The sequence below is a fragment of the Rhipicephalus sanguineus genome, chromosome 8 (assembly GCF_013339695.2).
Source record: "Rhipicephalus sanguineus isolate Rsan-2018 chromosome 8, BIME_Rsan_1.4, whole genome shotgun sequence".
Classification (NCBI taxonomy): Eukaryota; Metazoa; Arthropoda; class Arachnida; order Ixodida; family Ixodidae; genus Rhipicephalus; species Rhipicephalus sanguineus.
This window is the reverse complement of record NC_051183.1, coordinates 109,536,054-109,608,142: the sequence shown is the minus strand read 5'-3', so window position 1 is coordinate 109,608,142 and position 72,089 is coordinate 109,536,054. Positions and strand designations below refer to the sequence as shown.

The window sequence follows — 72,089 nt, the reverse complement described above, 5'->3', positions numbered from 1 at the left end:
ACCCTAAACAATGTTCAAATCAGGCAATAGCCGTGGACATTGGGTTTATAACGCGGTCATTTGTGTTTATGGCATCATTTCTCGAGAGAAGAGCGAGTGCTTTATAGCTGACGGTGACAATTCATTGCAAATTCCAGGCGGCGTGGTGCGCTGTAGTGGTTCGCTCACATGCTCCCAGGAGCCTCGGCTACCGATCAGCAGCGTTTTCTGGCAGTGCTCAAAAAGTGTTGCAGGGCCCCTTTAAGTTAAATATTGCGATTACTTCTTGGTTATTTCTGCTAAATGTATTATTGTGGGTCTTTGTTTAATTTATTTCGGTTTTGAGCATAACTAGCCTTGTTTTAGGTCTGTATGGACCACTTGATTTTGATTGTTATCCCGCCACGCGAGCTGTACGAATGGACGACAAGCCGGGCCCCTTAAAGTACTACGCACTTAAAATCGACCAAGGTGTACTATCGGCATCAAATGAAACCTGAACAGCGGCAGGCATTCGTAATGCTACAGTGCACGTCGTCCAGTCACCACGTGCAGGGCCGCATATGTGCAGTGCTACGAAATCCGATGAGCGCGTCTGCCAATGACTGGAGGGCGCGCACTATACCATTGCGAATGCTTGCCGATATTAGGGTTTCACTTGACGCAGATAGTACATCTTCCTTGCAGTAGGCAGGATGAATACAGCAAACGATTCCTGTCGCTCTTAGAGCAACTCCCTCTTCGTAAATTCTTGGCACCTCGCAAATATTTTTCCGTAGCGACCGCTGTGACAGTGCAAGAGAGCTCGTCGGAACAAATCAGTCTTACTCACAACTATGCTCATGTCATGTACAGCTGGTACGGAATCAATAGCAGCGTGTAAAGTTATTTCTTTTTTTAACAGTGTTTCCTTTTTTGACAGTACTTGACGCAGTAACATACCACCTTTGAAGGGACAGTCTACACTCTAAGCCGCAAAGGTGCGAAATGGGAGTAAGTGCTGCACTTCGTCCCCGCAACAGGTAGTTAGTCCCCGGAGGGAATAACTGCAAGACGAGGGTGCCGTGTGCAAAGTGAGGGAGGAACTGTTAGACCACAGGGAGCAACGTTTACTCCCATGGAACTTTCCGTCGCAGTGGCGGCCTCGAACGAATGGTCAGCGTGCGCGTATTCAAAGAGTCCGCTAAAGAAATGAACTGTTGATAGTTTATTTAAGTGTGAACGGTCTTGTCAACTACGGCAACTGCGGCGGAAGTAAAGTAATATTGTTCATATGGCATAATAATAAACAAATTAGAAAAAGCTCCCACACACAAAAAAAAATGTGCTCGCGCCCAAGCTGTATCAATGCGCGGCGTGGTGTTCTCGTCGTATGCACAGCAAGCTAGGATTCGGCGGTTTTGCGGTGTGTTGTGGATGTGTTCTCGTTTCGTGGTTGCGATTGCTGTCACTTGTGGTGCACTGAATCATGTTCGCGCTGTGGTAAACGTGGTCTACTACTGGAATGAAGTGCTACGCTATCGAAATGCTTCGCGCCGACTTGGACATCGCCTGGGAGGTGAGTGCAAACAAGGCTGCCATCACTCCGCGTGATTTTACCTGTGTGCAGTTGATATGTAACGATCACCGCTTTCATAACATTCACGTTCTGCGCGAACAAAACACGCATGATTGATAAGCTCGCGCGATACAGCGTCGCGAGTGCTGCCCCGCCTGCTATAAAATTACAAGCATGATGGTTGGGCCATCAAAACATGGTAACATCGGTGAAGGCTCAACCTTATCTGTAGCAAGTACAGCTGTTCAAAAATAGTTTTGTTTTCAGTGCTGCCCAAATAAGCTTGTTTATCAGAAATACTCGCGACTTTAAAAAAAAAATTCACGTAAAGTCTGCAAAATATCTTCTATTGCAAGGTAAACAAGTCATTGGGGAAGATTGGCTATTATAGTATGTCTAGCTAAAGGCTTAGCACCGCTAACACGGGCAGTCGGCGACGGCATCGGCGATTTCGCTCGTTTGTAGCGATGCTAGGAATCATTTAATTTTCCTATCTCTCAAATGAAGAGCAAGCTTTATTGATAAATAAGTGGGTCCACTAGCCTGTCGCTGTGAAAGCGTGAAACGTTAAACTCGAGGACGGGTTTTTCGAACTTCATAACACATTCTGAACTCTTCCATTGCACTATATGACAGGTTCTGTGAAAGAGCAGTTTTCGTCTAATTTTTACGCATGCAGCATTTCTAACAGACGCCTTGTGACGTAACTGCAAGTGCACGAACAGTTCTGCCGGAAATATTATTGCTTCTGCAATTTCTTTTTCAGAAAATCGATGAATGAGAGCGTTGCGCCTCCTGAGAAACGTTTTCAACATCTTGCGGCTATGAACACTCTCTCAGCAGCTGTCGATGATGCTGTTGCACTTCCTGACGTCGGCTGGACATCATCCATTCGGATAAAACATTGCACTTTTCATTGCCTCTCTGTAATGCAGGGAAGCCATCCTCTCTTCTGTATTCAACAAAGTTGTTCAATTTATGTGTGCGCACGATGCTGCAGCATTGACACGAGTCGTTGAATAAACTTGGTTGTTTCTTTAGACGTTTTCGTTTTGTTGTCGTTAAACAGACATTTTCGGTGAACGATATAACCAAGCGTGTTCTGTACAGTGAGAAGCGAGCAAGCTTCGCACGTCGACGGGAGCATATATGAGAACGTTTATATATACATACATTCATCAAGCGCCCACATTCGCTCGAAACACGCGCGCAGAAAAACCAATCCAACGCATTTTACATTTTCATGAACGTGATCAGCGAATGGTTGCTTGCGAAACACTGCAGGCTGAAGTCTAATATAAGGAATCTTGCTACTTTGACTAACATGGCATAACGCGCAGCTTCCAGACGGTGCCTGTACATATATAGCCCCGGTAATATTCACTCTGCTACGCACTGGCGTGTGGTATAGTGGTTAGCGTACGCGACTGCTGATTCAGTGGTCATGAGTTCGAATCCTGTGTGTTTGTTGTGAATTTTCTGTAGTTTACTTCTGAATTTATTTCTGTGTAATAATTGTAGATGTTGTCAAATGCGTGTATCAACATCCGAATTCTCGGTAATTCAACCAGACACTGTAATAAATTGATTTTTTTATCGAGAAGGAGCAACTGTTAGTCCCATTAGGGGTAACAGTTCGTCCCTACGCAGCTGCCATGCAAAAAGAGGAATAAATCAGTTACTCCCTAAAAGGGGTAACTTTTACACCCCGACATTTCATCCCTCAAAACAACTGAGGACTAACAGTTCGTCCCCCGACAGTTACTCCCTAAAGGACGAATCGTTCATCCTTTAGGGAGTAATGGTTGTGGCAGTGCAGTTACCCCCGAAAAGGACGAACCACAGACCTCTTTTCGTCCTTTGCGGCTTAGAGTGTACTGCTCGGAAAAATTCTTCTGATTGTGGTGAAAATGAGAAGATCGTTCGTCACATCGGAGACAGCGAGCATGCTTTTGCCCCAGCAGAAAAGGAATTATATCTTTATTTTAATGTTTAAAATCGTCAGAGAATGACCGCTAGCGTCACCCAACAGCGATGTGGTCAATCTACTGGTAGGCCAAGAAATCCTCGTAGGTAGCCTCATTTTGCTTAAACACGAACATGTATAACTTGAAATTGTATTTTACGCACTAGAGGCAGCTTTCGGTTGCGTCAGAAAGTAATTTCTTTGCTTTTTTTTTCCTCACGCATCCAAAAAGACGCCCGGTGGCGCTCCTTGCGGCGCAGTCTTCGATTCCGTCTGATGGAACTCATGCCCTATGCCATGCGGCCCACCGGCTGGTTGTACTGTGCCGCTGTATTGTTGTTAGGATGTCTCACATGCGCTGCGCTGTGAAGGCGTGCATTTATCATCTCTTTTTGATGAATCAACTTGACTTGGATTGCCGCAGCAGTGCTAAAATAAACATAAACTGAGATTACAGCAAAATAAGTGTTCTGTAATCGTATAGTCAGGCTTCATTCAACCGCTAGCACGCTGAGAACGACTGTTACATTATTTACATTAGTGTTAAGCGAAAAGAAAATAATCCTACAGAAATCACATGTGCTTTCGGTTTTAATTTTTGCCGACACTACAATCGTCATCGCGTCCACCAACCAGTGTTGCGGGCATATTTCATGCCAATGGAAGAAGAACCAACGCAGATCAAAAACTTCTCTTTTAAAAATTCCTACTCACTTTCCAGAGAAACCGGCGCAAGTTTGGACACTTCAGACGGTGCGTTTTCTATTGCGGTATAAAACAGAAAAGTCGTGAAGGACAGTAGACAGTCCCTTTAAATCAAAAATGGGAAACATGTATTTTTTGTTGCACTGCTTCTGAGCAAATGTATGGGTGGAGGGACCCTAGTCAGGCAGAGGTAATCTGCCTTTAGTCCCTTCAACCCAGGCAAACTTTCATTTTGTCTAAATAAACTGCATGAATGAATGAATGAATGAATGAATGAATGAATGAATGAATGAATGAATGAATGAATGAAATGTTCAAATGTGGCACTACCTATTTTAAAAGCAACAAGAAAACAAAAAAACGGCAGTATCAACTTATATATTGGTTATTAGGCAAAAACTTCGTCGACAGGGGTTTTGTGCGTAGTATGCATACTTGTCGATTTCTTTGCAGTCAGACAATAGGAGCGAGTCAAACAGATGCCGTTGTCACGGACTTCAAACATTAGGCTCCCTTACGAAGTCAGAGGACCTTTAAGCACAACGTCGAGTTAGATAGCGTGACATAGAGCTACTGGAGATCACTGTAGAGGTGTTCGCACTTCAGGGCACCTAAATATAGGCTGCTGCTGTTATGTCCATCATGATGACAGTGTCAGCAAAACTACGTTATTTTGACTGGCGCCACATCACAAGAATGGGTTCGTTGTCAGATAGACATTGCCTCTTTTGAAGGACACCTCTATGTTATCAGCTCTCCCTTGCCTCGCGTCGTCGTTGTTACCATCGGCAGCAGCCGCTGATACAGTATTGATAACGTCCATGCGTCTGTCGCCGTAAACAGGGCTCAATTGAGGGTGCACATATAGGTTTTCTCTATCCTACATCTCTATTGGTCATGCGTACGAAAATCTCAGACCGTTGTAACACATGGCAGATTCCTTTTCTCTTCAACAAAATGTTATTCCGTCGGAAACGAATTGAGGCTGCCCTTGTTTCACGGTTAGGGCAGCCACGATTTATTGCAACATATGAGACAATCACCTCTTTAGACCCAAGATACACATCCTCCTGACAAATATTGGCGTGAATAATACCGCTGCATCATCTCCGTCTGACCCAAATCCTCCGTTGATGCTTCCTACGAACAAGAATCTCATTTGATGTGCATGTGGACTGTATTTCTTTGACGGCACTAGTCGATACTGGAGCTCACGTGTCCATAATCAGTGCTCGTTTTTGTCGCCGACAGAAAAAAGTACTCACGCCTGCTAGTACATAAGCTGTACGCGCCGCCGATGGCGATACTGTTCCTGTCACTGGAATGTGTACAGCTCGCATACGCATCGCCGACCGCTACGTTCCTGCCCTGTTCACGGTTCTCCCTAATTGTCCTCATGACCTCATCTTAGGGATGGACTTCCTATCGACCCATTCTGCCCCGATAGACTGTTCCGCTGGTGTTCTTTGCTTGGACCTTCCTCTTCAGCCGGATATTCATCCCGAACTTCCACACAGTCTCTGTACCACGGACGTCATCCGCCTACCGCCTAAAGCCCTCACATTCGCCGCATTCGCAGCGAATTCATCCGTGTTGAATGCGGACTACGTCGTCACACCGATTCCTGATGTCCTTCTGGCGCGACATCGCTGTGCCTCACTACGTCATAACTATAGCCGCTAACCGGATACATATGCTCGTTATAACTTTCGGCTTCACGAAGCAAGTCCTCCCTAAATGCATCTTAATCGCCACGTTGCGGTCCTTAGCCGATGACCACGTCACGACTTTTGCAGCAGACGTACACTCCAATCTTCCTTGTCGCCCACCCGATGCCACATGCCTCGATATGGCATTACGCCACATGACCGCCCCAGACCTCCCCCAGCGCAATCAGCCATCCTAATACGCCTTTTGGCTTCCTACCGCGACATCTTCGACCTTCACAATCGACCACTCGGCCAAACTTCTCTTGTGCAGCACCGTATCAACACAGATCCCTTTCACTGTCGACCGTATCGGGTGTCCGTATCGGAGCGCAAGATATTTCAAGACGAAGTGAACAAGATGTTAGCTTAAGGCATTATTGAGCCCTCATCATGCCCTTGGGTGTCGCTCGTCGTCCTGGTAAAAAAGAAAGACAACTCGTGGCGTTTCTGCATCCATTACCGGCATCTAAATCGAATTACGAAAAAGGACGTGTTTTCTTTGCCCCGCATTGACGACGCACTCGATTGTCTCCATGGCGCACGCTACTTTTCATCCATAGACGTTCGCTCCGGTTATTGGCAGATTGCGGTGTACGAGATAGGCCAAGAAAGGAATGCCTTCGTCACTCCCGATGGCCTGTACCAATTCAATGTTATGCCCTTCGGTCTATGCAACGCCCCAGCCACTTTCGAGCGTATGATGGACTCTCCGCTACAAGGGTTCAAATGGTCAACATGCCTTTGTTGCCTAGATGACGTCCTCGTATTTTCACCTACACTTGAGACCCACCTTGAGCGCATGTCGGCTATTCTCGACGCCTTCCGCAATGCTTGCCTCCAGTTGAACTCGTCGAAGTTTAACTTCGGCCGCCGACAGGTTACAGTGTTGGGCCACCTCGTTGACACTTCTGGTGTGCGGCCGGACCCTGAGAAAATTCGAGCCGTCACCAGTTTCCCAGTACCCCAATCCGCCAAAGATGTCCGGAGTTTTGTGGGACTCTGTTCCTACTTTAGGCAGTTCGTGAAAGACTGCAACAATCGCTCGACCACTTACTGATCTTCTAAAGAAAGACGTCCCACTTTCGTGGCGGTCCAGTCAAGCTGCTGCCTTCTCTCACCTCATCACAATTTTGACGACACCACCTATATTGGCCCACTTTGACCCATACGCTCCCACTGAGGTCCGAACTGATGCCAGTAGTCACGGGGTTCGAGCCGTCCTTACCCAACGCCAACAGGGACACGACAGCGTTATCGCCTACACTAGCCGCCTTCTTCAACCTGCAGAGCGCAACTATTCAATCACAAAGCGAGAATGCCTTGCTCTTGTCTGGGCGGTCTTTAAGTTCCGTCCATATTTATATGGCACTCACTTCTCCGCAGTCACTGACCACCACGCGCTCTGCTGTCTTTCATCATTAAGGGATCCTACAGGTCGACTTGGTCACTGGGCTCTGCGACTGTAAGAGTACACTTTTGCAGTGACGTACAAGTTTGGACGCCTGCATCAGGACGCCGACTGCCTATCTCGCTATCTGGTTGGGGAGTCGCGTACCGTCGCTGACACCGACGCGTGCGGGTGCTCCGTTTCCCAACTGACCCACATAGCTGACGAGCAACGTCGTGATGCATCCTTACGGGCTATCGTCGAGCGCCTCGAATCCTCACCTTCGGGCCGATCTCATCGCTCGTTCGTACCACAGAATGGTACACTATACCACCACAATTTTCATTCAGACGGCTCATCCCTGCTGCTTGTGATACCAATACACCTCTGCTCGGCTGTACTCCACGAACTTCACGACGTTCCAACTGCTGGTCACCTTGGTGTGTCCCGCACATACGACCGGATCCGTCGTCGCTTCTATTCGCGAGGTCTCGCTCGCTGCGTCAGAAGATACGTCGCAGCGTGTGAGAAATGTCAGCGCCGCAAAACACCGTCGACGCTTCCGGCTGAGTGCCTTCAACCACTCGACATTTCGTCCGAACCCTTCTTTCGCGTCGGCTTGGACCTACTCGGCCCTGTTCCCCTGTCGTCTGCTGGCAACAGGTGGATAGCTGTGGCCACAGACTACGCCACACGCTACGCCATCACACGAGCTCTTCCCACAAGCTGCGCCACAGATGTCGCCGATTTCCTTCTCCGCGATGTGATCTTGCAACATGGTGCTCCACGCCAGCTGCTCACGGACCGTGGCCGCACATTTCTATCCAGAGTCATAGCGGACATCCTGCGTTCATGTGAAACGCGGCACAAGCTCACTACGTCGTACCATTCGCAAACAAATGGGCTCACGGAGCGTCTGAACCGCACCCTAACCGACATGCTTTCAAAGTATGTTTCCTCAGACCACTCCGACTGGGACCTCGCTATACCGTACGTGACATTTGCCTACAATTCTTCGCGCCATGACACGGCTGGTTACTCCCCATTTTTCCTGTTGTTCGGCCGCAAACCCACATTGCCCCTCGATACAGTCTTTCCGTTACCAGCAGCTCCGCCCACAGAATATGCCCTGGACGTCATCAGCCTGGCCGCCCATGCACGCGAAGCCGCTCGTACTCGCCTTCTGACCTCCCAAGAGAACCAACGCCGTCGGTATGATCAACGACAACCGCGACGTGCACTTTTCGCCCGGTTCTTCGGTTCTCCGGTGATCGCCGACCCGGCATTGGCCTATCCGACAAACTGCTATCTCGGTACACAGGGCCATACCGAGTGCTTCGTGCGGTGACTCCCGTCACTTATGAACTCGCTCCTGCTGCCTCGTCGTCTTCATCCACCCCGCAGGTCAGTGACATCGTACACGTCGCACGCCTGAAGCAGTACCACTCCCCCACTGACGTTGACGTCTAGATGCGCCGAGACGGCGCCTTTGCCTCCGGGGGTTATGCTACATGTAGGCTGCAGGAATGCATATTGTCGACGCGCGTGTGCACCCGACGAAGAGGACGAAGGTCGCTCGCTGCTCGAGCTCGGAGCCGGACTGGTCGGCGCTGCAACCGCTCTTGCAAATATGTGTCGTGAATAGCCTACAGTGCAAGCGACTCGTTACTCACGTAACATATTATTAGAGCAGTAGAATGGCGTCGCCATCTTTTGCGAAAATGATGCCGCGAAGCAATAAGGGATTGAGGAGAGGCGTAGTGTTAGAGTGACAACACTTGGAAAAGCGGACAAATAAAGAAAAAAACGTGAGCAGCTAGCACTAGCAGTGCAAGCCTAACAGCGGAGCTTGTGGCCAGCGTAGATTCTACAGCCATGATGTATACCTCTACCCCTGAACGGTTTGCTCACCGTGGGCAAAAAATAAAACGCCAAGCTCCTAAGCCACCAACAGACACTCGCGCGCTCCTTGCGTTTTCCCCTCCGATGCTGAGAAAAGCCATTCGGAGAGGTGGACAGAAAGCCGATGAACGCGTTCGCTGTACAATCGTGCACAACTCAACGCCACACTTACATTTCGACTCTTGGGTGCTTTATGGGTCTCTTAACAATTGAAGGCAAACGGCATATCTTTCTTTGCAATCAGGCATGGAGCATAGAGCTCAGTATTTGTTTTAATACAGAAAAACCACAAAAAAAGCACCAAGACCACTTGCTGAATGATCACGTGCATGTGAACATTGGAAACACAATCGCACGCGCTCACGGTAAAGATTAGGTTGCAACTGCATTTGCACTTCACACGAGGGCGTCGAATGACGTGATACGGTCCTTCCTTCTCCTCGCGTGTGTTTCCCGATTTTATACATAAAAGGGAGACCTGTCTAGCAATTCATTCAATTTATTATAAGGCTGCATGCCATGGGTTGACCAGGGAAATTAAAGACTCCAAAAGAACAGCGTGAATACAATGCTGACAAAAGGAACAAATTGGTCTTGCTGAAAGTGGTCGCGGAAGCAATCGCGGTCTACCACAGCGACCACAAAGCGATTATTGTTAGTACCAATACTATAAAGTAATAATAAAACATCACCCTCCCCATCAGCATGCGTATTGTTTAATTCAGCTTCGCTGAACACTCGCTTTCGCACGACGGTATGGCAGCAAATTCTTTACAATCGTCCTAAATGTCATGCATTTTCATTACTACGGTCATAATCAAGATGGCGCTACTTCGCCAGGTATCAGTAGCATTACTTTAACTATCGCGGTCAGTATTAGCATGAACTTAGTTAGCATGGTCTTATTTCACCCGGACCTCTCTCTCCGTGTTCTCTTCCATTTATGCGTTCTGCGCTTCTCTTTTGTTTCTTGCACATTGCGCACTATTCGTGCCAACCTGCATAGGTGCCTTATTATCCGCCAAATGACTAGGCGATACGAAAAAATTTACGGTAGCTTTCCTCATTTCTCGATTGTACTTTGCCACGAGCAAACTGTGTTTCCATATAGTCAATCCATAGATGAAGAAGAGTTCGAAGACATCGCGCGTTGACCGAGTTACTGCGTTGCACGCGCTAGGAGCAGCTCAGTTTTCTAGTCACGCGAAACGGCGGAATGAAAATTTTGCATTTTTTCTGTTTAAAACCTCGCAGCGTCCTTTATGCCTTCGACAAGTATACGACTCGAAGCGGAAAGCCATATTCTCTCTTTTACAGCGAAAGCTGTTATGAGATCGTTTCACCGGCCGTTTTTGGCGCCGTAGTTGTCCGCCGCCGCCGCCAGTGTCCGTAACCATTATCGCTCGAAATAAGAAAAAAATAAGAAAAAAATTCCAGGATGGAACGAGGTTCGAACCTGGGCCCACTGCGTGGGAGCCCAGTATTCAACCTCTGAGCCATGCCGGTGCTTGAAACTGCTTTGCAAAAAGGTCCTATACAGGCTTCATGTCGGGAAGGAACCACATATGCATATGCAATATAGCGTGGTAGAAGAGTTGAATAAGCAACAAGCGTCGCACAACGCGAATTCTGTAACCAGGCGTCACACAATGCGAATTGCGCAATGGGTTGGTTGTTGAATGCTTCCAACCCATTACAAAGGACTCTGCCATAATTCTTTATCGTCATCAGCCACAGCATCAACAAAGTGCGCATAATGCCTTACATGCGTTTAGCAGGTACCAACGCTCTCCCTAGAATGACAAAAAATGGCACAGTGCCTGCTGCCCTACTTCTAAAAAATTACAATGATTTATAGCGTAGTGGGTTCCTCGCAAGTGCACTTGTATTGGTTGCCAAGGAAGCCCATAAGCGCATGATCCATTTCCTCGGGGTCTCAGTAAAGTTCTTCGCCCCCCCCCCGTCTCTCTCCCGCGTCAACGTATGTTATACAGCATGACGGGAGAGGGAAATAGCGACCGGGAGTCACCCAATGCAAATTACATAACTGGTGGGTTGTTTAAAGATACCAACCCATTACAAAGGGCTGAGCCATAATTCTTCATCGTCATCAGTCGTCGCGTCAACAAAGTGCACATAATGCCTTACAGACGTGTAGTTGGTGCCTCGCTTATCGGCAGAATGACGAATAATGGCTTAGTAGGTGCTTCCCAACTTCACAAAAATTGTGATTTATGGCGTAGTGGGTATCTTTCTAGTGTACTTGTATTGTAGCCCCAAGAGAGCTTAACGGGCTCTAGAAACGCCGCTCTTCCAGCTTTCGCTGTGACTGTGCTGCGGTTTCAGCGCAGGCCTGGCGTTTTTTTTACAGCGAAAGCTGTTATGAGATCATTTCAACGGCCGTTTATGGCGCCGTAGTTGTCGGCCGCCGTCGCCGGTGTCCGTAACCACTATCGCACGAAATAAGAAAGAAAAAAAATAAGAAAAAATTTCCAGGATATAACGAGGTTCGAACCTGGGCCCTCTGCGGGGGAGCCCAGTGTTCTACCTCAGGGCCATGCCGGTGCTTGAGACTGCGTTGCAAATAGACCCTATACAGGCTTCTTGTCGGGAAGGAACCACATTAACATATGTAATGTAGTGTGGTAGAAGAGTAATATAACAACCAGGCGTCACACGAACGCGAAATCTGTAACCGGGTGTCACACAATGCAAATTGCTCAACGAGTGGGTTGTTGAGGTCTTCGAACCCATTACAAAGGCCTCTGCGATAATTCTTCATCGTCATCAGCCACACCATCAACAAAGTGCACATAATGCCTTACAGGTGTTTAGCGAGTACCACAGTTCTCCGCAGAATGACGAAAAATTCCATAGTGGCTGCTTTTCTACTTCACAAAAATTATGATGATTTGGAGCGTAGTGGGTGCCCGGCAAGTGCACTTCTATTGGTTGCCAACGAAGCCCATAAGGCTCCCATGATCCATTTCCTCAGGCTCTCAATAAAGTTAATTCCTTCTCTCTCTCGCTCTCCGTTTCTGCGGTTAACGTATGTTATAAAGCGTGGTGGGACAGTTAAATACCGACCGGGCGTCACACAATATGAATTACGTAACTAGTAGGTCGTTTAAAGCTTCCAACCCATTACAAAGGACTCAGCCACAATTCTTCATCGTCACCAACTACCACAAAACAAAGTGCACATAATGCCTCAAAGATGGTACCTGGCTTCTCCGCAGAATAACGAATAATGTCGTGGTGGGTGCTTCCCAACTTTCCAAAAATGATGATTTGTGGCGTAGTGGGCACGTTGCTAATGTACTTGTATTAGTAGCCACAAGAGAGTTTATAACGGGCTCTAGAAATGCCGCTCTTCCAGCTTTCGCTGTGACTGTGCTGCGCTTTCCGCGCAGACCTGGCGTTTTTTTCTTCTTCTTACTCGTTGCATTGACCCTCCCCGTCCAAAGCTTTCTGGATATCACTCGATCTTGTACCACCTGCGGTATCGTCCCTCCTTGCAATGATTTCGTGTGGTGGCATCATCTTATGTGTCGTCAACGTGAGGCCACAGATATCCGCGATTTGTGCCCTCATGATGACGCTATGAGGCCAAATATGTGATCACGTGACTTCATACGGGCTTCTTTTGACGCCGCCAACGTCAACGGTCACTTTTCTCGTTTTAAAATACATCGAATGCTTTCGCATTAAAATATAACGCTTAACTTGAACTAGAACCGTCACTTTCTTACCATTTTGCAAAACCGTATTTGACAGACCACGCAGAAAGGAGGGCGTGCTTGAGTTTTTCTCCGTCAGGTGCCACAGCGATCTCAGCTTCTCAATATCTTTCAATGAAATCAATCTATTATTTTTAATTATTCTTCCTTACAGTCCGTTGGTCAGTACCTTAAGTAAAGCTGTGCCGCGATATCATATGTATCTAATATAAGTAATAACTTATACCAAATCCTAGATTTCTATTTTTACGAAGACTTTTTCGGAATATTCTTAAAACCAGAAGTAAGTGCTCGACCGGAAGTGATTGGAAGAGAAGCGAGAGTGTCACACAGTGCTCGTGCCATTAAAAGTCAGTTAGTATGCTTTATTATTTTATCCTATAGGCCGAATGTTTTATGGAATTGGGACGATGTCGAAATATGTCAGCGGTGTACTTCCCCCAGGTTATGTTTAGCTCAGTGTTGTATGCGTGTGTGTGTGTGTTTCGGCATCAACATGAGACATTAGTATGCCTTTTAATGTGATCAGGGGTGACCCACAAAACAACTGTTGCCAGCGCTCGGCGCAGGCCACGCCGCAATGCTTCGGAAACTGCTCGATTGTATTAGACCCTTCTCATGAGATTCCGCGCATTCCGCAGGTACTCGAGTTCATTCCAGAGCTAAGGCGAGCGCCAGCGATAACGCCGTAATGTGTCGCCCCTCATATACAAACGATGACGCGCTCTGTCAATTATCAGATTCTCAACAACCGGCGTCCGCGCTCGATGCTATCAAATTCTTGCGATTATTACTCGAATGTTCTGTGAGTGCCACTCTATTTCCTCGACACAATTTCGTAAAAAAAAGAGGCTCATGTTTAACACACTAAAACTGCCTGATTCTAGAAAGCAACATGAGCGAGAACTGGCGATCACGTGACAAGTAGCCTTCCTCGCAATATAGGGATGTTCGCGGAGGCCGCCAATTGCCCCCATTTATTTGTAGGTTCAATACCCTGCCCACTTGGAAGGTTTGGGGTCTGTTCCAGACTGTTAATGCACAGGAAGCAGATAAGCTGATACCCTACATGCTTGGAAGGTCGAACGTTCGAATTTCTACAAACTTGGTAAGTCGTGGATTTGAGTCGTTCTTATTCGCTGTATACACTACCGCGTGACTGCTACGTTGCTATCGACACGCCACGATCTATTTCTGATCACCGATTTTCACCAGCCTACCGGTGTTTACAAGTTACTCTCGTGCCACTAAAAGCTTACCAGTGTTTGTCTGGAATATATGCACTAAATAACACGCGTCAGTCGAAACCAATCCCAGCTTGTTTTGCGGAGTATATTAACAACTCAATTTCGTGGTTAGGCAGCCGGTTTTGCCGCCTATGTTTTCGAGGCGTTTTCGTACATAAGCTTATTATTTCAATAAGTTCCTCTTCCACAACCACTGAGATGTTGCTAGTTGATACTAATACTTATATATGTAGGGGTTTAACGTCCTAAAATCTTGACGTGATTATCAGGGACGCCGTAGTGGAGGGCTCCGAAAATATCGACAATATCGGGGTTTTTAGGTCCGGAGCACTTTAAGGGCCCGGCTTGTCGTCGATCCAGTCCATGCATCTCATGAGGCGTGATCAAGCTCACAGTAAAACGCTGAATACAGGCCATAAGAAGGCTAGCAATGCTCAAAAACGAGTTAAAATCAACGAATAAGGTATAAAATATATAATTAACACAAAAAACCAAGAACTAATTACAATAAATAACCTAAAATCGCTAACAATGCTTCGGAGCCCTTACCTTGACTCCCGTGCTGCGCAATAGATGGCGCCACCGCCTCGCCCAAGCACGATAGCTCCTCACACGTGCACTTCGCCGGCGCTTGACTTCAGCATCTTAAAGCAGAAACAATGTGACGGAAGTCGCTGCAGACGACACGTATCTCAACTGCCGTAACACGCAGGAAGTCGATAAAGCGCATCAAAAAACAGTGCGCATGTTGCACGCCGAGTTTTCGAATCTCCCTAACAAGATTCTACTCGTGCCGGGGAAACCCTACATGCTTACCTTGAACATTCACGTCATCGTCGGTGTGGTAAACGGAGCAGTGGAACTCTAGGAACGGGAATCGCTGGGTGCACGTGCGATGTACTATCTCGAGTTTCACAGTAGGGGGGCTGCATTTGTTTTTTTTAGAGTAAGCTGTGTTGGGCTAGTTGTTGCGTAGCTACATGACAGACCTGGCAAACGTTAGAAACGAGAGGAAAGAAGGGACAGAAAGAGCGACAGCTCACAATTAATTTTATTTTTCGGATGTACACAGAATATAAAGACATTTAAAATATGCGCGCCTACCTAGATACTAACCGCACCTGGAACGAAAACAAAATAAGGCATGAAACGCAGATCACAACCAGGGTACCTAGAGCGCAGCTAAACAAAACTATTGATTTCCTAATATAACAGCAGTGAAAAGATGCTAAGGGGACACTTTTTATCAATTAAGAATGTACTGAATACATGTTTAGGAAGCACTTTTTATCAATTAAGAACGGGACATGCGTAATGTTCTACAAGCGACGCACTGCCGTTCCCGACAAAAAGGCGTGCCGCCACTCCAGGACTCGCAACCACCGGCTTCCGGTCACTCAACCGCGCGGCCACAGCGAAAAGGGTATTGGGTTGCTCTTTCCCCTTCAAGGACGCAGCGCTCGCGAACCATACCTTCGCGAACTGGTGCCCGTTTGCAAAAATAAAGCAGTTCGTACCTAGAAGCCGAGCGGTGTGGTTCTTCCCGCGCAACCCGCGGAACGGCTCACAAACTCCGCAACGTAACAAATATGGTCGCACTTGCCATAATACTGTGCCTCGTGCGGCCACGTACCGCAGTTTGATAACACGTACCTACATGAAAGGAGCCGGGATGCCCTGGCTCGAAGAACTGCTCGAAGCCTTTCACACACACACACACACACACACACACACACACACACACACACACACATATATATATATATATATATATATATATATATATATATATATATATATACATTCTTGTGTCGGCGTGCCGTGCGTATTGCTTCACAATAAGGAATTTGAACTGCTAGATTTAGAAGGCCCTTAGATGGCGTCGTTGTCATCTGCATCTTAATTTGTTTCTGTGTACGCATGCATCTGCTTTATGTTCCGAGCTCTGCCCACGTTTTCATTGATGTTATATAAGGAAATCAATAGCTTTGTTTAGCGGCGCTCTAGATACCCTGGTTGCGATCTGCGCTTCTTGCTTCATCTTGTTTTTCTCCCACGTGCGGTTAGTATCGATGTCTGCGCATATGTTAAATACCTTTATATTCTGTGTACTTCCAAAAAAAAAATTAGTTGTGAGCTGCCGCTCTTTTTGTCCGTTCTTTCTTCTCCTTCGTAACGTCGCACCACTGGTTTCAAGGGGTGCACGTTACGAACACACTCGAAATGCATGTAAGGTGTTTATCATTACCGTTAAGGCGAGAGAAAATAACATGATGGTTTTCCAGAAGCGTGAAAGCATGTTCAGCATTAAAGGGGTCTGAACATTACTTTCTTGGTAATGCTTCATATCACGAAACAGCGCTGACACACGGGGCAAGAAAGACACACAGAACTTGGCGTAATCCAGCACAGTGCGCGTAACTTAGGGCATGAACCTGTTCTCCGTTTCATACATCAGGTACAATGCTTTGGAAGTACGGAAGAAGTTCGGTGTCATCAAAATGTATAGGTCCACGCGGCTCGCCCTGGGATTTCGTGGTTGTAATCGTGGCCTCCGCGAATGACTCCGGCTACGCGCTACTGGAACTAATCGCAGAGGCCACGCTACGAAAATAAAGAGACGCTAAGAGGCCCAGAAAAGCCCATTGACACAAGCATCAATAACGAGGCTTGTGTATTACTAAGGCACACATAATGATCATTTATTACTCAGTCTAAAAACGAAAAACAAAATCATATTACGGGTGATAATGTAATTGAACTATTTCTTGGTGCGAACGCATCTACTGCAAAAAGTCTCGCTAACTTCCATATCGTTACACCTGATGTATGAAACGGAGTGCGCCTCCCAAAAACGGCATTCTTTGAGTGCGCGGAGCTCTCGTGACCAATTCTATGCGATTCCGCAGAACATCACTCTTGGTCGTCCTACAGCAGGAATGAAAAAAAAGAAGCTTGAAACAGCGAAACTGGACGATTCGTAAGACTAATCTTGTTGTTTCTTGGTTGCTTCTAGGCCGTTGCTAGGCTTTAGCTAGGTGATGCTAGGTTGTTTCTACGTTGATTCTCAGCGCAAAGAGATTCGTGTTAAACCACATACAATCACGGACACGACGCGGATGTCCAAACTCGAGAGACAAAAACTCGCGCTCAAACCAAGCTTTAGCACCTCTCATAGATCAACAGGCACGTCGTCGTTGGCGTAGGCCTTCCATGGGTTCGTGTCTAATGGCACCCGCAGGTGCCTTTCCGGCTACCTAGCATTCTCTCCGTTGTACGTACTAGGGGTCTTCGGCTCACCGCCGTTGCTTCGGAGCCATTTGTTGTTGGGCTAACTGTTGCCTTTATTTCTAGTGGACCAGTGGTGAGTACTGGGATTTACCCAATTTCTTTGGCACATACCATTTTTATGATGATGATAGTATTGTGGTTCGTCTGAGAAGGAACGATTTGATAAACAGCTTCACCGTTAAAATATCTGAGGACACCTAAGCTCTTCTTATGAATTCCAAATGAGCAAGCAAAATTGTCAAATTTAATATTCGAGCAAGGAAGCAGAAGCAGCTGTCACGCGTTGCCAACGCCGCATGCCACCGTCGAGCTGCGCGACGAGTGACCGAGGAAGCAGCAGCCGTAGAAGAAGGCCATCTTCATACGCGTAGCCCTTTCATTACACACACGCCGCGGCCTCTGGGTTAATTTTGCACGACGCGCTCCCGTTTCGCCATCACATGACTATGTGAGCCGTGACGACGAAAGGCCGATGTCTTATTCTTCGCCTCATGAGTCATATAAGGCTTTCGCTGCAACAGAAAAAAGCCGCAGCAGCCAAACATTATGGTAAGGTTTCTTCAGACGCCTGTGTTTACACGCGCTCAAAACAGCGACGAAGTGCTACATATTTACGTTCACACTACCTGTATGCACCTAGGGTGCTTTTAAGCGATATGTTCGAGAGAAGGGAGGAAAAAAACGAGGAGGGAGGGTCACGCGACAATTTTGAAGCCCAGGCATCAAAATGAAACAGGATCATGCTGGGAAGTGTGACCAGCGCTAGTAGCGCGAGGGGGGAGCGGCGTCGAGGCGGTTGCCTTGTGGACGCTAGGCACGCGTACTCGTCAGTTTTTATTAGGGGCGAAGCTCCTTATAGCATCACCTGGTCGGTCGTCGCTCCATCCGGTGTGCCCCCGCTGTCGCGTCTCCCGTATCATTCAATAGATGGCGCTGTCCCACAGAGATGCATGCAAACCGCAGTTGGCTGACGATATACTAGATGGCGCTGTCCCATAGAGATGTGTGCAATATGTGTGCAAAAAAAAGAAATAAAAGCAGCTGCACCCTGCACGCTAGATTGCGTGCAGTAATCAAAGCGACGTATCGCTTTATTTACTGCTGGGCGAAACCACTGAACATTTGACGGTGTAACCATGATTGCTTCAGGAGCTTCGCCCAAGCTCTTCATCATTCACTCGTAGATATGCTGTAATTTTTTTCTACGACCCCAGCAAGAAAGACATGATGGCGATTCTGACATCAAGACGGGGAGGTAGCGGCTTCAGAGGCTTCTGGACGCTAGGCGCGTTCCCTCCTATGTTTTCCCCCGGTGCTTCAAGCTGGTAGGTCACGGGAAAGATGCAACCCAATCCCCACAGCAGCTGCGCGTGAAAAATGAACGTCAAACATATTTTTTGATCGCCCGTGACTCTGCTGTAATATTCTAAAATTGCCGAATCCTAGCAGTGTCGTAACTCTCAAAGTTATGTTAACGCATTTCTCTAGCATGGGCCAGCAATTACCGCTTTTTTTTTTCGAAACCATCATATTCCCAAAAACATTTTCTTTGGGGCAAAATATTTATGCAGTTTTAATGTCAGCTGTGTTTTACCAACCTGTAATTCTTGGCAAGAAACTGAACTTTATTGTACTTGCCGTACGCTACTTAGTAATGAGTACGTTACTAAGTTACCGAAAAATGTAAGGCGTTACCGGTAACACCATTACGTTTAACGCGTTACCGCCAACACTGCATACAACCAAAGGAAAGCACAGCACCCTCACTACAAAAGAGCCCCGCCACGGTGGTCTAATGGTTATGGCGCTCGACTGCTGACCCGCAGGTCGCGGAATCCAAACCCGGCCGCGGCGGCCGCATTTTCGATGGAGGCGAAAATGCTCGAGGCCCCCCCTGTGTTTAGATTTAGGTGCATGTTAGAGAACCTCGCGTGGTCGAAATTTCCGGAGTCCTCCACTACACCGTCTCTCATAATCATGTCGTGGTTCTGGGACGTTAAACCCCGACAATTATTAAGTTTTTGTTTTATTGCGTACCGCCCGCATTGTTTTACATCCTGTTTTGTTGCACCAATGCCAGCAATATTTCTGCACAGTGCGGTATAGTCGCAGCTAAATCTCTTTTCTTAATATTGCATTCAGAGATTCACGTTATCTCCCAAAGCTTAAACACAACATCACTAATAGTTAAATAATCTATTTATTAGGCGGTCGACACAGATCAATATAACCAAATCCGACACCGGAAAACTTATAAGCGCATCGCTATGGCTACAGGAGTAACGGAGTGATTTCAGCGAAATACCATCGCGGAAGATAAAAAACCGTGCTAAATATTAAGGCATACAAGTATACGTTACTATTTCATTCGAAGTTCACAACGTCGTAAACGACAGCAGTTTTAAGAGCAACATAATAATTGTCGTTTTAGTCCCAAAACCAAAATATGATTATGACGGATGACCTAGTGGAGGCCTCCGGAAATTTTTATCATCTGGTGTTCTAAAACGTGCGCCTAAATTTGAGCACACGGACTTCTAGCATTTTGCCTCTAACGAAGCGCGGCCACCGGGGCCGCCATTCGATCCCGCTACCTTCCGGTCGGCAGTAAGCCACAATAGATCATTTGTAATTGTTAACAGGAAACTCGTAGAGCTCAATATTTATTGCATTTGGTGCCAGTTTATGTTTAGTTGCTTGCCGCCAGCATTGTTTGACATCGTTGTTTCGTGCACTAATGCCTGCAATATTTCTCAGCAGCGCTCTATTCCCAGCTAAATCTCTTGAAAAAATACTAATTTCAGGTTAGCTTCCAATTCATTAATGTCAGAGCACTTCAATCATTCAATCGCCCCTGGAATTGGGCTCACACCTTCTGCGTTGCACAGTCCTTCAAGGTCTCGACGGAACGCAGTCGACACAGAGTTTAACTGGCACCGGAAAACATAATCGCACCACAAGGGCCGAAAGACCACCGAGTTGCTTACAGTGCAATACTGACGCGGCGCATAAGCAGGTTTAATTAATTTAAAATCAGCCTAAATAATTCAGGGCCCAATAATATGTGACTGTTTTATTCCTAGTTATAAGCGTCTTTACAAAAGGGGTTTCAAAAGTGACATAGCGAGATTAAGAGGCTGTGTTTTGCATAAAGAAAGCGGTCGTATAGATGCGTATGTGTGTATACAGTACAATGCACACATTCCAGTCGGAAGGGTGTTATACATGTTTATTACGAATATTTAATTATATATATATTTTTCCGCGGCTCATTTTTCGGAAACAACCTCGAACACTACATGAAGCTTGTCGTCCGCGATATATACTTCACTTTCTAGATCGTCCAACAGAAAGGAAGCGTCAGGAATCCTTGTTGCCATATTTATTTTAAAAGGCATTTTAAAACACGCAGGAATGCCCGAAGGGTACTCCCTCCTTTCTGCACTCTTTGTTATGAAATGGGTGTTTAATGATCAGCCGAATCTTTTCTTTGAACGGCCATTGAAGAACGTCGTCGATCACTCCTTTGTGCAGCTGAATGAGAGGGTACAGGTAAACACGCTCTCCGTCTTTCGTAAAACGTACGCCTGTCGACAGGTGATGGCCAGAGATGTACTTTTTTTCCGTCCAATAAGAAGCAGATCCACATGAGCAAACGCTCTTTTTCATGGCTCTGAATCCCTCTACAACGAATTCGTGTCGCTTGACATTCATTCTGCTTAGAGCTACTGTTCTTTCAGAATTTATTTCACTTGGACTGGTTTGCTTCTCGCAGTCCTTTACTTCAACAATCCTGGCGACAGTTTGTGCGCAGTCTTGGCGGATAGTTTTCGCGGCAACCTCCAACTCTTTTCGAATGGTTACCGTCAGTGCACCACCCTCACCACTACAAAATTGTCTTAAGTCAGCTTTGAAACAGTTTGCTGTGTCTTCTTTGAGGCGTTCCAAACTTCGCTCCATGCCTTCCTTAAGTGCTTCGTGTGAATTGCTTATTGTTCCTGCAAGCTGCTCCAACTTTTCACCGTGATCATTTAGAGTTTCATGAATTGCTTCTGAGAAGGACGCAACGCTGCCTAGTGCGCTAGTTCTGTTTGATATCCCAAGCAGCGTTTCTCTCATTGCGTTCATGCTATGTGAAATCTCATTAAGGCGGTTACTTTGGACGTTGTTTTCATTTGTAAGGTGGTCTAGTCTCTCTTTCATTTCACCTACTCGTGTCTCTATATTTGCATTCAAAGCCATCATCAATGCGTTTTCGCCAGAGATGTTACTTGGCGGACTTCCGGACACCACAGACATCACGTGATCCCTGCACTCGCTCTGCAAGTGCGTGCACACATAATTACACCGTACAACCATCGAACATCTCGGACAGCAAGTGGAGTGGTGGTCACAGTCTTTGCAAAAGTGCCTGTTGAGTTCCGATGCAGGCAAAACAATGTCGCAGCCTCGGTCTTCGTTCCAGCACTTAACCTGATGGAGAAAGAAAATAAGCAACTTTTCAGTCATTTGTACATTTAGATAAACGTTTATAATTTCTATCACCTCAATGTCAATGATGTATAAAGCCGGTTTTCGCAAACAGCTTCCGAGATTCAAAGCACTGTGTACATTGAGAAGATAAAAAAGGAGCCAGTGACGATGTCGCATGACATACAGCAGATAGGTGTTTATAATTGGAAGCAGAAAGCTGAATTGCGCAAGCTTGTATAACTGTAGCAAGTCGGTCTCCAACATATCATCGCAAGATGCTAAAAAATTAAAGCCACAATCCCTATTATAAAATATTCCGAGATATCCCACGGATTGTGGGTATCGATTTCATGCGAAGCAGCATGGCGAGTGCTATGCCGGAAGCAGCAGGCCAAATCCTATGCCGGATTTTTCACATTTGGCGGAGCGTTAAATGGAGTATTCATGCCTTTGTGTATATTTAGTAGTTGTGCGCAAATGGTACGTTTGCCAGCCATGTCGACTTCATTTGGGTGTAAAGAGTAGTAATAGTTCAACGTGACGTCAGCACTCACGTTTAAGGTTTGTTAGTTTTATCGCAACAAAGTGTGTGCTACGGTGCGGTGGTTGACATATCATAAATAGCCGTCGTCGTCGAGCTACGCAGATTGCGGAGACAATGTTTATTAGATTGGTATAAAAGCGGAAAGCGAACACTGCAACCACAACTGACCTGATGCGCAGGTATAACGCTTGTACGCGCTCTTATTCAAAAGGTGTTTGAAGCTTTGGCGTGGCTCTGCGGTAGAATACTTTACTAACGTGCAGAATGCCTGGGTTATATTCCGGCTTGAGCCATGATTTTTTTGTTTCATCAGGATATTTCACCCATCTAGAACGCCGCCAACGCCAGTACTGCATTTTCCGCAACTCGGAATCTTTAACGCTGCCGCGTTAAAATGCCTGAACTCACGATTAATATAGACAGTGATCACCTGTGGCGCATGCCCGCATACCACGGGCCGTGTTGTGCGGGTACGTGCAACATGTGACTGCTGGAAAGGTTTTCAGGAGATACGCTCGGAGCAAGTCACGTTATTCGTGGGCTGTGAATTCTGTTGGTCATACACTTATGTCCTATGCGCATTCTCCTTAATACCAGGCAAAAGAGACCAATACGAGAGCGCCCAGACGTAGGTGGCAAGATAGATAGACAGAGAGGTAGAAACGCTCAGAGGACATGTGGTTCGCCAAGAAATGATTTGCATTAAAAAAAAAAATTAGCAGATCCCACTCATTCCGGGAGTCGGTGTCATGCGAAGCCGTAGGCGCTAAGTGACCTACACCGAATTTTCTTTATTGCTTTCAGCCAAGCGTTTCGAGTTGGACCAACATCTTCGTACATTTTGAGTAGTTATGGTTGGTGCATTCCGGGCAGACCCGTAACGAGGAATTTTTTTCCGGGAAGGGTGGGGATGAGGAGGGAGCGCTTGCTGAAGGCCCTGACTATTTGAGGAAAGTACGTATTTGAGGAAGCTACAGTTCCGGGGGAGGGGCGCTTCTAGGACCATACCCCCCCCCCCCCTTAGCATGGTTTTAGGCAAGTCATCGGAGTTAATATGTGATGATTGTTACAGTATTACATTGTTAAAAACGCCGATATTGAACACTGCAATCAAAGTAGACGTTGCCGCGATATGACACCGTTATAGGGTCTTTTTCGTAAAAAGTTTCAAGCACTGAATTAGCTCTGTGTATGAATACTTAACTCCTACGCGATTGCCTCGGTTTGATTGCGGCTCTAACCGCAACTTTTGAATCTTCTGATCCCTTTGATTTTTCCCTCACCGACAATGCTGCCGACGCCTGGCCCGCATTGTCTGCGAGACAAGCTCCATAACGCGATCGCGTAAAGATTTTTAAAAGTCTGTTATCGCCGTTTTCTGGTTGATACGAACTGTGAATCCCCTGTGGCTCATACCCGCATTCCGTGGGCAGTGGTGTATGGGTACTGATGTACATCCATGCAAAATTTGGTATGTGTCAAGTTAAAGAGACGACCACGAGAGCGCCCAGAGGTATGCTGCTACATTAGATAGATAGATAGATAGATAGATAGATAGATAGATAGATAGATAGATAGATAGATAGATAGATAGATAGATAGATAGATAGATAGATAGATAGATAGATAGATAGATAGATAGATAGATAGATAGACACGATCAAAGTGCGTTTGGTTTGCTGAAAAATGCTCCAGAAGCGGGGAAGTATGTTAGTGAAATAGGTTTGGTTAAGTAGTGCTAAAGCTACTAATGCTAGGCTGTGCCAGCCAGAAAAAATAGTAGGGAAGAAAAGGCAGGGAGGTTAACCAGTTGAGGACAACTGGTCTAGATATGGGAACAGGATGGGGTAGATTTAAAGATGGAGAGGAAAGAGTGAAAAATAAACCACATAACATAGCACACACACAGTCAGTCACAGTCCGCCACTCTTGCGTGGTACGCGACGTCAATGCAACAGCCTCACGTCCAAGTCTGTTCCTTTTTAATATCCTCAACAGCTCCTTCGTCGCTCTCAGCGGCGATGTCGCCTGTCGACATGTAAGAATGGCCTCAACAGACATTGATCTATTGACAAGGTGCGCCAGAGCGGACGCCAGACATCCAGTAAAGCTGCTATGCGGGCTATATGGTATAACTTCATCACTGTTCACGCTGCCAGGATCTGACCAACGGCAATTGAAGAAAAGACACACACAGGGGGATGCACGTACTAAGAACTGATTTATTAAGGCGAAACCCTTGAATGCATGATCAAACGCGAAAATTGACCGCCGGCGGCGTCGGCGTCCCGCGTCACAGACGTCAACGCGAGTGACGAAAAAAAATCGTCACGTGATTATGTCATCGGGACGTCGCGATTCGCCAAAATTTGTGACGTCATCGCATGACATCGTAAAAGGTGTGCCGATCATGGAAGCAGCGCGAAAACAGGTGAGCTGCAGAAAGCTTGCAATGCCTCCGATCATGGTGGTAGTGGACAACCAGGTTAGGTGCAGGAGGCTTTCAGAAGGGGGCGGGGGAGAATTAGTACATCGACTGAGAAGAAAAAGAAGAAAAACATGGCTTTCGCTTTGGAGTCACCTTAGGCGATTCCATAAGGAACCCTGCGAGCTTTTTGCGTGGCAGACACTTCCTTATGTGCGACACAGAAAGAAGAGAGAAAGAAAGGAAGAACTAAAAGAACAGGAAAAACCAAAAGCACATGTTGCACATCACTGAAACACGTGACCGTCTACAATAAACACGTGCAAAGTATATATGTCTAAGGGATCGTGGCAGCTGTGATATAATGGCTGCCTTTTAAAATGCACGAAGAGACCACTTTCCCCCGGCTGGGACCGAACCTGCAACTTTCGGATAACGCGCCCTATGCTCTAGCAAATTTTCTAAGTGGCGGTCGCCCTCCCGTCCCTTTATCAGGTGTCTCTGTGCATCCAAACTTGGGAGTGTTAGTCAGCTCGACTTGCAGCTATGACAGCGAGTGTGGAACACTCTTTTTGGCCAGCTGGCGTCACGCAACACGTGGCGCCAGCAAACATGCGCACAAGACAGAAGTCAACAAAACAAACGATGTTATCTGTGCTTTTAATTAAGGCTGCACTTTCTACTAGGATCACACGACTATTATTGTACAGATGCACCCCTGCGTAAGTAACTAAGTATGCAGCCGTGATAACGGCGAGAGGTACAGGGCTCGCGAAAAGATCCCAGGCCGCTCAGCCCGGCCGAGGAGCGACAGCTGGGCGCTCTCCTGGCGCTGGCATCGCATTCACGCCTTGGCGCACGCTGGTGTTGAGGGCGTTCGTGGAGAAAGGTGTGCATCCCTCTGGCTTTCTCTCTCTCCTTGGTAAGAAATGGTGGCCCCGCTGCGGTGTTCTAGTGGTTATGGCGCTCGACTGCTAACCCGAAGGTCGCGGGATCGAATCCCGACCGCGGCGGCTGCATCCTCGATGGAGAGCGAAAATGTCTGAGGCCCATGTACTTAGGTTAAGGTGCACATTAAAGAACCCCAGGTGGTCTAAATTTCCGGAGCCCTCGACTACGGCGTCTCTCATAATCATATCGTGGTTTCGGCACGTTAAATTCCAGATATCATCATCATTGGTAAGAAATTGTATGTCATATTCCCCCACTGTTCGCGCTTCCGATTTTACTATTGTGCAGCGCTACTTAGTCCACTAAGATGTTCCAAGTAGCCAACACAAGCTCTTTTGAATACATTTAGGGCTCCGACCATGTTCGTATGCAGCGGATTGGCCTGCGCAGAGGGCTGAAAGAGCCGCCGCAGTTCCAATGGAAAGTTAAACGCACGATATTGTTCTCCAAGCCGAAAAGTACGGTAATGTACACGGCGTCTCGCTAAATGTGGCCGCAAGCATGATGCGTCAGTTTCCGGAACACTGGCGCCTAGCTACTCGCTGCACTGTAGTAAAATTCGAAGAGCGAACAGTGAGGGAACAAGACGCACCATGTTTATACCTCGCTTTCTAATCAAGCAGAGCAAGAAAGGAAGAGGGAGGCACCCCCGCCCCTCCCCTCGTCCACGGACACGCTCGACGCCAGCGTACGCCAAGGCGTGATTGCGACGGCAGCGCCCCGATAGCAGCGAGCTGCTGCTCCTCGGCCAGGCGTTGCGGCCTGGGAACTTCTGACCACCCCTGTAGTACATCCGTCAAGGCTATGACGCTCGTACTACTTCAATATTTCCGATAGTTGCGATGCATGCAGCCTCGACGATGAAATAGAAGAGGACCAGTAAATGTTACCGACACCACCTTTGTTCTACAAAATCACGGAATCCTTGTTCTTCATATTACCAGTGAGCAACACCACTGAAGAGCGCCCATCCGCGACAAAAACCGAGCCAAAAAACAAAAACAAAAACGCATGTGTGGTCTTATCTCACTAGGATATGCTTAGGGGTCCTGTGCAACTATATTTATCTTTTCTTGTACTCCGCTACGTCCGCAACGTGCCCACCTTTACCGACCTCGTTTCCCGCACTTGAGCCTCGTAATCACCGTCAAAGAGCAGGAAATTATTTTTTAGTCCAAGGTGCATTACCTTAACTGTAAGCTTTAGTGAGAACATCAATAAAGCATTAAAAGCATACGAGATGTACTGGCATCTTACAGTTAAAACTATTCGGATTTCCACTGTTTAGCTCTGTTCTAATATTTAGCAGGAGCGAAAAAATTCGAGCTTTCAATGACAGAAGCGGACGGTAAAAAAATTCGGCAGATCCCACGTACCGTGGGAGTCGATATTATGCGAATCATGCGGGGGGTAGGTGACTGTGGCGTAAGTTTTTTACATAGCGACACGTTACAAAATGACGCTAAAGAAATGTATAAATTTTATACGCATATATATATATATATATATATATATATGTTGCAGAGCCGCACATGTGTTATATAACCAATTGTTTACGGTTGGGTAACGCTACCAAAGGCAACGTGGGTATTACCAACACTAGAATCGATAAGCTGATATGTAGTGCTTCTACGTGTCCCGAGAACGCACGCACGTTTCACAAACCCATGTGCATGTGTTCAAGAAGTTCTTGAGAGTTCTTGAACAAGGGCATCATCACCGTGATCAGTGAGCACCAGCAGCTGGTCATGACTTGTTATAGGATCCGGTCGTGATCGTGGTGACGAGGGTCCATATGTAGTGAAGTATGTGATATAGTAGAGCTGTTGGAATTCGTGGATGCCTCGGTCATTGTGTCGACAAATTGTCTGTCGATAGAGCCGGCGACATGTCGGAACCTGAACTCGCCATTCTCGTTGGTGAGGTATCGGCCGTCGAGGCTGGTAGGCCTGGATAGTACTACGTAGACAAACATCAGTGGATGGTGTTTGTCGTATTCGTAGACTACCTGGCCGTATGTGGGCTACGTAGCGTAGTCTACAAAACAGCTGTCAATCAATCTGGCGGCATCCTCGGTCAGCATGAGGCCATCGCCCAGCGTCGTAAGACATGAAGAGGACACTGCGGCGTTCTGGTGGACGAAATGGACCTTACGGGGCGGTGATGTGGATATCATATGTAACTTTCGGTAATGTATTCCTCCGGGGTCGAACAATGCATCAGTATAGCTTGCTGAGTAATAGAAATACAAACATAATGTTTATTAGACTGCTATAAAAGCGGAGCCAGCACTGGAACTACACACGTTAATCTGATATGACGCCTGTATCGTAGGAGTACAAATCGTAGGAGTATCATGTAGTATTTATTGCTTCCTTGTAAAATTAGATAGCCAGCGCCACAACCAAAATTCCCGTTGCACCGATATTACGCCTGCGTAGGCTGTTTTTCCAAACCACTTTATAGACCTGGCGTGGCTCAGTGGTTAAATACCTGATTGCCACGTAAAATGCTTGGGTTCGATTCCTGATGGGATCCTAATTTTCATTCTTTCCATTCATTGAGTCAACACTGCCGATGTTGGTTTTCCTTAACGCTCTAGCATTTAAGTTACCAATGTCTGTTCTCGCCGTTCCTGGGTAGATATAAACTGTCAATCACCTGTGGCGCATACCCGTACACCGCGGCCCTTGGTTAACGGGTATGTGCCACACGTGTCTAGTGGAAAGGGTTTGACGACGTACGCGAGAGGATTTTAACGTTATTCATGTCATGACCCGGCAATCATCTTTGTCAAATCGTCTTACCCTCCCATGCAAATTTTGGTCTACACCAAGTTAAGGAGACGATCATGAGAGCACCCCGACGTAGGCGGCTAGATAGATAGATAGATAGATACGTAGATAGAAACGCTCAAAGTGCCAGAGGTTCGCTAAGAAATGCTTCGCATTTAATAATGTGGCTAAATGTCGGGCACAAACACCACATAGCCCTGATCAACGAAATGCAAATTTTTGTGCTTATCTCTGGGCTCCTGCATGCCAGAATAACAGTGTTATGCTTTCATATATTAGCAAAAATCGTTTCGCGTCATATCTGGTATATTACCTTCCGTTTGAGCAGGTTGTGCACAGGACAGTCCACCCATTCGATGTCATCAGCCGCGACCAGATGACCATCGAGAGGACAGCAATGCCCGTCATTACTCAGGCGCTGTTCGTAGCACTTCTTGCAGAAAACGTGTCGGCAAGGCAGGAGTGCGGTCACTCTGGTTACCAGTCCACATGCTTGGCAAACATTGCTCCATGGAATCGGTTCCACGAAGTTCAACTCTCTCCAGTCCAACTCGTCAGAAAAACCGACCAAGGTGTACCGATGCCTTTGAGTAGGCATGATGAATGTCGCACCCACCCGCTATCACTGCCGAGGCGACTCCCACCACTCGACACTCAGAACGCCGTCAATATGCCTCCCTGGAAATCGTTTCCATGATTACTATCGCACTGATAGCGCCTCCGCGTGGCTTTCCGCCACCACGACACAGCGCACGCTTCTCTCGCCAAACGGAAATGTACGCATGTAGATAGTCGACTTCGCTTGGGTACGATAGGAGAGGTGGCCAAATGAGCGCAGCAAACGCGTCGCAGAGGCTATCATGTTTTCTCGCAGCAATGAAAAATTGTACTTTTCACATGGCTCGCAAGACGCGGTGCGTCGGACGACTCATCAAACGTATAAGTACATTTAGCAAAGCGATCATATGGAACTGTACACTGCAAAATGAAGTACAATGAAGACAAATTTATAATGCAGAGGGTTAAACTCACCCAAAGCTCAACATATCTAGCTCTTTCTTAGCCCCTAGTTGATACAAATAGCAAAATGAAGTGGTGTACACAACTGTGTACATAACGTGTCATAGGGTAAAGACACTTGGATACTTCCGGAAATTTCTGATCATAGACCTATAAACGTAGGAGCAAACGCCGTCAATGCCAAAACTGTTGGCTTGAAAATTTCTTAACTACAAGTAACCTTGTTTCCCTTGAATAGAAGATCAGTTAGTGTCTCGAAAGTTTTGTATTTCTTGCTCAAGGTACATTACGTTAATTTTGAAACAGCTTATTGGAGTTGTTTTAGCTGCTTAGAAGGACAGCTCTGTTACCTTGCGCTGTTGACGGTTTTAGCATGTCGCTTTTTTTGTTTGCTGGTACACGCTGCTTTGCTTATCTACCAGCTAGTGGGTTGCCATTTATATGAACATTATTATTGAGCCTGCGCACGCCAGCGCAAATACAGCTGTGCAGTTATACCTCGTCCATATACATATTACCGTTCACGCAATAATAGACCACCGGAAAGCTGCCCAGTAACATCAGTAGCGAAAGTCTGTAGCACCAGTAGCGAAAGCCATATTTAAATACGTCAGCACTAACGGTGTTTCATGCTTGCTGCACGTAAGAGAAAAAAAGAAATTCAGGCAGGTTTGCAATAGAGGTGCGAAGCCTGAGGGAAGTGAGGAGCTGGGTAGCCTGCCATGTTCCTCTTGATTTTTCTCTTTCTCTCTGTTGTTTTTGTCTTTTTTGTCTCCATTAATTTGCATTTCTGTCTCTCTATCTGCTTCTTCCTCTTTCTCGCTCTGTCAATCTTTCTTTCTCTTTCTTCTCTTCTCTCCATTTATCGCTTTCTTTTTTTTCAATCTCATTTTTGTTTCTGTTTCCTTCTATGCATCATTCTCTCTCTATGGATATTTTTACTGTCTTTCTTCACTTTCCTTCTCTCTAATTATCTCTCTCCTTTTTTCTATGTCTTCCTCTTTTCATACTCGTTCTCTCAGCATCTGCGTTACTGCATCCCAGGCCGGACAAATCGGCGAACGTGTTTTGGGAGCAAAGCATAAAATAAAGAAAGGGACGAAGAGGAAGAAGAGGGCGAAGAGAGCGCATGCCAGTTCACGATAATGATAGGTTTCTGTTCGCGCTGCCTGGACTAACAGTCGGCTCAAACAGCTCCACTGCTGAAAACGGACGTTGTTTTACATCTACTGGCACAAAATACGTGTTGTTCAATGGCTGCAGGTAAGCAAGAGACATTTTTTTTCGCCAGTTTTAATAATATTTATTATTTTCTCCCTCGCTAAATGCAGTTCACACAGCACTTTTTTTTATTGAAGTAGAAAATAAATGAAAGAGTTGTTGTCACCATTGCTTGGTGACGGCTACCCCTTTCCACATATGTTTGGATAAAAAATAAGAAACGAAAATAATATATATATATATATATATATATATATATATATATATATATATAGAGAGAGAGAGAGGAGAGAGAGAGAGAGAGAGAGAGCTTTCGAAAGCCTTCGACCACGCCGTACACATACATAGACCTGTTAGGCTTAGCTCGAGTGCGGCCACCTGCACACCAGCTCACCGACGGAGTGACCGCCCGGCCACCCGCCGCTGCCTTGTCGCCCATCTCCTTGCTGTCCACCGCTCTGGAGTACCCTGTCGAAGGACAGGAAGTGTCCCCGGAGGAACTCTCGAGCGAATCCTGGCAGTCACCAGGCCTCCGCGCCCAAGAGAAACGCCGAGCAGCCTTGCGCCTTGCCGCCGCCTCTGCCACAGCTAAGCCCACCGCTACGCCGACTTCCCAGCCGTCATGATCGCCGCCATCGAATCGGGCAAGGGCCTCGCTTCCACATCCCCACCGCCGGGCTCCACTTCCTCGTCTCCCAGGCGACATGATTGACGTCGTCGGCCGCCCTCAAAGCCCCGTAGAACTTACAAAGATACAGCCTTGGCACTTGTACACCGCCTTGCTGCAAGCAGCGTGCCTGCAAGACCTCCTGCCCGCATCTCGCGACATGGTGCGGATTCACCCTACCAACACCACCTTTACTCTAAGCGTCGCGGACTCGACTCGCGCCCAAGCCTACCTGCGCATCACCTCCCTCATGGTCTCCGGCAACACCTTCACCGTCCACCTCTACGCCCCACGCCCAGACGATGCCCTAAGGGGCACACTCTACCACGCCTTCGACGACTTCACAGACCAAGCGATCCTTGACGACCTCCAGGCAAGCAATCCTACCCTCACTGTTGCGGGTGGTCGCAGCATGGCAAGTCCCCTCACATACTGGTCACGCTCATGGACTAAGCTACCGCGGTGGATCTTCTACCACGGCGTCCAGCTCCGTCTCCTTCCGTTCTGCAACAAGGTGGAAGACTGCTTTAATTCCCGCTCGACCGGCCACCTGACCGACGTGTGCTACAAGCCGCGGCAGGAGTGGTGCTACCGCTGCGGCGCCGCTCACCCCCCATCGCCCGAAGGATCGCCACTCACTTGCACTCCCAGCTGCATCGTCTGCAACGGGCATCACTCTACGTGCATCACTCCAAAAGCCCTAGTACCTGGCCCTCGCCCCTCGACACCTGGTACGCCCCCGGCAGCCGCGCGCTCTCCCCATCAAGCTACATGCGATCCCTCACCGCCCCCACCCCCCAAGTCGGTAACCGCGTTTCCGCCCCTCGTACCACCTCGTACCAGCAGTGCCTAAACCCGCCTCTCACCCCACGCATATCGACACAGCCCCGCGGCACATCCGGCTTGGCCTCGGAGCCGCAAGTCGTTGCACTGCAGCAAGAAAACGCCTCCCTCCGACAGCAGCTAACTGCCCAAAGCGCTCAAATTGTGGCTCAGAAGACCAAGATTGGTACCCTCCAAGCGCAACTGCAAGCTCTCGAAGAAAAGCTGGAAACAGCTGTCACCCAGCCATCCTCTCTGCCTTCGCACATCGAATCCTTCTCAGAGCATTCAGACCCCCGAAGGATGCACCAGCAAGCACCGCAGACCCAACACCCCCCTTCAATCCCTTGATCTTTCTGAAGAGGTACAGGTAGCAATCAAGACGGCCCTGGTGGATCTGAAAAACGGTTGGATAGCCGCTTCAATTCCTTCCACCAGCTTATCACTGCACAACACGAAGCTCTACACTCCCAGCGCACAGACTTCGGCGCCTACCCTCCCGCCTCGTCCTTACAATGTCTCCAATCAAAAGTCGATACCCTGCAAACTGCCATGCTTGAAAGCGTCCGAGCCAAGCCACACCTCCATGCCCACATGACCTCCTCCTCCGTCGCCCGACATTCGAAAACACCGGCCGAGGCGTCACCTTCCGCTGTTATTAATGGCTGACCGATCCGTCGTCACCATTTGGCAGTGGAACTGCCGTGGTTTTCGTCCAAAGCGTAACCACCTCATTCTCCACCTTCAACAACTAGACCCCTCGACCGCCCCTGATATAATCGTACTACATGAACGTCACGCCGACGTTTCCCTCTCGGGTTTCGTCGCCTACAACCAAGCAGCTCACCATGCTCTGCCCCATCCCGTCACGGCCGTCCTCACCCGGCGGACGCTCGTCGTCAATCGAGCTGATCTACCCTACCCTCAAGTCCACCACGTCTTTCTCGAGATGCTACCTCAACGCCGTGAACACTCTTTCTTCTCAACGTCTACAACCCCCCACGCGCCACCAAAAATGCGTCGCTCTAGGCCCTCCTCCGTGCCGCTGCAGCGAAAGCAACAAAATCGCCCCTTCTCATTCTCGGCGACTTCAACGTCAAACATCCTGAATGGCGTTACCCCAAGGCCGATGGGCCCGGAAGGACGCTGTGGGAGCTCGCTCAAGACCTCAACCTTTCCCTGCCCACCGACCTCAGGCAACCATCGCGCATCGGCAAAAGTGTGTGCCGCGACACCACCCCGGACCTCAGCTTCTGCCGCGGCGTGCGCGACGCGCGCTCGTCCAACACACCTCAGTCCCTCGGCAGTGACCACTATGTTCTCGCCATTCAAGTCCGCACCTCCCCGTGCAAGCCTAGTCCACACCCGACCCGCCATACAGATTGGGACGCGTTCCAAGAAAGGCGACTCCACTCTGCCGCCTCCAACATCGATGACCTCTCGACGTGGACCGACCAGCTGCTAGCAGACCTCGAAGCGGTAACTGCATCGATTCGCACCACGGAGGACCATCCAGCAATCGACTCTCGTCTTGCGCACCTGTGGGCCGCACGCACGGGCCTAACCAACCGCTGGCGTAAGCAACGCCATAACCGTCGCTTACGCCACCGCGTCGCACATCTTGATTGTACGATCGAGCAACACACCACAGCGCTCGCCCGCCAACAGTGAGAACAGCTTTGATCGGCGCTCTCCGGTCAGTTGGGCTGCAAGCATACCTGGCATCTCTTCCGTCACCTCCTCGACCCTGCGTCTGCCAAGTCAGTCGCTCGGCAACAATTAGAACGAGTGATCCGGGCCTACCCCGGCGACACTACGTCGCTGATGGCAGACCTTGCCGCCAAATACTTCCAACTTCTACCTCCTGGCACACCTTCTCACCCTCTCGCGTCCTACACTGGCGCCCCCAACCCAGAACTGGACGCCGATATCACAGAAGCGGAGGGCTATGCGGCATTACTTAAGCTCCACACCACTTCCGCCTCCGGTCCAGATCGCATCCGAAACGTCGACGCTCCTTCGGTCTCTACCCTCAATTCCTTCCTGAACGAGTGCTGGCGCTCCGGCAACCTCCCTCAGTCATGGAAACACGCTCGCGTGGCTTTCATTCCTAAGCCGGGCAAGAAACCCACAATCGAGAATCTTAGGCCCATCTCACTGACTTCGTGCGTCGGCAAGCTTCTAGAACATGTCGTTCTCGCTCGCTTTCAAACGTACAAAGACGCTAACGATCTCTTTCTCCACACCATGCTTCGTTTCCGCCCCCATCTTTCCACGCAGGATGCCCTCTTGCAACTCCACCATGACCTCATCGAGCCACTCTCATTCTCAGGCACTAAGGCTCTCTTAGCCTCGACCTTCACAAGGCGTTTGACCATGTCTCCCATTTGGCTATCCTTGATGAACTTGATGCCCTCAACCCTGGCACTCGCACCCACAACTACATTCGCGCGTTCCTCACCGCCCGCACGGCTGAAATCATCATCGGAGACCTCCAGTCTCCCACGTACGAGCTTGACCCTCGTGACACCCCTCAGGGTGCCGCATTGTCGCCTTTTCTGTTCAACCTTGTCCTCCGCTCGCTACCTGGCAAGCTAGATCTTATCCCCGGTGTCAAACACACCCTGTACGCGGACGACGTCGCTCTCTGGGTCACGTCGGGCTCTGACGGCCACATCGAGCAGACGCTGCAACGCGCAACCAACGTCGTCACGTCCCACGTGTACGCGGCCGGTCTCACTTGCTCGGCGGCCAGATCGGCCCTGTTTCTCGTGTGACCTCCCGACCGGCGTCGCTATAAATATCCTCAACCCACCATCACGCTTCACGCCAACTCCACTCACGTCCCAGTCGTTTCCCATCTCCGCGTGCTCGGGCTGATACTACAGTCCCACCGTCAAACACACACACCATCGACAAACTCTTGCTCTCAGTGCAGCAGACTGCGCGTATGCTCGCCCGCGTCCGTGCGCGGCGTGCGGACATGCGAGAACACGATCTGCTCCGCCTTGTAAACGCTTTCGCTGTTTCCCGCCTCACGTACGGCCTTACTTATACTCGTCTCCTCAAATCGGAACGTGACAAAATTGACGTTCTCATCCGCCGGGCATACAAGACTACCCTCGGCCTTCCCTCCAACAGGTCCACAGATCGTCTTCTCCGCCTGGGTGTACACAATACCGTCGACGAGTTGATTGAAGCTCACCGCTCCGCTCAGGTGCAACGTCTTTACCGTTCACCGACCGGTCGCCACATCCTTTCCTCCATATGCCACGACACCTCCTCCCACCCACCGGATCTGGTCTCACTACCTCATGCTGTTCGAGGGGCCTTCACCATCAAGCCGCTACCCAAGAATATGCTCGAAGGTGACCACGACGCTCGCCGCCAAGCCCATGCGGCTATGCTTCACGCCAAGTACGCCGACCACCCGGCAGTCCTCTACGTGGATGCAGCCCAATACGACTCACCCAGCGACGCCTTCGTAGTCGTTTCCGTGTCAGCTCTCCGTGACAGCTCTCCAACACGCTCGAGGATTCGTCAACCGAGCGGTGGGCCCCTCAGAGTCGGGCACTCCGACGCCGGACCCCTTGGTCACCTACCACGACACCACCCAGCACTATCGCTTCGAGCGATACGCCTATCTACCCCTCACTGCAGTCTTCCCAAGCGGTCCTAGATTGCCTGGTGACGCCTACATAGCCGCACTTTTCTGTGCCCCCTAGTGCTTTCGTACATCCACCCAGGTGTCATCAGTCCGCGCTGCTGCTTCTGCGGCGGCGTTGCCTCGCTGAACCACATCCTCTGGGGCTGCCCGGATGATCCTCCTCCCGCCGACCTCATTCGTTCACCCCCGACCAAGGAACAATGGGAGGCCCTTCTCTCCAGTAACGACCATGACATCCAGACACGAGTCCTGGGACGAGCTGAAGACGTCATCGAAAAACAGTCTAGCAGCCTACGTGGCTTAGGCGCCCTTGCCCTCACCCCTTCGACTAATAAAGTAGTTAATCACTCACTATCGGCGCGTGCCGGCCGCGGCAACAGGATCACCGTCGACGAAGATAAGGAATACGAGATTGTGCTGCCTACTTTGCCTACCAGTCGCGTTGTTCACAACACGTTGTTCTTGCACGGAGACGTGCGTGAGAGGCCTTAGCGGGTCGAAGATTTCCGAGGCGCCCTTGCGACTTCTGGTGTTCTACCCGACGTGCTGGCGGTGGGGGCTTACTAGATTAACCATGTCTGGGCGGTCACCCTGAACACCGGAGAAGCCACAAAGAAACTCGCCGCCTTGAAGGAGCTGAAGGTGAAAGGGCCTCGGTGTGTCATTTTCGACCCTGAAGACCAGGAGGTCAAACTTCACCTGCATTGGCTGCTCTATGGCGTGCGGGACGAATATATACGGACCGCGTTCGAAGTGTTCGGGAATTTCAGCGAAGTGACGCGAGAGCGTTGGCGCGTCCAAGGCATGCGAGAGAAGGGCTCAACCACGAGGAGCGTGCTTCTCAAGTTGAAGCCTGAAACTAAGGTGGGCGACCTGCCCCACCAGGTTAGAGTCGCCGGCGAATTGGCCCTCCTGGTGGTTCCCGGGCGAACAATGCAGTGCCTGCGCTGCCACGGCACGGGACATGTTCGCCGGGACTGCAGGGTGTCCCGGTGTTTGAAGTGCCGGCGTTACGGACACGCGGACTCGGACTGCGTCGGTACCTACGCGTCGGCGACCGGGCGGCCAAAGGTCGACGACAACGACGAGCTCATGGATGTCGCCGAGGCGGAGGAGGCAGCGAGGGGGACCGAGGAGGCAGCAAAGCGGGCGTGGTCACAGGAAACGATGTCGTCTTCCGGGAGTGACGCCCCGAAGGCGGATTGTCCTGGGGTCCAGCAAAGTGCAGGGACGCGTCTGGGTCAACGGGCAACGAGCCGTCATCACAGGTCCTGCATGCAGCGTCGTCAGGAGGCGACACTGGCAAAGGTGTCGTTCCAGCACAGTAAAGGGCGGCGGTAGACTCGGCTGCGTCAATCGAGACGGTTGGGAAAGCGACGGAGAGTCAACCAGCTGCCAAGGTCGGCAACATTAAGGCCTCGATAGAGACACAGCCGGAAAATAGTGGCGTCCACACGCCCACCAGTGCCGCCGCCGTGTCGAAGCGTCCCCACCCCGAGACCACCAACCACGGCACCCAAGCGACAGCGCCTGACGACGAGGAACCCCCGGCAAAGACAGCCCAAGTACGGCGGTCGTCTCTGCGACCGCCCCGAACGTGTCTTCCGACAAGCGCGGCGGCAACGCGGAGCCCGTAGGGCAAGTTCAAATACCGGCGCCGGATGGCACGCCGGCGATGGTATCGTCTAGCCACGTGCTAGACGCGAGAGGTAGGCACCATGCTGTTGGTCCCTTTTCTTTTCGTTGAAATGGCGCCTGTCTGCCGGTTAAAAGTCGCGACGATAAACGTTAGAGGACTGGCAGGCAAAAGAAAACAAAGCCAGCTTTAGCGACTTGTAACGGAACGAGACATAGACGTGCTGGCAGTGTAGGAAACGAAAGTCTGCGGCAAAACTGCGACTTTTTAAAAAAAATGAAATAAAAAACAGCACATTGTAGTCTAGTCAGCAATATGCGTGAGAACACCTGATCTTGTAGCCTCCAAGAAGATTTGGAGTTTTTCACGGAGCCAGCCAATTATGGCCATCGGGTCAAGGTTCAGTACCCTGCACACTCAGAAGGTCAGGTGGTCTAGACGCTACGTGCTTCGCACGTGAAGGACTCGATACCCTACATACTAGTGTAGTGGACATCGAACATGCGGCAGTGCTGGATTGGACAGTGTGCTTCGGTCCGGAGAAAACGAAGATACAGAGAATCTCGGACATCATGGCTGCGACACCAGCTTAATTACCCTGCTAATAAATGTTTCCTTGTTTCGAGCCTCTTTTTCCCACACTAGGACGATTGAGGGTTAGGGTATCTACATACTTGGTAAGTTGTAGGGCCGATTCGGTTGATTCACTATATATTCTTTCCGCGTAAGCTAAGCGCCGTTATAGCGAAATTGAAGGGGCGCTGCGATTTGCTCATTTTAACCAATATTTCGTAGCCCAGTGGAGATTTAGTGCAGATATTATGCACTGTATTTGCCGAAAATAAATAGCGGGCGAAATACCATTTCGCCACACGGCGGTACACAACAAAATAACCGCATTCAGGAATAAAAATGTAAAAGTCCGTCTTACAGTCCAATCTACGCAACTCGTATCGCAAACCGGCGTAGCTGCTAAGAAGTCCGTAATTAGACGTTGATGCATCATTCCGATGCGAATGATGACTCGTTCATTTGCGGCTGCTATGTTAACGCCGTCGTCGCCGCCCCCGGGAGCAAAGTTTTGAACTGCTAAATACAGTTTTCGCGTTGTGCACCGTCTAAAATCCGCGTTGCGCACTCTCCTGACATTGGCTCAAAAATTTATTTCCTCACAAAATTTGTTCATTATATCCCTTAACAGCCATATTTTGCCTCGGTAAAACGAGGTTTTAGATACACTGGTTTTTGTGGGCACTTTCAAGGGTCATTGTGATTTGCTCGTTATATCAATTATTTTGTCGTAGCCCGGCTCGTCGTAACGAGCTTTTTTTTTGGAATTGCTATATTGCGTCGTGTATTCATATGGGAAGTGCGGTACATGCGGAACTACCATCCAGGCCGAGCGGGAACACTTCAACTTTTGGTGCACCAATGCCTGCAATATGTCTTAGCAGTGTGGTCTAGTCGCAGCTAAATCTTTTCGAAATACTCAATTCAGGTCACCATCCAAATCTTTACGCTAGCATCACTCCAAGCCTTAAACCGCTCATTTATTAGGCTCACACCTTCTGCACTGCACAGTTCTTCAATTTCTCGATAAAATGCGGCCGACACAGAGTTGATCACACCTGCCACCGGAAAACATAAGCGCACCGCTATGGCAGCAAGGCTACTGGGGTTCTTTCAGTGCAATACTGTCCCGGAAGATAAAAAGCTGTCACAAATTATAAGGACACAACAATATGTTACTGTTTTATTCCAAGTTTTAATCATCATTGCAAAAGCGGTTTGAATAGCAACATGACACGAATAAGAGGCTGCGTTATGCATAAATAAAGTGGTTGTATGGATGCTGTGTGTATACAGTACAACACTCACAGTTCAGCCGGAAGGATAATATGTTTATATTTATTACAAATACTTAATTCTACATCTGTTTCATGCGGCTCAGTTATCCGAAACAAGCTCCCACACTACCCGAAGCCTGTCGTCCGTGATATATCCTTCACGTTCGAGGTTATCCAAGGCGAACGAAACGTCATCAAAGAATACTGTTGTATTACTTGCTTTATCGGGCTTTTCATAGTGATCAGGACTGTCTCGCGGGACACGCTGCTTTCTGCACTCTTTCTTTTGCGTTGGGTGTTTAATGGTCAGCCGAACCGTTTTCTTGAACGGCCATTCAAGAACGTTGTCGATAATTCCTTTGTGCAGCTGAATACGAGGATGCAGGTAAACGTTCTGTCTGTATAGTTTAAAAGACACACCTGGCGATAGGTGATAGCCAGAGATGTAGGTTTTTTTCTCCTCATAAGCACAATATCCATCCGACAAAGCATTCTCTCTCTTTGCTTTGAATCCTTCTACAAAGAACTCATGTTTCTTAACATTGATTGTGCTTAGAGCCAGTGTTTTTTCAGAACTTACAGTACTCGGTCTGTTTTGCTTCTCGCAGTCCTGTACTTCAACAATCTTAGCAACAGTTTCTGCACAGGCGCTGCAGATTGTCCTCGTGGCATTCTTTAACTCTCTTCGAAGAGTTACCGTCAGCGCACCACCCTCACCACTAAAGAATTCTTTGAAATCTGCTGATAAAGTGCTTGCTGTGTCTTCTTTCAGTTGTTCCACACTTAGCTTTGTGCCTTCCAAAGCATTGTTAAGTTTTTCGTGTGAATTGCTTATTGTTCCTGCAAGTTGCTGCAACTTTTCACCATGGTCATTGAGAGTTTCATAGATTGCTTCTGAGCAGGATGCAATGCTGTCAAATCTATTACTTCTGCTTGATATTTCTTGCAGTGTTTCTTTCATTACATTCATGCAATGCGAAATCTCATTGAGGCGGTTACCTTGGACGTGATTTTCCTGCGTAAGATGGTCTAGTCTCTCTTTCATTTCACCTGCTCGTGTGTCTATGTTTACATTCAAAGCCATCGTCAATGCATTTTCGCAAGCACTAATAGTTTGCGGATTCCCGGACGCCAGCAACACCGCGCCATCCCTGCACTCGCTCTGCATGTGCGCGCACACATTATTACAGCGCACGACCATCGAACATCCCGGACAGGATGTCGAGTGGTAGTCACAATCTTTGCAAAAGTGCTTGTGGAGTTCCGATGCAGAGTGTACTTTGTCGCAGCCACGGTCTTCATTCCAGCACTTCACCTGATAGAAAGAGAATCGACATGTTTTCAGTGATGTGTATATTTAGACAAACGTTTATAATTTCTACCTCATCAATGTCAATAATATATAGAGCCAGGTTTCGCAAATAGCCTGCGAACTTTAAAAACAGTGTATAAATTAGGCAGATATAAAACGAGGGAGAGATGATGTCGAATGAAAGAACGGATGTTCAAAAAAAAACGGCAGGGAGTTTCGACAAGTGGGCTTGTCTTCTTCAAGGCTGGAACTGAATTCCTTCGCTGTCGCATGTATATGCTTTGTGCTCTCTCAACTACAAAGGAGAAGGGGTGACGGTGGGGGAGAGGCCACAGTGACGAACTGGGTGAGTCATAAGGAAGGCGAAAAAAAATGGACAAAAAGCGGGGGGGGGGAGAGGTGATGGGTTATACGTTTCGCTGAGTGATTGTCAGTGGAAGCACGTGGCATTTTAACAATAGTAGGTACGAAATTCTGAGGAGGGCTTAACTCTCATTGATTTTCGTTGTGTATGTACCATACCGAATAGATTCAAGAGCCCCCTTGGAAACAATACCTGCTGGCTGGAGTGTATTGAACTTTTGCATAAGGCATGACTCTGTATACTTTCTGTCTCTTGGGGTCCGGAAGTTTGACTGAAGTATGTAAAGTTTGAGATCTTCGAGGTTGTGACCTGCTACAATTAAAAGCTGTGCCACTGCTTTGGGTAACTTCTTCGCCGTGTCCGAGCGATGCCCGTTTATTCGAACATTAACAGGTTGTCCCGTTTTCCAATGTACCGTTTTTGACAATATGAACATTCGATCATGTAGATAACGTTTGAACTAGTGCAGGTAAAACTAGATTTTATATGATGGACGTAATCACTTCCGGTGCTTTTAACTATAACGTCAGCTTGCAGGTGATTACAAGTCTTACATCTTGGACGAGAACAAGGTGTTATGTGGGCAGTAGAATGAGGGTTTACTTTTGCATGGAGTAACATGTCCTTAAAATTCCTTTTGCGGCGATACACGATCCTTGGTACTCCGGGAAACGCTTTTCTAAGGCGCTCGTTGCTTGCCAGTATTGGGTAATGCTTACGGAGGATATTATTTATGTTTGGTAGCGCATTTGAGTATTTGGTTATAAATGCTGGCGGCTGGTTGGGATGTGCTACGGGGGCCCTTTGAGCTTGTGATAATTTCCTATCTAGTTGACATGCTTCGTTGAAGACCTTATTTATTTATGTATTTATTTATTTATTTGTTTACCCTCAGGGCCTTTCGGCATTACAGAGGGGAGTGGGTTACAGAGGAAACACTTGAAATGGAACGAATAATAACAATGGTAACAGTACACTGCAATTAATACAATATTTGTTAATTATACAATACTAGCTGAGTATGTCAATATACTGTACAACGAGAAAGTGAAGAAAAAGAAATAAGAAATGAAAAAAATAAAGTGAGTGTTATTTGAGTACTATGCAATATTAGCTAGGCATGTAAAATACAGCGTTGAAAACAAGACTGTAGGTGCTTCTTATTTAAGGCATAATGAGACTGACTGATGTAGCAATAATAACCAAGCATATGAATGGGCAGGTAACATTAGTTGATACAAGTCATTGTTACTATACAATGTTAGCTAATGCTTTACGAAACTTCTCGTTGTTAACAATAGATACAATATCAGCTGGAAGGTCATTCCATTCACGTGACGTGCGACGGATGAATGATTCTGAAAAGCATGTTGTGTTACAAGCACAAATTCTAACTTTGTGCTGATGATCAATGCGGTGAGATAAGTAATATGGTCGTGACATGAATTCCGGGTGTAGAGTAGGATGGTGATAAAGTTTATGAAAAAATGATAAACGAGAAAAAACGATAAAAGAGCATCTTGCGGGTAATATCTTTTAACTAATGTATCCTTTAGGTTGCTTAAGTGGTGAACGTTGTCACTGTAGTCGCTACAGATCCTTGTTATACGCCTCGCCTGTGTCCTACAAATATCCCTTGTTTGCAGTGTCCTGGGTGATGACTAGTGTAATCTAGGTATTTCTGGCTGTCTGGTGGTTTTCTGTAAAGCGTCGTCTTTAATTTTCTGGCTTCAATAGATACCGTCGTGTCTAGGAAGTTAGTTTCACTGGAAGAATGGTGCATGGTGGATTTAATACTATAGTGAAACTTGTTACAGTGGTGAATGAATGCGTTTAGTGTACTTACGCCATGTTCCCGTATGATAAAAATGTCGTCTATGTAACGGAGATAGGGGGAATGCTTCACTGGACATGATTCTAACAGCTCTAATTCTAAGTGTCCCATAAAAATGTTGGCGTATGTTATCGCACAAGGGGTTCCCATACTAGAGCCGAAAGTTTGCAGGTAGTAGAACGAATAAAATTCAAAATATTTTAGCGTCAGGACTAATTTCAGTAACGATAGGTAGACTTCAGCATTGTGTTCTTGCTTGATTTCTCTGAGGGATTTTGAGACCGCTTCAATCCCTTCAGCGATAGGTATATTCGTATACAAGGAGCAGACATCTAATGTTACCAGAATGATTTAGAATTGTTGATAGCGACTCATTAGATATATTATTGTTAGATGCTATAGACCTGCCCGGGATTTGTGCGATAAGCAGTTCATCTATGGACACCCTATGAATCTTCGGAAGAAGGTAGAAGCGGCCTGCTTGCTTGTTTTTTGGCATCAGGAACCGGTGGTCAGAGTGTGTGATTAATTCCCTGGCTAGAAAATCCGTGATCGTATGTTGCATGCTCTTACTATCTTCTTCAGTCGGGTCCGAGCCTAATTTACGATAGTGCTTGTTGTTGCTGAGTTGTCTGATAGCTTCGTTTTTACATTTTTTATAGGCCAGATTACTATACTGCCACCCTTGCCCGCTGGTTTTATGACATTGTCCTTTCTGTTTGAAATTTGTTTGAAGACCTCGTGTTCTGCATAAGTTAAGTTCTTCGGCTTTCGACTCCGTTTAGGTGTGCTCAGAATTTCCCTTGAGACTAATTTTATATATTGATCTATCACTTGGCATTGTTCTGTATCTGGTGTCCAAGTGCTTGGAGTACGCAAAGAGTCATTACTTACGGACATGGGACAGTTAGAATCAGAGCTGTTTGAATCATGTCCAGTGAAGCCTTCCACCTATCTCCGTTACATAGACGACATTTTTATCATATGGGGACATAGCTTAAGTACACTAAACGCATTCATTGACAACTGTAGCAAGTTTCACTCTAGTATTATATTCACCATGCACCATTCTTTCAGTGAAATTAACTTCCTCGACACGACGGTATCTATTGAAGCAGGAAAATTAAAGACGACGCTTTACAGAAAACCAACCGACAGCCAGCAATACCTAGACTACACTAGTCATCAACGCGACACTGCCAACAAGGGATATTAGTAGGACAGGCGAGGCGTATAAAAAGGATCTGTAGCGACGACAGTGACTATAGTCGGGTACAACTTTAGAAAAAAGCGGCATTTGCACCTCAAAGGCGGATGCACACGCGCTTCCACCAATGGGCGCGCGCTCTAGACTGACGTCACGAGCCGGACGGCCGGGGCCTCCGCTCAAGGAGAAGAAGCGGGACTATTTCTTTGCCGCGGAGGCAATCGGCTGCCGCGCTTCGGTCATATGGGCGGGGCCTCTCCTTTTTTCTAAAGTTGTACCCGACTATAGGTTCACCACTTAAGCAACCTAAAGGATATATTAGTTGAAAGAAATTACCCGCAAAATGCTCTAAACAAGGTCTTCAACGAAGCATGCCAACCAGATAGGAAATTATCACTAGCTCAAAGGGCCCCCGCAGCACAGCCCAACGAGCCGCCAGCATTTATAACAAAATACTCAAATGCGCTACCAAACGTAAATAATATCCTCGGTAAGTATTACCCAACACTGGCAAGCAACGAGCGCCTTTGAAAAGCGTTTCCCGGAGTACCAAAGGTCGTGTATCGCCGCAATAGAAATTTTAGGGAAATGTTAATGCATGCAAAAGTAAACCCTCATTCTTCTGCCCACATAACAGCTTGTTCTCGTCCAAGATGTAAGACTTGTAAACACCTTCAAGCTGACGTTAGTGTTAAAAGCACCGGAAGTGATTACGTCCACCATATAAAATCTAGTTTTACCTTCACTAGTTCAAACGTTATCTACATGATCGAATGTTCAAATTGTCACAAATGGTACATTGGCGAAAGGGGACAACCTGTTAATGTTAGATTAAACGGGCATCAGGCGGACACGGCGAAGAAGTTACCCAAAGCAGTGGCACAGCATTTTAATGTAGCAGGTCACAACTTTGAAGATCTCAAACTTTACATACTTCAGTCAACCTTCCCATCCCCAAGAGACAGAAAATATACAAAGTCATACTTTATTCACAAGTTCAATACACTCCAGCCAGCACGTATTAATGTTTCCAAGGGGATTCTTGAATCTATTCGGTATGGTACATACACAACGAAAACCAATGAGAGTTAAGCCCTCCTTCTCGGAATTTCGTACCTACTATTCTTAAAAATGCCACGTGCTTCCACTGAAAATCATTCAGTGAAACGTATACCTCCCGTTTCCCCCCACCCGTTTTTGTCCATTTTTTTCGCCTTCCTATGACTCACCCAGTTCGTCACAGTGGCCTCTCCCTCCCTCCCCCACCCCCACCTCTTCTGCCTTGTGGTGGATAGGGTACAAAGCATATACACACGACAGCTAAGGAAATCAGTTCCAGCCTTGAAGAAGACAAGTCCACTTGTCGAAACGTCGGCTCGAGCACCTACCCCCTATTTACGGATATTTTCGCAAAACGGATAGGGGCTTATCATTGGGATAAATCAGAATCACTGGTGCTTCACATAGCTTCTTCACAGTCGGTCTCTAACGTATCCTAGGCATATGATCGCCAAGGTAAAAACACTAGCTCTATAATAAAAGCAAAAGTACTGATGTCAAAAATTCAGGAAGCGGAGAGTATTTTGGTCGTGTAGGTTAGGTTTAGTAGCGCTAAAGCGACAAGTGCTACGCCCCGCCAGCCAGAGCGTAATAAACTTTGTTAGCTTAATGATGACGCTAATGTGATTCTGTTTGCATGCGCTAAGGCCAAGTGGAGCCATGGTGACATCAATATGAATGTTAATAATGACAAATAGAATCCCATGAATAACGCGCCATGACTGCAGAGAGCCATCAAAGCTTTTGTTGTATAAATGCGTAGATATATGTATATAATGTAAAGTTATTGCAGTGATACCTGGGTTGGTCTAAGTAAGAGCTGTACGCCCAGCGATTATAAAATATTGTACAGGCATATGTGCATAGCAATAATGCCTAGAGCGCGTGCTTGTGCCCAGTGGCCGGGAAGCGCTAACACAGCTGCCGCACAGCTGGGCCAGCTGTAGATTAAAGCATTTTGATAGTCGAGCAAATGCAGCATCATTTCATACTTCAATCTTCGTTAAATAGTCGGTTTCATCAAAAAAGCTGGTCACGTTAGCTGGAGGATCATCCCCTAAAAGCAACATTGGGTGAACTATTGTTGCTGATAACACCCTGATGCAAATTATTGTGTAAGAAAAAGGGAATAGCCGAAGCTATAGCTAGGCACCGACCTCTCCTAAACACAATTAAGAAAATAAATTATGTTTGTAGCTAGTGAAGTACTTCAAAGTGGACTCATCTCTGTCTTTCGGTATGTGAGAAGGAAGCAAACCGAGAGGTTATACTGATGGTGGTTCACGACATTTATTACAGTTTGGGTGTGCCACCTCTATGATTAGGTTGTTATGAGTGACGTGCATGCGCCTTCTTGAAATCTGATGTCCGGTGGCGTCATGAATACCAATAGTATCAAAGTTACTCTTATGATGGCGCTGTGTAGTCTGTATCACATATTTAAGTGAATTTAAAGCGAGTGAACGTGCAATGTAGTCATTCAAGAGTAAAGTAATCCATAATAAAGGGAATTACCGTATTTTCTCGAGTAATTATCGCACTTTTTCGTCAGGAAATAGACCCAGATTTGAGGGTGCGATCATTACGCGGAGCAAAAATTTCGCTACAAAAATCATGCTGCAGTTCAGAATTATTACGATGGTTACGGTAGGCGTAACCAAAGAATCGATATGAATAAGCCCTAAATTTGCCTAAAAGGCACAGATTCACTTCTCCTTGCATCACTTGCTTCGCGTATAGCACGGCGCATGCGCGGGTGATCGTGAAAACTACGAGCAAAAAACCAGTGCGGCAATATACCGCCATTTTCAGCATCTTCAATGCCGGTTGTTTACGCTACATTATGCGAATTTAGGTGAAACTGCAATGTGCCGGAAAAAGTAAATTAATCAGCGCAGATGAATAGAACGGCGCTGAAAGTCACGTAAAAATCAGAATTCACGGAGGCGTCTTGTATTTTCCACCGCCGAGAACCGCCATCTTGCAATGGTTCGAACGTTCAAACTTTCACATTTCCGTTGCAACAATTCTCGCACGAAATGGCTGCATCGGGAAAGGGAAAAACAAAGAATAATAATAAAAGCAGGCTTAACCAAATTCGCGGTATATGGAAACATCAGTTTGTTACTTGCTGCACCAATTTTTGCTCTGACGCAAGCGACGGAGTGCTCGCATGGCACTCGAAAACAGCTGGTCCGTCTTTGTTGGGCAACTACGTGAGCGTAAACAGCTGCTAACGGACACTCCTTTTGACTAGTTCGAAACGGAAACGATGCAGCGGCGTACGGAGAGCCAAGCGCAACCTGCATTTCATGCATATGTGATGACGGAGAGGAAGTCCTATCGGGAGGCTGAGACGAGCCGGTGATGGCGCCGGGGAAAAGATTACACCACCTCCCGCTAAAGGGAACCATGTTTGGATGCGAAGCAGCGGGGCGATGGTTAGCTTGAGTGGGCGATAGTGTAATTTTTTTCTTGCCTTCTCGAGCCTGTGCCTTCCTCTGGCGTAGAATCAGCACTGTGTTCCATTCTCCATCCAGCTCCCGCTGCGTGGAACTGCCGGCTTCCGAGGTATTCGACTCCCGCAAAGTCGCAAGATCACGTGCGTCTGCCTCTATGCAGTCCATGCCATTGGTGTCGTCGTGGGATTCTTCAGCGAGGGAAGGAGAGCCCGAGCCCCCCGGTCTAGAGCCACAGAAGCAGAGGCGGCCATCGGCCGCTCGTGCCACGTGAAGACGCCGGAGGCGTCGCTGGTGCCTACTCGTCGCAGGAGAGAATGAGGCACGCGGGAAGGGAAGTGTATAGGGGGAGAGGGAGTGGGGAATGGAGATGGTTAGCACATGCGCAGTAAGGGTGGTCACGCCGCACACCACCACCACCGGATTGAACTCCGCCATCCATAAGCTGCTTCGCGTCTAAACAAGAAACACTGGTGCGTTGCGGTGGCCGGCGCCGCATCGGCGATTTATCGACAGCAAAGAAAAGCCCAATGTCGTCGATTCATGCACTGCGTGTGGCAACGCAAAGATGCGCGGCTGACAGCGCTGTCGATTCGTGTGCGCTCCTTCCCGCGACCTCTACGCTTTTCCGTGCATTCCTTGTTTTTTACGGTGTGGTGCCTCGACGGTCACCGTTAGATAAACGAGGCAGGCATACTCAACAGCCTTTAATGCCAGACTTGTGGCTTGTATGCTGAATTCATGGTAAAGCAGTGCAATGCAAGGTGTCATCGCGCTTTTCTGACGCGAAGCACCTTATGGCGGAGTTCATTCCGGTGGTGATGGTGGTGGTTTGCGGCGTGACCACCCTTACTGCGTAGGCGCAAACCATCTACACACACCTCCTCTGCACTACCCATCTCCCCCTCTTCACTCCCCTTCTCGCGCGCCTCGTTCTCTCCTGCGACGAGTAGGCAGCAACGACGCCTCCGGCGTCTTGAATTGGCACAAGCGGCCGATGGCCGCCTCTGCTTCTGCGGCTCTAGACGCAGGGCGCTCGTGATCTCCTTCCCTCGCTGAACAATCCCACGACGACACCAATGGAATGGACTGCAGAGAGGCAGACGCACATGATCTTACGAATTTGCGGGAGTCGAGTACCTCGGACGCCGGCAGTTCCACGCAGCGGGAGCTGGATGGAGACTGGAAGACAGTGCTGATTCTACGCCAGAGGAAGGCACAGACTTGAGAACGCAAGGAAAAAAAATTGGCCGCGTATCTGCGTGCTTCGCTGCAAATGTCGTCGAAAGACGATAGAGGAGCGCTGCGTTAGAGTTACTGTATATGCTACCTTTGGGTAGCAGAGTTGCGCATAGGTCTGGCTAGCAACCACGGCTATGTTGCGAAGACTCACTCAGTTTTTGCAGGCGACGTGCCTACCGGGTCACCGGTCGACATGTTTGGCGTGTCGAAGACAGGTGACTTACTCTAATGTGAATGACTAGTATCAATCCAGTTCGCTGCAGCGGCGCCATCGAGAAATACAAAACTAGGCCCCAGCATCAGCTTCTCCGCAACGCATGGTTGCTAGCGGCGTTTGGAAGACAGATGCGCAACTCTGCTACCTAAAGGTAGCGTATGCAGTAACTCTACGCTCTACGTCGGGAAACGAGCTTGTGCAGAGGGCACGGAGAGGGAGGTTCTTTCCTTCCTCCGTGGCAGAGGGCTTTCGTCGGCGCCTTGCGTGTTCAGCGCATCCGCATTTTTAGCGCAGCTTAAGAAACTAGGGTCTTTAGAATTACGTATCTATGTATTTTCTATTACAGGAACACACCATCTAATACTTACCTAGTGATGTTGCGCCTCAGATGTGCGTAATATTTACTTTTTGATCGACTACATTCACAAGTATGAACAGCCGTACCAGTTCAAGCTGGGTGGGCAGTAAGCCAGTCGTTCAACTTTGGCCGGGAGGCTGAATCGAGTGACGTGCCGAGAAACAGAAAGACAGACAGACTAAAATTTCTTCGTTTAAGTGTCCCAAGAAAGACTATCGTCTTTAAAAATTGCACCATCTCCCCGCTACTTCGCTTCCACACATGGTTCCCTTTAGCGGGAGATGGCGTAATTTTTTTAAGTAGCAGCAGCCTTGAGAAATGATCAACATATGATGTGTTCACGGCAGTAAAAGCCGTCGCCGCCATAGTAAGTTCCGCGTGCTATCACTGCAAGGGAAAAATGGAAAATCAAATTGCTGACAGAAGAAGAAGAGAAAGAGCAGAGGAAGGCAGGGAGGTTAACCAGAAGTTTGCATCCGGTATGCTACCCTGCACTGGGGTTGGGGAATAGGGGGTTGAAAGCGAGAGAGAGAAAATAAATAATAAGAAAAAAAAACAAAAAAAAAACAGTCACAACCACACACACAAAAGAGCGTTCCGCTCAGAGGCGCTCTGACAGACCAGTGGATCGCAGGAAGGCGAGTAGTGCTTGTAAAGCCTTCTTCTGCGACGTTATGTCCGGACGATGGCGTAAAAGTCTTTCTTCTGATAGAGGCTGGTCGTCTATCCTGTTGAGAGCATGGCAAAGAGATTGTCTCTGTGTCTATACTTCGGACAGTCACACAGAACATGCCGAATCGTTTCTTCGTCGCCGCAGTGTTCACAGGCGGTGGTGTCGGCCATCCCTATGCGAAATGCATACGCATGGGTAAACGCGACGCCCAGACCATAATCTACAGAGAACGGTAGCGTCACCTCGGCGAAGTCTTGATGGCAATCGAAGGCTTAACGTGGATCAAAGGTGTGTAGTCGTGCATGCATGAAATGTGGCTCATTCCAATTTGACATGGTGCATTGGCGAGCGAGCATGCGGAGCTTCCGAGCAGCGTCTGTCCTAAGAAAGAGGTATCGACAGGTCGCGGTCCTCTGTATGGGCTGAACGGGCAGCTTGATCGGCCCGTTCATTGCCGATAATCCCAAGTGACTTGGTAGCCATTGAATGTATGCAGTGTCCTTTCTCGGTGAGTGGTGAAACATCTCGGCAAGTCTCAAATACCAATTGTTCGTGCGGGACCGCGGCGTAAAGTCGACAGTAGAGACTGCAGTGCCGCCTTGGAGTCGCAGAAAATCGTCAACCTTTTTCTCATTTGGTCGTTAATGAAAAGGCAGCGCGGCGCGAAGCGCTGTGAGCTCTGCTGCCGTCGATGTTGTTGGGTGAGCCGTCCTGAACTTGATAGTTGTGGCGATCGTTGGAATCACGACCGCCGCTGTGAACTGCTCGGTAGGACGGAGCCGTCAGTGTAGACGTGAATCGAGTCGTGATACTTCTCGTACAATAGAAGTAAAGCGAGCTGTTTAGGAGCTGATGCTGACAGATCTTGTTTTTTCTGGACGCCTGGTATTGTCAGGTTGATGACTGGTTGTTTCAGGCACCATGGAGGAACCGAAGGTCTCGCCGCCGGTGTGAAGCCAGTCGGTAGAGAGTCGCCGTGTGCGGTTACTGTTCGGCAAAAGGAGGTGCGTGGTCTGTCCGCTGGTAGAGAGGCTAGGTGGTGGTGTGGTGTCCGGGCTGACAGAAATTCTGTGTTCCATCATGAGGCTAGTGAGACCAATGTGCGCGTAAATAAGCTAGGAGTGAATGAACGCTGCTTTATTTTCTGTTTCTTCTCGCCCGGCTATTGCTTCCCATAATAGTAACTTTATACTTTGAATATTAGCGCAAAAAGGCTTTGCGTCATATAGGAAATCCTACCTTCCTTTTGAGCAGGTTCCTCACAGGATACTCGATCCATTGGACGTCTTCTTTGACGGCACGTTGACCGTCGAGGGGACAGCAGTGCACGTCGTCATCGCTGCACTGTTCGTAGCACTTCTTGCAGAAAACGTGCAGGCAAGGCAGAAAAGCGGTCACCCTGGTTACTAGGCCGCACGCCTTACATACTATGTTTGGTGGAATTGGGTCCACGAAGTTCAAGGCTCTCCAGTCTAACGCGTCAGAAAAGCCGAGTAACGTGTGCCGATGCCTCGGCGTAGGCATGGTGAACGCAGCAGCCGCCCGCTATCACAGTCGAGGCAACACCCACCACTGGAACCTCGGAATGCTGTCGACAGTCTTTCGTAGCGACCGCCTCCATGACTACTATCGCACTGATAGCGATTCCATGCGGCGCTTTCCCACGACATATCACGCACTCCTATTTTCGAAACGAAATGTGCGCATGCAGGGAGTGCACTTACAGGTAAACAGCCCGTGCGTTCAAAGGCAAATTCTTTTAGGCATTCCTTAAGAAAAAAAACGTAAGAGCGAGAAATGTTTTCACAACAAAGATTTGACACACAAATACTTGCAAGCAGACCATTGCGCTCATTTCAATTCAGAAGATAATTTACCGCACACTGAAATGGTCGTTGCAAAGCGCTTTAAAGCGCAACAGTGATTTTTGTATGTGTCCTTGCGGGTTTATTACAATTTTAGTACATCAGACGGCCGTGATGCTGTTGTAGAAGCATCAACTCGCGTGGCTGTTCCTTATTAATTCATCTTATTAATTAGTCTTTTTATTCACATTTATTTTAGTATCTACCAGGCATGCCGAAATTTGAGAATGAATATCTAGCGATTAGAGCACTTCGCGGGCCGTGATATCCGGCACGGCCCGGAACGCGTTCATGCTTACGCGCCCCCCGAACCCAAGAAAAAAAAATTACAGCATATCCACGAAGTGAATGACAATGAAGGAGCTTGCTCAGAGGTTAACTCTGGTAAACCGTTAATCCTCTGTGCATCTGCTGAATCATCATCATATAAAGGACTGACACGAGAGTTGTTATGGTGTGATTGTAATACACATTATGTGCTCAATGTTTATTATTTTCATATCGATGCACTATATACACAAATTTACATATTGTTGTAGTATATACATTTCATTCAAGAGCTTATTTGCGGATCACATAAGCTCGCGGGAACGTTTTCCTTTTAGTGTAATGACTGTATAATGGCGGCGGCAGCAGCAAGCCCTCGCTGCTGCAGCCGCCGCGGTGCTGGTAGTGGCTTGTGCTTGCTGTCGGGGCTCGCGTCTCTGTTCGGCTTCGCGAGCTCTCACCGCAGGGTCCTGGCGGCGAGCCCGCTATGCTGCTGCATTGCGAGCCCTCCGCGCTGCTGCCTTGGCTTCTTCGGTGTTCATGATGAGTAGCGGTAGCGAAGTGTACTGAGTGATGTCCGGCGAAAGTGAAAGAAGCGCGCCAAGTGCGAGCGCTATTTAATGCGCGACCATCTAGCGGTCTCGTATCAAACTAGAGCACGCGCCGGGTGCACATGTAGCGGCATCATCATCCCTCACAATCATCATCATCGCTTTTACCACTTACGCGCCGCACCTCTCGCGCAGCTCATGCTGGGCTCTCGAGGCGAGAGAAGTTAAGAACGAGCTGCGCCTCTGACGGGAGCAATGAGAACAAGCATACACGGCAAGAGGGACGAGAGACAACCCCACAACAAAAGGAGCAAGCTCCTAAAATTCCGCCTACTGAACCACAGATGAGGCCCTACTGAAGCCCGAGTCAGCAATATAGGTGGTGTAGCCCGAACATGGAATCGACAGCAAGGTGTTTAAACGAGCAACTATCTACGCTTTGTTGGCGCATGTTTCGCTAACAATTATACGTTAACCTAGTGGTATTTTTTTGTAAAAAGCGGCTCACGGTGGAAATACTTCAGTGGACATGGTGGGTACAATAGATGTTTGTTCGGCAGTGGTATACTGTATATTTTTTCTGCAAATACAATGGGGGTCATCAAGAGCGTTTTCCTTTAGGCATGGTAGCAAGGAAAGTGATTTGCAGCATGGCTTCATTTTCGATAGGGATCGCTATAAAAACAGACACAGATAACAGAACACTCTCTCCAATTTGTTTTTATTGCGCTATAATGAAATTTAAAGCCTGCTCTAACGACAAAGCCAATCGTGCACCCTCCCGGATATGTAGCACCTGTGTTACCTTGTTGTAAATAGACTGATCTAGATAAAAATTTTAACGAACCGCGCGCACCACGTGTACTCTTAGAAATACGCATAAGCATGTCGAAAGGAAGGAAACACTATTTGTCGCAGTATTTTTTACATATACCACACCGCTGCTGGTACATACAGCTTATAAGGTCTTTGCGGCATATTTTAAAGTTTATTTCTTCACATGTTATTGTGCAAAAAATGAAATTATCAAGAGATAGTGGCTTTAAGCAAGCCATGCACGGTTGCATCACATATCCTGCCGAACTAAATTATATCGCGCTGCTTGCACTTGCCGCAGGGGCGCACATCTGCCTTGCGAATTGTGAAGGCTTCGGCAGTCGTTGTTCTTAACTTCCCCCATTGAAGCAAATTTAAAATGTCTTTGTAGACCTCTGCAGAATGAAAATAGCTGTCCAGCTCATCCCTTCATTTCTCTTGTTCCCGAACGTCAGGCAACTCTTCAATGTAATCTATAAAACTCCTCTTTGAGGGCTTCTCTTTGCAATTTTCAGCAGTCTTGTTATGCATGGTTTGCACCGGGATCCTTTTTTTCTATTTTATAATGGTACATGCCTTCCTAAAGATGTTTTACTGCTAGAAGGTGGTCATTGGACTAAGCGAGTAGGAGCGGCAGGAGAGAGAGAGATGAAAAAAGGAAGGGAGGGAGGTTAACCAGTTATTAACATCTGGTTTGCAACCCAGCACTGGGGTGGGGAAATAGGGACAAGAAAGAGGGCCTAGAGAGAGAGAGAGACGGAGAGGGGGAAAAAGAGGAGAAAAAAAAACGCACGCACACAAACAGGATAGAAAAACAACACACACAGGAAGGGCGTTCTAGTTACAATCGTTCGGAAAGGCCGGTCGAGCGCAAGAAGCGCAGTAGCGCTTGCATGACCTTCTTCTGCGACATTGCGCCTTGTCGATGGCGTAGAATTCTCTCCTCTGAAAAAGGTCGGTCATCCAACTTGTTCAGCGCGTTGCAAAGAGAAAGTCGCTGTGCACTGTACAGTGGGCAGTCGCATAAAATATATCCAATTGTTTCTGCGTTGCCACAGTGGTCACAGGCTGCGGTGTCGGCCATGCCAATGCGGAAAGCATAGGCGCTGGTAAACGCAACGCCGCCCAACCACAGCCTACACAAAAGGGTCGCGTCTGCGCGGCGAACAGCTGGTACTAGAGACAGCAGAGGTTATCCACAACCTAACTGAGAAAGGACTGCGGAATCATCGTCAATGAACGGCCCGATCACGCTGCCCGCTCAGCCCACGCAGAAGACCACGAACTATACTACTACCGCTCTCTAGGACCGCCGCTGCACGGAAGCTCCGTTTGCATGCTCGCCAACGCACCACGTCGCGCAATGGAATGCGCCACGCTTCAAACATGATCGATTGCACTCATTTGACCCTACCTTAAATCTTCGAGGACCGGCAGGAGGAGGACCATGCGTTTGCCATATATTTTGGGGTTCGTTCCAGTGCGGCAATGAAGGCTCGAATGAGATTGTCGATGCTTAAGCCCTGACCACACGTAAGCGTTACAATGCGTCATCGCACGTCGTGTAGACTGCGCCGCGCCCTATCCCTATGGAGGAAGAGGGCGCACATAGAGAGAGGGCACGCCACGCGCTCACGCGTTGTAACGCGTACGTGTGGTTAAGGCTTTACTCATTGGACACATGTGGTTCGAAATAAAGGGACATCGCCCGGTACGGAATTGGCAAATGTCGTTTTTCAAGCCAGATATTTCGTCAAGCGAGTATACTTTGGCCTACGCCTTGTTTAATACACCTATTCTATTTCTGCACATTCCAACGCTGTTCCGGCCGTGTCATGTAGCTTTCGCACAATATAGCGCAGGGGTCTGAAACATACGGCCCGCACATGGCTGTCCTCGTCTCATTTTTTAAAATTTTCTTTACTAGTACATTCTTCAGCTAAGCAGGCATCACAGGTCTAAAACGTCATTTTTTTTTCGTGAAGTGCCCCCTGCGGCCACCATGTCTTGATACATAACCGTGTAACAAAACTCTATATTTCAGAATCGGTGCCCAGAGTTTAGTCATTTCGGAGATAGGTATCGATATGTAGTTGGAATCCTGCCGCCAAATACCCTTCAGAAGTATATATATATGACTTATGGGAAATATCTTTCAAATGGCAACGGTAGCTGACGTTTGGTGAAAACTAAAGCGCAGTAGACCAAGTCGAAAAATTAATTGTACTCCGCAATTGCACTTCCTCAATGAGACACCGCATGTCATCGTCAAAAATAAAATGATGTGACGAGGTCAGAAAACTTGGATGCTTCAATCTGCGGCAACTATTGCGAGACGACTGAAGAAGGCCACTCAAGCATAACGGAGCCTACTGAATAGGTATTCGTCCCGCAGAGGAGATAGAATGATGATGATGATTATAAATACAATGATGTTTGTATAGGTGCTGTTGCTGCTCATGTCATTACCGGCCCTACCACAGCAGAAAAACTATGGCAGTTTTGCACCAGTGATACCAGGCGCCAAGGATATTAGTAATATCTGGGGTTTAACGTCCCAAAACCACCATAGTATTATGAGGGACGTCGTAGTGGAGGGCTCGGGAAATTTCGGCCACCGGGGGTTCTTTAACATCCACCTAAATCTAAGTACACGGGCCTCAAACATTTTCGCCTCCACCGAAAATTCAGCCGCCGCGGCCGGAATTCGATCCCTTGGTGTCAGCAGTCGAGCGCCGTTACCACTAGACCACCGTGGCGGGGACAAGCGTGAAAGTAGAGCGGAACTGTATCGCCGTCCTTGATTTTTTTAAAATGCGGAGCATTTCTTAGTCGCACCTGCGGCGTCGGCGGCGCCGTCCACACCCCCAATGCGCATGCTAGGCTGGTCTCGTGCAGGCAGCAAGCCTCTCCTCTTCCTCCCTCCCTCCCCTCCCTCGAACGCGGGTGGTGTGTATATAAGCGGCGGAGCGCGCGTTCGGAATACATTCAAGGGCGTCTTTACTTGACTTTCGCTTGACTTGACGCTTTGCTTGACTCGAGTAGGTGCGATGGAAGCAACAGTACCTTCAATCAGCGTCCCACCACTCGTTGAAGGCAACGTTACCCCACCCTCACGGTCTTCGGCGTCAACAACAGGAAGCAACGCAGAAGACAAGGCTGCGAAGAGACGAGCATACGACGCTGAACGCAAGCGTTTGAAGCGAGCTGCGGACCCGGAACTTCGTGCACGCTGGAGCCGTACAAGTCGTACTTGACGTGCGCATCGTGTAACAATTAAGCATTCCTAAACCATACCAAATTACGCAACATTCACGCGATACCTCCACCACTCTGCGACGCATTTACTCGAGTTCCCCCCGTGGGAAGATGCGGGCGACTTTCTTGATTTCTTTCTTTCTACAGTCGAAACCCGCGATAACGAAATCCCGAGGGAACGAAATTCTCACCGCAACGAAATATTTTCGGAGCACCGCCGAACGGCCATAGGAGTCAATGCATTTCGTAACTCGCGACTACGAAATATATTCATACCGCAGTCCCTCATTAACGAAATTTTTGAAACACGAGTGCGCAAATAATCTACTCTCGCAACATTAACTACATTCGAAAACTGCTGAAATGCATTCATGGTACACTGAAATTGTGCAGAACTATCGCTACAGCGCACTTGAGAAGCAGCCACCATCATTGTTTACAAAAAAAAACATAAAGCTGGCGACAATGATGATGATGATGGCTTGCCGAAACACCTCCTCGTCATCGCGGACTACGTAGCCAAATCCACATTCCTAATGGAGTTTCGTTCGTTGACTTGGCTCTGTGCTTGGCTTTGTCGGCTTTGCACGCACATGGTCGCGTATGGAGCCATTTGTCGAGCGTTTTCTTGGTCGCTTGGTGCAACGTGAACTTTGTGTTGCGATTGCTTCGTCCCATTTCGCTGCCTGCGAAGATGCCGCCTCCAACGAAAAAGCGGAAGCTCATCACGCTAGAAGATAAGGCTGCAATCATCATTGAGGTGGAAAAGGGCAGGAAAAAATTGACATCGTTGAAGAATTCGGCGTTGCGTGCAGCTCGCTGTCCACGATTCTGCGCTCATCCGCGCTGATCCAACGGAGCTGGAAGAAGTTCGCCTGTAGGCGCACTTGATGACGGTTCTCGTGACAGCGCAATGCCGCCGTCACTTACCAGTGCATGGGGCGAACTTTGTGCCGTGGCAAATGAGACTCCCGGTCGAGAGGCATGAAAGTGCTGCATGGTAAGGCCCGACAAAGCAAACTTACTGACTTCTGGAAATAAAATGTGTTTTCTGTACATTCCATGTCTTTTCTGCCGCATTCTCGCGCCAACGAAATTTCCGCAAGAGCGAAATTGTGTGCTTTTTCCGCCGATTTCGTTATTGCGGGTTTCAAATGTACTCCTGTCTCCATATTTCTTTATCTTTCTCGCTCTTTCTGTCTGTATCTCTTTTTCTGTTTTTTGTTGAAAGAGTGTCTTACACGTAGCATGTGCAAGCGTGCTATATTCCGGTCGGCGAGCCATGTGTACAATACACTGTATATCTAAATTTTATTTTTTTGTTGCAACCATCGTTACGCTGACGCGTGCATAGGGTGGCCAGGACACTCTCAAGCTGTCTTATCCAGCTGTTTTTTCCCTGGTCTACCGCAACACTGCTTATATTGTTCCGAATAAAGACAGTTTAATTCGATAGAATACTTGAACAATGCCGCTTTCGCGCATGTTTAGTTGAAGTGTACATCGGCTCGTTAGGCTGTATTTTATTAGTTTATCACCGCGTTAGTCGTCAAGGATCCATGTCGCAGAAATTCCGGTGTCGCAATCGGCGGCGTTGGATGTGCGCGGAAAATCGCGATGGATGCAAAGATGTCACACGACCCCTTATGAATGGTTTTTTTGTTTGTCGTCTAAAGGAGACTGGCTCATACCCACGAGGGGCATTGTCCACACTGACAATCATAAAGGGAAATGTAAACCCTATGAAACATCAAAAAGAAAGAAGAACGAAACGAGATGTAAAAAAAAACATGGCTGATCCCTTCGTCATAGGAATCGGTAAAACACGAAAGTGAAACGTGTCTACACGGAAGTAGTGCTTATTCTGTAGTGATATATGAGAGCTTGTACAATGTCTATTCGTGCTTGGCAGCTATAGCACCGATTGGCATGAATGCACCCATGTTGACGCCTAACTCGTAGAGGTTCTTAGCTTGAGCCGCAGACGTGTGCGTCCCGCTGGCCTCTGTCTCGCTCCACCAAGGCACGACATTCGCCCGTCGAAATCGTGTCCTTTCGGCAACACGTATTGCAGCAGTTTTGTTAGTCAGTGATCTCGCAATCGAACTAGTCGGCGGCGGAGAAATCTCGCTTGTGCATGTGGAAGCTGCACTACTCCGATGATCCGGCGCATGCTCATACGAAGCGAAACGTAACTGCGTCTAGGGTGCCTCGGCGACGCCAGCGCGGCCAGCGTCACGCTTTAACCATGACCTCCGATGTCGTGCGCAATCTCGGATAAAGCGCTAGTAAGTGTCGATCGTGCCGCATTACTTCTTTTCATCTCTCACAGATGGCGGCACCGCCCCCGCTCCGCACCGCCTATCTACACCGCCAACAGAGAGCATCGTGCGAGGGGGAATGTGTGAAAGATATAAGGCACGTTCGTGTGGTGTTCGGCATCTGCCAAGGTGGCTTAGTTGGTTTAGCGTTGGGCGCTCACCGTCGCAGCCGCAGCGTCGTGGGTTCGATTCGCAGCGGCGGATCTGTTTCTTGGTATTTTTCTTTCTCACCCGTTGGCGTCCATTTTATGAACATCATATCCGGTAACGGAAGTACTTGGTGGACCCCGGCATAAAACACTTTCGTGTTTTATGCCGGGGTCACAGTTTCTCTGCAAGGGCGAAGCAATGAATGCGATAGCAAGAAATTGGAATGTCACACGAAGAACGAGCAGAAGCTCGATACTTGCAGCACCTGTCGCAATTGTTACGTCTTTGTGGTGCAGCAACGCGCTGCAAGTTGGTTGGTTTGGTTGATCCTCAGCTACTTGGCGCAACCCACCGCGGGGGATCGGCCATGAAACGGGTGGTACCTTATTTTAGAATTCAAATTGTTTTACAATCCGAATATGCTTAGGAATAAATGGTTTAAAAATAAATTCACTGGTACAATCCAGATTTTCAAAACAAATAAATAAACAAAAAAAAAAATCACGCCATATCCACGAAGTGAATGATGATGAGTGGGCGAAGCTCCGGAGGTAATCTGGTAAACCGCCAATGCCCGTAAATTTTGCCCACTCGATCATCATACAAAGACCTGACACATAAACGCGGGGGTCCTCATATATGACGTTAAGCTCAGGGGAACGTTTATTGTCGACGTTGCCGTTTTGCCTTTCGAGGGCGACAGCGCCATCACGATTGTTTTCATCCATGGCAGAAAGAGAATGTGTGGTCTGCAACACGCTTATACTTCATGGTCATCCGCGTCATCGTTATCACGTGTAGTGGGTGCATTCCACTATACTGGAACGCGCTTATTCTTCATGGCCATCAGTGTCATCGTCATCGTTATCACGTGTAGTGGGTACATTCCACTATACTGGAACGCGCTTATTCTTCATGGTCATCAGTGGTCATCGTCATCTTTATCACATGGAGTGGATGCATCCCACTATGCGTGGCTACATACTACATACTACAAAGGAGGGACAGGCCCACAGCCTGAGGAGCTTCGCCCCTAAAAATTAAGAAGCCAATAGGTTGAAACAGTGAAATTGTACATAAACTTAACATTCTACAGTAAAACCTTGGTGATACGAATCTCGCGGGGTTACCAAAAATATTCGTATCAGCTGAAATTCGTATCAACAGAAAAGATGGAAAATTAGTATGCGACAAAAGAAAGTTCGCATGCGTTTTGATTTAGTGTTTCTCAGGGCCGCAGCGACGTCATGAATAGCTCTGAATGATTGCCAGTAAAGTTGTTAGACGTCAGCGATCATACTTGTACTCGTAAATATACGGTGCATGCGCGCCTAGGTAAATAATGAACCACATTTGTTATGCCCCGTAAAATGCTAGTAGACCCTTCCCTAATTCTACTACACTTTTCTGCATGACAGCAGAGTGCTGCGGTGAAAGTGATTTAGGAAGCGTTTTGCACGCGATAGATAGAGGCCAAGCTCCTTCACCAAGACCGTCCGCTTCGTCTCTTGGGGTCTTCGTCCACCTTTATTGGAACTTTATGACGGACCCGCAGCCCAAGTTTCAGTCTTGTTTCATACAACCTCTGATTGCGGGGACATGGCTTGCATCGACGTGGCAGGCACGTGTTAACACAGTACAAAGACGCTGCTGCCTCGACCAGAGGAGCACGCGACAACGCGTCTGAAAAAAAAAACGCGACATAACGTCATCTGTAAGACAGTGCGCGCGAATCTCCAAGATTCACGCGCACTATCCCGGAGGCAACGGCGCACCGTTGATGGTCCCGCAGCGCACATGCCCGCGCCCGGGCGTGATTGCCGCGTATTCCGCGACAGCGCGGGCAGCACCTGTTCGTACCTGTGCGCTAGCGTACGTTCGTATGAAACGTAGTGGGGTGCAAATCGGTTCGCAACACTATACTCCGATACATTGCAGGCTAATGGGCCTTGACCGGGCCCACATAAAAATTCGTATCACCCCAAAATTCGTACGAGCCGTGATCGTATCACCGAGGTTTTACTGTATTCTTTTTGTTTCCCGTAAAAAAATCGCACAGGGCTTCGCAAACGTTCCTGCGGCTAAAGCCCATTTCAGTTGCACCAAAGGAAAGAACCACCGGAAGGGATAAATTTAGGCCCATCCTTCGGAGAGGTTGATCTAGCAATCGTTTTCTTGACTTGTGAACAAGTGTCGACAATGGAGAATCAGATACCCTTAGATATTTCTTTTTCTTTTAAACGGCGGCGCGTCGAGTGACACCTTGCGTTTCTTGCCACACGGGGGCGTCTGACGCAAGGTGTGCCCGGTGTTCTTAGTTTTCCTTCTTCCACATCACGAGTGGGTACAGAAAAGGGCCACATTGTCGTGCGTGTCTCAAGGGCAGTTTTCAAACTGAAAGAAAATTAGGTGCGTTGCGTGATAGGAAACACGCTCAAGCTCCTCCGAGATGTGCTTACCACCAGCGGTAAATGATGGATTTAAATAGCTCGCCGTTATTTCGCCGGCGCATGCATGGGCAATGGTTGAGTTTTCTAATGCAGCGGGCTGGGGAGCGAGATGTCGATGGTTCGAAACCCCGGTCGGTGCTTCGGGTTTTTTTCTTCTGCTTTTCTTGGTTGTGCCTTTATATATATATATATATATATATATATATATATATATATATATATATATATATATATATATATATATATATATATATATATATATATATATATATATATATATATAGATAAAGGAAAGAAGTGTTAATTTCTAAGGGCTCGTTTTCTTTGTGGGATTATTGGTCAGCTGCCAGCTCGTAATAAGTTCACGTGCTACGTGACGCCAACAGGCAAAAAAGAGTGTTCCACACTCGCCGTCATGGCTACTGGCGGCGCTGACTGACGCTCCCACGTTTAAATGTACATATATACCCTATAAATTGGACGGAGGGATGGCCGCCGCGGTAGCTCAGTTGGTAGAGCATCGGACGCGTTATTCGAAGGTCGCAGGTTCGGTCCCTGCCCGCGGCAAGCTATCTTTTCGTCCACTTTTCTTTCTTCACATTGACCTTACATTTACTACTCAACACATCTCCTATACTTTCCTTGGCATTATTGTCTGTTAGTGCTCATATATATATATATATATATATATATATATATATATATATATATATATATATATATATATATTGTTACGGTCGATTCCACGAAAGATCGAAAAAGGGTGTATATTTGATGTTTCCGATTTTCCTGATAGTTTTGTATGTTGTGCACATATGATTGCACAGCACGAAATCGGAGTTCGTTTTCAAATAAAAAATTTTTTCAACACAGCAAAATTCGGCAAGTGTCGCCTGTTGACGACGACCATTTTACGAAGAATGCGTTTTCGTAAATTCGGAACCATGCTGGCAGCTACTCAAGCTATATATTACAAATATCTTTCTTTTTGGCGGAAGTAGAAGTAAAGAGGAAATAGCTCTTATCATTTCATGGAATTTTGAATAAATTATGTATTTTTAAAAATTCACGAAAAACGCTGCGTTTTTGAAAATCAGTCAAATTTGGGACGCTATGGCTACTTCTGTGAACATCTCAGCTTCTTCATATTTGCAGTATGAATAGGCCTTTATGTGAATAATGAACCTCTGCATTTGTATTTGTCTAATAATATTCAAAGTAGTACATTTTCATGCTCGAAACACCAAAAAGAGAAAAGTGCTCCTCCATTCAAAAATCTATAATAAAAAAACCCAATCTCAATTTTGTTCAAAGTCCCCCAAAGTGTTCTCAAAGGACTGCAGAATGATATTATGAAAAAACATGTTGCATCATTTTTATTAGAACAAAAGCAGAAAATGTCAAACATTGTGTTTCCAGAGCGTGGTGGCCACTGCGTAAAGGACATCTCTAGTAACAAGAAAATACAGTAACACGTCTTTTTTCTTCTCTGAGCTTCGCTAAACAGCAGTAATGATCTATTGTTGGAAAGTGGGAACTGTTTTGTAAAGAAAAAAAAGATCGTTCCAATTAAATGCATTTGCGACACCACTTACATTCCTCGTAGACGGGCAGCACGAACATTTTCATTCCTCTGGATAATTTTTTTTAGTAAATGCGCTTATATAAAAGTAACGAAGCTAAACGCGAAATATGTGTAGCTGAGTCGATCATCCATTGTAAGAATGTGAGAAATCGCAAATGGCGGCAGTGGTGAACGGCGAGTACAGCAGTGCAACCTAAGCACAGCAGCCACACATTGTTTGCCAGGCTTTGTCGCTATGCACGAGGAAAAGCTGGGGTGTCGATTGCGTTGGTTACACGATACATTTTTCACCGCTCGTCGCTCTCCCGCCCGGCCTCTGGATCCGCACAGTGCGGATCGTGTGGCCCGCGCTACATGCCTTCGTGTAAACGGAGTAGCATGCGTTAGGCGGACAGGTGCAAAGGGCGGCGCGATGGACGCCCGCCTGAGCAGACGACAGCAACGAGTACGGCTGTGCCAGTCAGCCAAACACCACCTGAGATAGAAGTTAGGCATCCAAATTGTGCTTCACTTTCATGCGATCACTATCCTACGCTCTGAAGGTGGCTATGGGTAGGCGTTATAGCCATGGCCGAGATTTTGTACGGACTGCCTCATGGTGCACAAAAAGAAAATTCCGCTGCAGCAGAATTTTCGTTACGTAGAAGATATCGGATCGAGACTCTTTTGCGGAGGGTCATGAAGCAGGATGCGCGCTCAATTCAAGAGGGAAACCAGATCTGCCAGCGTTCCTTCAAGAGAAAGAAGGATATGCAAAACAAAGCAGATGCAATGCAAACAAAACGTGTTTTGTCCGTGGCCAGAACTGCTGCCACCAATCTTCACGTAATCGATTCTTTTTAAACTCTGCATTGATCACATAAGGTTTGACAACGTACACATTTGGGCCAACAAAAACCACACCTCTTGGCGACCGCTCTCCAGAAATTCATTTCCATTCATGAAGAGACCTTGGCTTTTATACCAATCTCTCAATTCTGGCACAGCACATCATCATAAGAGACGCATGGAGGGAATGCGTTCTTTAGCACTCAAGATATGAATTATACTCAACTGAAATAGATGAAAGAAAAGGAGGCTACAACTGAAAGTGCATACTGTGGACTGAGGGATGTCTAATACTGGCGTGAAGTCGCAAACCACGCGAATGCATTTAATTGGAACAGTCTTTTTCTTTATAAGACAGTTCCCAATTTCCGACCATAGATCATTACTGTTGTTTAGCGAAGCTCAGAAAAGAAAAAGACGTGTTACTGTATTTTCTTGTTACTAGAGATGTCCTTTGCGCAGTAGCCACCACGCTCTGGAAACACAATGTTTGACATTTTCTGCTTTTGTTGTAATAAAAATGATGCAACATGTGTTTTCATAATATCATTCTGCAGTCCTTTGAGAACATTTTGGGGGACTTTGAACAAAATTGAGATTGGGTTTTTTTTATTATAGATTTTTGAATGGAGGAGCACTTTTCTCTTTTGGTGTTTCGAGCATGAAAATTTACTACTTTGAAAATTATTAGAGAAATACAAATGCAGACGTTCATTATCCACATAAAGGCCTATTCATACTGCAAATATGAACAAGCTAAGGTGTTCACAGAAGTAGCCATAGCGTCCCAAATTTGACTGATTTTCAAAAACGCAGCGTTTTTCGTGAATTTTTAAAAATACATAATTTATTCAGAATTCCATGAAATGATAAGAGCTATTTACTCTTTACTTCTACTTCCGCCAAAAAGAAAGATATTTGTAATATATAGCTTTAGTAGCTGCCAGCATGATTGCGAATTTACGAAAACGCACTCTTCGTAAAATGGTCGTCGTCAACCGGCGACACTTGTCGAATTTTCCTGTGTTGAAAAAAATTTTTATTTGAAAACGAACTGCGATTTCGTGCTGTGCAGTCATATGTGCACAACACACAAAATTATCAGGAAAATCGGAAGCATCAAATATACACCCTTTTTCGATCTTTCGTGGAATCGACCTTACGTGAGTTACGTGAGTGACGAGTCGCTTTTACAAGTCGCTATTCACAAGATGTATTTGCAAGAGCGGCTGTAGCGCTGACCAGTCCGGCTCCGAGCTCGAGCAGCTAGCGACCTTCGTCCTCTTCGTCGGGCGCACACGCGCGTCGACAATATGAATTCCGGCAGCCTACACGTAGCATAACCCCCGGCGGCAAAGGCGCCGTCTCGGCGCATCTAGACGTCAACGTCATTGGGCGAGTGGTACTGCTTCAGGCGTGCGACGTGTACGATGTCGCTGGCATGCGGGGTGGATGAAGACGACGGGGCAGCAGGAGCGATTTCATAGGTGACGGGAGTCACCGCACGAAGCACTCGGTATGGCCCTGTGTACCGAGAGAGCAGTTTGTCGGACAGGCCAACGTGCCGGGTCGGAGACCACAGCAGAACCAAAGAACCGGGCGAAAAGTGTACGTCGCGGTGTCGTTGATCATACCGACGGCGTTGGTTCTCTTGGGAGGTCAGAAGGCGAGTACGAGCGGCTTCGCGCGCATGAGCGGCCCGGCTGATAGCGTCCAGGGCGTATTCAGTGGTCGGAGCTGCTGGCAACGGAATGACTGTATCGAGGGGCAATGTGGGTTCGCGGCCGAACAGCAGGAAAAATGGGGAGTAACCAGCCGTGTCATGGCGCGAGGAATTGTAGGCAAATGTCACGTACGGTAGAGCAAGGTCCCAGTCGGAGTGGTCTGAGGAAACATACTTTGAAAGCATGTCGGTTAGGGTTCGGTTCAGACGCTCCGTGAGGCCATTCGTTTGCGGATGGTACGACGTAGTGAGCTTATGCCGCGTTTCACATGAACGCAGGATGTCCGCTATGACTCTCGATAGAAATGTGCGGCCACGGTCCGTGAGCAGCTGGCGTGGAGCACCGTGTTGCAAGATCACGTCGCGCAGAAGGAAATCGGCGACATCTGTGGCGCAGCTTGTAGGAAGAGCTCGTGTGATGGCGTAGCGTGTGGCGTAGTCTGTGGCCACAGCTATCCACCTGTTGCCAGCAGAAGACAGGGGAAAAGGGCCGAGTAGGTCCAAGCCGACGCGAAAGAAGGGTTCGGACGAAATGTCGAGGGGTTGAAGGCACCCAGCCGGAAGCGTCGACGGTGTTTTGCGGCGTTGACATTTCTCACACGCCGCGACGTATCGTCTGACGGAGCGTGCGAGACCTGGCCAATAGAAGCGACGGCGGATTCGGTCGTATGTGCGAGACACACCAAGGTGACCGGCAGTGGGAACGTCGTGAAGTTCGTGGAGTACAGCCGAGCGGAGGTGTTTGGGTACAACAAGCAGCAGGGGTGGTCCGTCTGGATGAAAGTTGTGGCGGTAAAGTGTACCATTCTGGAGTACGAACGAGCGATGAGATCGGTCCGAAGGTGAGGATTCAAGGCACTCGATGATAGCCCGTAAGGATGCATCACTGCGTTGCTCGTCGGCTATGTGGGTCAGTTGGGAAACGGTGCACACGCAAGCGTCGGTGTCAGGGACGGTGCGCGACTCGCCAACCGGATAGCGAGATAGGCAGTCGGCGTCTTGATGCAGGCGTCCAGACTTGTACGTCACTGCAAAAGTGTACTCTTGCAGTCGCAGAGCCCAGCGACCAAGTCGACCTGTGGGATCCCTTAATGATGAAAGCCAGCAGAGCGCGTGGTGGTCGGTGACTACGGAGAAGTGAGTGCCATATAAATATGGACGGAACTTGGAGACCGCCCAGACAAGAGCAAGGCATTCTCGTTCGGTGATCGAATAGTTGCGCTCCGCAGGTGTAAGGAGGCGACTAGCGTAGGCGATAACGCGGTCGTGTCCCTGCTGACGTTGGGCGAGGACGGCTCCGATCCCGTGACCACTGGCATCAGTTCGGACCTCAGTCGGGGCGGATGGGTCAAAGTGGGCCAATATAGGTGGCGTCGTCAAAATTGTGATGAGGTGAGAGAAGGCGGCAGCTTGAGTGGACCCCCACGAAAATGGGACGTCTTTCTTTAGAAGATCAGTAAGTGGTCGAGCGATTGCTGCAAAGTCTTTCACGAACCGCCGGAAATAGGAACAGAGTCCCACAAAACTCCGAACATCTTTGGCGGATTGGGGTACTGGAAAACTGGTGACGGCACGAATTTTCTCAGGGTCCGGCCGCACACCAGAAGCATCGACGAGGTGGCCCAGCACTGTAATCTGTTGGCGGCCGAAGTGACACTTCGACGAGTTCAACTGGAGGCCAGCATTGCGGAAGACGTCGAGAATAGCCGACAGACGCTCAAGGTGGGTCTCAAATGTAGGTGAAAATACGAGGACGTCGTCTAGGTAACAAAGGCATGTTGACCATTTGAACCCTTGTAGCAGAGTGTCCATCATGCGCTCGAACGTGGCTGGGGCGTTGCATAGACCGAAGGGCATAACCTTGAATTGGTACAGGCGATCGGGAGTGACGAAGGCGGTCTTTTCTTGGTCTTTCTCGTCCACGGCAATCTGCCAATAACCGGAGCGAAGGTCTATGGATGAAAAGTAGCGTGCGCCATGGAGACAATCGAGAGCGTCATCAATGCGGGGCAAAGGATACACGTCCTTTTTCGTAATTCGATTTAGATGCCGGTAATCGATGCAGAAACGCCACGTGTTGTCTTTCTTTTTAACCAGGACGACGGGTGACGCCCAAGGGCTCGATGAGGGCTCAATAATACCTTTAGCTAACATCTTGTTTACTTCTTCTTGAATAATCTGGCGCTCCGATACGGACACCCGATACGGTCGACGGTGAATGGGAACAGCATCACCTGTGTTGATACGGTGCTGCACAAGAGAAGTTTGGCCGAGTGGTCGATTGTCAAGGTCGAAGATCTCGCGGTAAGAAGCCAAAAGGCGGATGAGGGCGGCTGATTGCGCTGGGGGGAGGTCTGGGGCAATCATGGGGCGTAATGCCATGTCGAGGCTTGTGGCATCGGGTGGGCGACAAGGAAGATTGGAGCATACGTCTGCTGCAAAAGAGGTGACTTGGTCATCGGCTAAGGACTGCAACGTCGCGATTAAGATGCCTTGAGGGAGGACTTGCTTCGTGAAGCCGAAATTTATGACGGGGAGATGTACCCGGTTAGCGGCTATAGTTATGACGCAGTGAGGCACAGTGATGTCACGTGCCAGAAGTACATCAGTAATCGGCGTGACGACGTAGTGCCCATCCAACACGGATGAAGTCGTTGTTAATTCGGCGAATGTTAGGGCTTTAGGCGGTAGGCGGATGAAATCCGTGGTGCAGAGGCTGTGTGGAAGGTCGGGGTGAATATCTGGCTGAAGAGGAAGGTCCAAGCAAAGAGTACCAGCGGAACAGTCTATCAGGGCAGAATGGGTCGATAGGAAGTCCATCCCTAGGATGAGGTCATGAGGACAATTATGGAGCACCGTGAATAGGACAGGAACCTAACGGTCGGCGATGCTTATACGAGCTGTACACATTCCAGTGACAGGAACAGTTCCGCCATCGGCGACGCGTACAGCTTTTGTAGTAGCAGGCGTGAGGACTTTTTTCAGTCGGCGACAAAGACGAGCACTGATTATGGACACGTGAGCTCCAGTATCGACTAGAGCCGTCAAAGAAATACCGTCCACATGCACATCGATGAGGTTCTTGTTCGTAGGAAGCGTCAACGGAGGATTTGGTTCAGAAGGAGATGATGCAGCACTACCTCCAGGAGCTGCACGATCTAGTTTTCCGTCGGGTACGATGCAAAGTTGGGCGGCGAGGGGTGGCGGCGTGGTTGGGGCGACGGGGAACGACGGCGTTGAGGGGACGGTGAACGAGCAGGAGGGCGGCTGTTAGGTGTGTCACAAGTAGGGTCTGTACGGCTGGGCGAATACCGGCGAAGATCTTCATATGGGCGGGAAGGCGAGAAAAATTGGCTCCTATATGGCGGCGTCCAAGTGGCGCGGCAGTAGCGGGAGACATGACCAACGCGGTGGCACCGGAATCAGATGGGTCTGTCGTCGGGAGTTCGCCATTCCGCTGGGTTGCGAGATCGTGGAGGAACGAATGGGTCACTTCGAGATGCATTCATGGGCATTGGTCGGGACGAGGGGCGAGAGACGGGGCAGGCGACAGGGAACCCGAGGTTGGCGAATTCTTGTCGTACGACCGCCTGAATAACGGAGACCGCGGGGGTTGGTTGTATAGTGGCATGGTCGAATGGAGAGGGCTGGAACGGCGCTGGACTTGCCGCTTCAAGTTCCCGTCGAACGATACGCGTTACACTCTGCTCAAAGGGCGGTGTAGCGGCGGAATCGGAGCAGGTGGACGTGGCAGCCGTGTTTCGCAACCGAGAAAATTGAGGGTGCACACGACGGCTTTTGGCCATTTCGAAACGGCGGCATTCTTGAATGATGCGGTCGATAGTCGAGACGTTGGTGTAGACCAGCAAATGGAAAGCGTCGTCCGCGATGCCTTTCAAAACGTGACCCACTTTGTCAGCTTCGGGCATTGCCTCGTCCACTTTCCGGCAAAGAGCAAGCACTTCTTGTATGTAGGAGACATACGACTCAGTAGGCGACTGTACACGGGTAGCGAGCTCTTGTCGTGCAGCTGCGTGGCGACCGGTCGGGTTCCCAAAGATGTCACGTAGCTTCTCCTTGAACGTCTCCCAGCTGGTGAGCTCGGTCTCATGTGTCTCGTACCAGATGCGCGGGGTTCCGTCCAAGTAGAAGAGAACGTTAGCGAGCATCATGGTAGGGTCCCACCGGTGAGTTTGACTGACCCGTTCATACAGGCGAAGCCAGTAGTCGACGTCGAGGCCAGGTTGTGCGGAGAATGTCCCGGGATCGCGGGGGGTGGGGACCGCGACAAAGGTTGTCGTAGGAGCCGCAGATGGAGATGGGGACGGGTTGTCATTGGAAGCCATGGCGAGAGGCTGGATGACGCGGCCACTGCGGAGCTGCGTGGTGAGGACGGGGAACGTTCCACCTCCACCAAATATGTTACGTGAGTTACGTGAGTGACGAGTCGCTTTTACAAGTCGCTATTCACAAGATGTATTTGCAAGAGCGGCTGTAGCGCTGACCAGTCCGGCTCCGAGCTCGAGCAGCTAGCGACCTTCGTCCTCTTCGTCGGGCGCACACGCGCGTCGACAATATGAATTCCGGCAGCCTACATGAAGCAATATATATACATATACATGTCCGGGGCATGAAGGCGACGGCGACGACAAAAACAGCCGAGAGTCCACGTAATTGCTATCGCAATAAAAAGTGAAAGAGTTAAGAAATTTAATTGCTTAAGATGACTCGAAGGCGAGAGCCATCTTCTTCTTTTAACAGAAGAGCTGTTTAAGCTCTAGCACTGGCCGTGTCGAGCGTCAACAGGAATTTCCACTGAGCGAAGTGAAAGGGACAAAAAGTGACATAGGTGGTTATTGCGCTCGGCTGCTGACCCGAAGGTCGCGCGATCGAATCCCGGCCGCGGCGGCTTCATTTTTGATGGAGGCGAAAATGTTTGACGCCCGTGTACTTAGATTTAGTTGCAAGTTAAAGAAACCCATGTGGTCGAAATTTCCGGAGCCCTCCACTACGGCGTCTCATAACCATATCGTGATTTTGGAACGTTAAACCCCAGATATTAATAAATAGTGACATAGAAAGAAAGAAATAAATAAAAATTTAAAATGCTTCGCTTCTCCGACACCGATGAGGATAACGCATTTCTAGGTTTTGCAAGTCTTTCAGATATGTTATGTAGCTGCTCTTTATTAAACACCCTTTGTTAAGCTTTGAGGTGGTAGCATAGTTTTATTGCATCTTGACCACACTACTCTTATATACAGGCATACAGAGAAACCTTCGCTTAAGATGCTCCGATGTGTTGTATCACTGCTCTGTGTTAAACACTCTTTGTTCAGTTTAGAGGTGGTAGTATAGCCGCCACCTTTTATAACCACAAGGTATCACGTGACAGTCGTGTGACTGTGGTAACGCGCAAGCCATTTGTTGGGCTGACTGCTTCCTTGTTCCTTTTTAGTGGAAGTTGTGTTTAGGGAGATTTACCCAATTTAAGTGGCACATACGCGTTTATGATGATGATAGATTTCTGATAGGCTGCACAGATTTTTGTGGCACATACCCGTTTGTAGGGCAACCTGTTGCCTTCAGTTTTAGTGTACAAGTGGTAAGTAGTGGCACTTACTCAATGTCTGTGGCGCATAGCCGTTTATGATGCCCACAAGCGTTACCACGAATCCCGCACATGAAGGGCTCGACCAAGAACAGTTTCCTTGTTAATAAAGCAAACGAAACTCAAAATAAACTTCCTTGCTGAGGCGCTATTAACCCACGATTGCTAGCGGTCCGACGGCGAGCGTCATAACCACTAGGCTATGAATCCACGCTTGCAGAACATGCATTCATAGTAAGAGTTATTGGGGTTTACGTCCCAAAGCAACGATATTATTATGAGGAACGCCGTAGTGGAGGGCTCTGGCAATTTAGACCAACTGCGGTTCTATAGCGTGCAATGAAATCTAAGTACACGCCCCTCACGCATTTTCGCCTCCATCAAAAA

At 48.1% G+C, this 72,089-nt stretch overlaps 2 protein-coding genes across 2 annotated transcripts; both read right to left on the bottom strand.

Moving 5' to 3' along the window:
* Window positions 1-20,883: 20,883 nt before the first annotated feature.
* On the bottom strand, window positions 20,884-29,320 carry LOC125759483 (TNF receptor-associated factor 3-like). The gene is made up of 2 exons (XM_049418325.1): window positions 28,986-29,320; window positions 20,884-21,957 (listed from the first exon to the last, which is right to left on the bottom strand). The coding sequence occupies exons 1-2, from the start codon at window positions 29,268-29,270 to the stop codon at window positions 20,884-20,886; spliced, it is 1,359 nt and encodes a 452-aa protein (XP_049274282.1). The 5' UTR covers window positions 29,271-29,320.
* Window positions 29,321-39,457: 10,137 nt separating this feature from the next.
* Window positions 39,458-51,847, bottom strand: LOC119402298 (TNF receptor-associated factor 6). Its single transcript, XM_037669449.2, has 2 exons — window positions 51,517-51,847; window positions 39,458-40,867 (listed from the first exon to the last, which is right to left on the bottom strand). Exons 1-2 carry the CDS (start codon window positions 51,799-51,801, stop codon window positions 39,653-39,655), a joined length of 1,500 nt encoding a protein of 499 aa, XP_037525377.1. The 5' UTR covers window positions 51,802-51,847; the 3' UTR covers window positions 39,458-39,652.
* Window positions 51,848-72,089: the final 20,242 nt, after the last annotated feature.

Coding starts and splice junctions, on each gene's coding strand:
- LOC125759483 (XM_049418325.1), bottom strand. CDS start 29,270: ATGCCTACTCAAAGGCATCGGTACACCTTGGTCGGTTTTTCTGACGAG. Junction 21,958..28,985: donor ACAACCTGCTCAAACGGAAG/GTAATATACCAG, acceptor TTTCTCCATCAG/GTTAAGTGCTGGAACGAAGA.
- LOC119402298 (XM_037669449.2), bottom strand. CDS start 51,801: ATGCCTACGCCGAGGCATCGGCACACGTTACTCGGCTTTTCTGACGCG. Junction 40,868..51,516: donor GGAACCTGCTCAAAAGGAAG/GTAGGATTTCCT, acceptor TCTTTCTATCAG/GTGAAGTGCTGGAATGAAGA.